The sequence below is a fragment of the Triturus cristatus genome, chromosome 10 (assembly GCF_964204655.1).
Source record: "Triturus cristatus chromosome 10, aTriCri1.1, whole genome shotgun sequence".
NCBI lineage: Eukaryota > Metazoa > Chordata > Amphibia > Caudata > Salamandridae > Triturus > Triturus cristatus.
Genome location: NC_140593.1, coordinates 1,099,837,643 through 1,099,909,731, shown reverse-complemented (window position 1 = coordinate 1,099,909,731; position 72,089 = coordinate 1,099,837,643).

Genomic DNA, 72,089 nt, shown 5'->3' with positions numbered 1-72,089 from the left:
AAAAGAGGACTACAAGTCCCAGAATTCAAAGATAAAACACTGGACTGGAGCAGCACATTATGCATGATGGATCTGGGAAACATAGCAGCTATAAAAGCTCTAGAATATACCACCTGAGAAACAGATAGTTGGCCTTGATATATTCTATTCACCGAACCAATATTCTACACATTGCCAAATAGTTAAAATAAACAGATTGGACCAGTAGACATCTCTGTGATGGTTCTTCAGTCACATTGAGTTTACATTGTGTACCCCTCAGTCAGTCAGTCAGTCAGTCATATACTTTATTCGATAAAATAAATATCACAAAAAGAGACAAATACAAAAAATTACATCAATAAACAAGTTAAAAGTGGAAACAGATATAGCACCATAAATTCTGATAATTAACATGTATAGGGCAAGAAACAGGAACCTAGGACACGTTCCCCATAGCTTCATACAGGGGTATACAATAAAAATTCCATACAGTTAAAATCATCTTTAATAAATATTAGACTTAAAATCAGATTAAAAGTCATAACCATCTAATAAAATCAGAATAAAAATCACAGCGTCATACCAGATCAGAGTACAACGTGCCCTGAGCCAACTTTTTTTTTCCGTGTTGTTAATACGAACAGCAGCAACTAAGAAATTAGCGATGTGGAAAATTGTCCGGACGTTACTCAGTAGTTGTAAATGTACAAGCGCTGGTCTAACCTGAGCGAACCCAATTTCCTTAAGCAACGGTACTAAATACCTTTTCCTAATATCTGAGTAAAACCTGCAAAACATAACGAAATGTAAAGTATCTTGTGACGATAAATTATCGCACTTGCAGGGCTCAGCTTTATCCGGAACACCCCATTTGGAAAAATCTCCCAAGGAGAAATGAATTAAATTAAATCGAAATCTGATTAACAGAAAGCGATGGAAGGGGCGTGTTACTAGCTTCAGGTAGGGTTCCAGACCGGGTAAACTCACTAACCCAAAGTGCCATTTAACTAAAGGTTTTTCAACTCTAGTTCTTCTCTTTCTGCAAGTTGAGAATTCTTCATAGCAGTTTTTATCAAATCCAGGTCTGCTATCTTAATTGTATCTGGAGCCGAAAAAATCTCCGGCCTGCCAAGTTTTTTAAGAGTTGATTCAATATATGCCAACCACGGGATTTTGCTGGCCATATTTAGAGCCAGGCAATCTTTAAAATCATGTGGTTCAAAGATATCTCTTCATTAAGCCAGGTCTTGAGCCAACATATTATCGTGGCCATTTTCACTTTGTCTAAAACATAATCCAGCCCCGTCTCCACATGTATTGAAAAAGTAGGGGCTGACTGTGGCACAGATAACAAGGTTCTTAGAAAAGCATTTTCCACCACTTGAATCTGCTGGGTTTCAGTAACATACCCCCAGAGCTCAGAGCCGTAAGTAGCTATTGCAAGGCATTTTGCCTTGTAAACCTTAAAAATAGCTTCCAGGGGTCTGGCTCCAAGGCGTTTTGAGAAACCCATAAGGGCTGATGTGGATCTTGCAAATACATTTCTTTTAAGTTTCATTTGCGGACCCCAGGACCCCTTCTCATCAAATAAGAGACCTAGATATGTAAAAACAGGGACCCTACTGACCTCATCTTTGCCACAAAAAAATGTCATTGTATTTTTCTTCTTACTTTGTGCCCCTACTATCATTACGTGGGATTTCTTTGCGTTTATTTTTAAATCAAGTGATTCCATAAATGTGTCAAACTTCGTTAACAATTTATTTAGCCCAATTCCTTTACGGGCCAGTAGAACTGCGTCGTCGGCATAAAGGAGAACTGGAATGGGTGTGACTCCTACTCTCGGAACATCTGAGGAGGCTCCCTTCAGGGCAGGTTCTAATGCGTTAATATATAAAGCGAAAAGCAGGGGTGCCAAAATGCACCCCTGCCTCACCCCTCTTTCTGATTTAAAGTACCTTGTGCATCTTCCATCTTGTGTGACTCGTATAGAGGCAATCAAGCCACAGTGGAGGTCGGAGAGAAATTTGACTAAAGCACGGTGGATCCCCATATCGATTAAAATTTGCCACAGCTATGACCTATTGACTAGATCAAAAGCTGTTGAAAGGTCCATGAATCCCAGGTAGAGGGAACCCTTTTAAGCAACAGTATACTTACTGATAACGAGCTGTAAATTAAGACATTGATTTAAGGTGCTTCTTTTTGCTCTAAATCCATATTGAGCATTAGAAAGGATCCCCCTTCCCTCAAAATGATCTGTCAATCTAGCTAAGATGACTCTGCCTAAAGTCTTCACAGCAGAGTCTATCAAGGAGATGGGCCTATAACAGGCTGGATCATCTCTTTGGCCGGGATAATGATGGATTTTGACCAAGAGACGGGCATTATATTTGAGCCTGAGGCGTTAAAAATGTTAGTCAGTATCCTTGCCCAGAATTTAGGATAACTTTTATAGAGGTCCGCCGGGACCCCATCTGGGCCTGGCGCTTTATTTATCCTGGTCTCCGTTATAGCTTTAAATACTTCACTCTCCTGGAAGACCACTACTGACGGTAAATTCCAAGTTATAGATATATTCTTGTGGAATCTCAGCCCACTGACTACCGTATAGTTTTTCAAAGTGGGCGGTCCATTGCTCATCTTGGATATTACAATCAGGACATGAATTATCCTCGCTGGAGAAGTAAGGATCATTAATAGTTTGCCAGAATTTTCCACTGTCCCTCAGGACCTCCGGGGACAAAAGTTTGTCCCATGCCTCGTCTTTGATCTGGTTTTTTCTAGTCCAAATGGCTTGTTTATAAGATTTCCTTAGCCCCCTGATTTGCTCCCTGTTTCTGGGGCACTGCTTTAATGCTTTTAGGAGGGCAGAATGTGCCCTAGTGCAGTTTTTATCAAACCATCTTTTCCCTCCGATAGTTGATTCGGGGTGCGTTTGCATCGTCAACTTACTGCTGATTTGTTTACAAATAATTTCAAACGCCTCTATAATCAGTGTGTTTGACGCGTCAATGTCCAAACATGTATTAACTTCCTTCTCTGTATTGGACAGAACTTCCCCTACAAAAATTTCTGGGATCACTTTCGACCATTTCAGTCTCCTGCCTTGATCCATTAATGTCACCTCTCGGCTGATAGCCCTATGCTCTGACGCTGTGAGTGATAATTGTGCCCCCTGGGCCATTTCTAAAATTATAGGGTTATGATCACTAAAAACAGAAAACCCCACCTTATAAGAGACAACACTACTTAGGACTGCAGCGGTCATAAAAATATAGTCTATAATTGTACCAATAGCTGTGCCCTTAAAGGTAGCTACCCTCGGGCCACCCTTAATGCATCCCAATTCATAGAGATTAGTGGTAGCCAGAAGTTTCTCGAGGGACTCTCCTTGCTCTGTATGTTCAAAGTGTACCGGAGCAGAATATGGAGTACCATCTAGGTTGTCAAATATACAATTTAGACCACATGGATGAATGTTAAAATCGCCCATAACAATAACCTCAGCCCACGGATTATTTGCTTGATAGGCAGTTAAAAAGTCCTCTAGGCGTGATAAAAATTGATTTATACAGTCACTGGTGGGAGAATTATAAAAGTTGACCAGTAATAGTTTCCCAAGATGTGGACGAGATTGCTCCACTGCCAGACAATTATGGCAGCTCGCTTCAATCTGTTTTAATGAACCATTTACATTTAGTGAAAAAAACATTACTAATCCTCCCTGTGCTCTACCATAGTGTGCCTGTTTAGCAGGGATAAAAAAACGTGAATACCCGTCTATACAAAAATTAAGGTCTGTGTCCCATGTTTCCTGAAAAGCCAAAATGTCGTAGGACTTTATCTCATCCAACCAAATCTTATCCTTACATTTGCTTCTCAGCCCCGCAATGTTCCAACTCAGAATTTTACAGGTAGAAGTTAGTGGAACAATATTGACCCCTGAACTGTCTGTAGCAATTACCCTGTGTACTGTGGCCACCTCTGCCTCGCTAGGGGCTGTGTTAGCCTTCCCCTGACCATAATTAACCCCCTGAAGTCAGTCGCAATCTTCCAAACCGGAAAGCACTTCAAACCTATTAAACAGCTCTAAGTTTTCCCCAAACCTCCGCTCCTTTTGTCCTCCTTAATACTGAGTATTGCCCCTTTTTGGAGGGACTACTGCATAGAAATAGGACAGGGGGAGAGGATGAATGGTTGTACCTAAATCGTTTTCAAACCAGTTGCAGATATATTCCACCGTCCTCCTGTCCCTGAAATTGACAATTATGCAATCCCCCCCTACTGTCTTTGGTTTATTCCCCACCTAGCCCACTCTTCTAGCATGGAGAATTTCGGCAGAAACATGTAATGGAAGGGTGCGATACTTATTGAGCCAGTGGAGGCACTTGTTCTTCAGCTCCTGATATGATTCCCTCTTGCCCTGACCTAATGAGGGTGCCCCTGCCAGGACCACTACATAGGGTACTGACTCCGGGGGAAGCTGGATGGTAGGTAACGGAGTTTCGCTACAATCCCTAATGTTTGTATTTTGTACTTTATGATTTACAACCGTACCAGACTCTCTTTGTGACAACAAACCCCCATCATCTGGATGCGCTACCCTTAATGGGTTATGAGGGACAGGTTCTGGTGGATTTACCTGGGGTACAGCCAAGTTACCAATTGGGGCTGTCTTACGGGGGCAGAGGGTGGACTTTCTACGCCCTGAGTTATATTAGACCCCACTCCCCCTCTCCCGGCATGATTATTGCCTGACTCTATGACTTGTTTCCCTTCCCTACCTCGGGATGAAGCTAACAATAGTTCAAGACATATTAGTCTAGAATCAATTGAGTCAACCGTTCACTAAAAGGGGCCCAGGACTTCTTAATCAAATGTTCCATTTTAGTCCAGAAGGATGGGCCCATTTCAGTTGTAGTGGATTGTTCATCGAAGGGGGCATTAGATGTGGCTTCACTGGTAAGGCAAATGCTTCCGGGTTGAATTACAGGTATGTTTGCGGAGTGTGCTTTGCTAGTTTTTTTGTTCTTTCCAGGGGTCAAAACTTTATTAGTAATACGGCTCAGTTTAGAGGAGGGACCCTGTTCGCCTTTAGGTGGCACCGCCTTGGAACTAGAAGTAGACAGAGTTTTAATTTTCTCAAGACGTGTGCCTCCTGTCGCAGCAGGGGTGAATATATCTGTAGACTTTACCGAGCCATTGGCATTATCAGGAGGCTCACTGAACATAGGTCTTACTGAGTCAGGACGTCCTGGTGATCCCTGCACCCCCCCCCCCCTCCTCAGCGGGTGACAATGATACCAAAGAATCTTGAGTCTTACTCCGGTGTAAATCCGGAGATCGAGATTCGGCTATCCTGCCCATGGAGGATCTTTTCTCAAAGGCGATGTCAAGGGATAGTCTCTTTTCTGTAAGTTCAATATCCTTTGCAAGAGCAGAGGACACTCTAACTAAAAAGTTGTCCAGAGTGCCCATTAATGCTCCTCCCGTAGGCTTTCTCATGTCTTTTGCGGGGCAGATTGGAGGTGATGCAGACATTATAGATCAATATAGTGCCTGACCTAGCGTCGACAAATGGTGCACGACAAAGTTATTAAATAATGATGATTCCACGGACTGACCTTTGACTTGGATGGTGCGTGAAAGAGACCAGGTCCGTCCCGGCCTTGTCCGGTCTCGAACGGGCTAAAACGGGCCCGCCCTTGGCCCGGGCTTCGCCCGGCGCGTCCCGCAAAGTGGGCCTCAGCGTAACTTATACGCGCCGCGTCTGATTAACGCGCCGCCGCTGGGGCAGCCGGGAATTGGAGTCCCGGGGCGGCGACGCTAAGGACTGCACTCGGTGGCGCTTGCTGGCGCTTGCATGCTTACTGGTACCCCTTGACTCTTGGCGGTGGCGGCGTGGTCCGTAATTCAGGTAGGTTCTGTTCACCCCTCAGTCTAGCGCAGTGATACTCAAGGTACGGCATGGAGGGGGGGCTTTGGGTGCCTGCGGCCCTCCTGAACTCCACATGCGGCCCCTGGGTTGACTGCATGGGCTGCTGTTTACTTCAGAGAGCACTAACATTCAGAAATGTGTTCAATCCATGGGGAAGCTTTTATTTACAAGCTAACTGAAGTAAAGGAAAGGAATCTATTAACGTATCCTGCAATATTTAACCACCCACAAAGCCCCAATCCCATCCTGCTGGCATCATTGCGGCCCTTGTGCTCACCACAGACCATACTTTGCAGCCCCTTTGAAAATGGTTTTGATTATCTATGGTCTAGCAGGTTGTGAGCTAAATGGCATTTGCGTGCAGTGCTCTCAGGTTACAGGTTAGTTCAGTGCGCCAGTATCTGCCCCAATCCAGGTTTTAAGGTTGCATGTTGGAATTTGTAGTTGTATTTAACCTATTAGAAACCCTGAACTACAAGTCCCAGAATGCAAAGGAAATTACTGGACAGGTTGAGTTTAGCACACATAAAACGGGGGAGCTTGAGAGCTCTATTGCACTCATCATTTGATTCTCATTGGGAAAGGTTACTGTGAGTGGGAATGTGTGTTTAAGGGGGTCCACCCTTCACTTTGACTCCTCCGCCCCCTAACATCAAGGCTACGATTAATACCGGAGGTCGGGATAAGGTCGGCGGTGCTGGAGGTCTCTCGGGCCCACAAAGAAAAGATACATTATTGCTCTGCTCAATCAATCACTGTTTCCAGCCTGCATATTTCGGAGCAAACGTGTTTTGCAGCCGGTTTGAAGATGTTCTTGGCGCTTCTTGAAGTAGCGCTCTCGTTGACAGCTTTACGGATGTTTGCACTAAGTAGCTTTTAGTGGCACAGCGCTGATTTTCGACGCCTTGTTTTCCTTTCTGCGGGTCCTCATCCTAATGCTCCCTAAAACTAATCCATTTGCCTCACTAATCCAGTGCCTGAAAGAAGCGTGGTGCTTCTGAAAGGATGTCCCGAAAGCAAAACATCTCACCTTGAGAGTGAGCAAGGTCTCACCGCGGCTCAGGGGAGGCGGCCGCCCCTGATTGGCTAATCCGCTAAACACAAACAATGCGCGCTCCACGGATGGGGTCTCGCGCCGCCTAAAGGCCCGCGTTCTGAAAGACTGGTCCATTGTGGACGCAGGGGTCGGGCACCTTCATATATATTCTGTCCAGACCCCCCTCATCATCATTACCCAGCAGAAACCCGTTCTCGGCTTTCCCTCGCCCGAGTGCCACACAAGTTGGCAATTAGACGGGATTATCGATACTCTATAGGCCGTGAATACTCACAGCTGCGGTTCTTGCCCAGGCAACGGATGGATGTCACCAAAGACCGTCCAATTAGCTTTCTTCCAGGGCGGACTGAAATCAATTGGTTGCTTTTATTATCTTGCTTTTTTTTGCCAAATTAACTCTAGTGTCAAATTGAGGCATTCCAGACAAATCATAACTTCACTTCGCTTTATTCCAGAAAAATCGGTTCACAATTTTAACTTTCAAGAAAGGCTTAAACGCTTATCGTCTGAATGTTGGTTTTTTTTGCTCTTTCCTTCGCTCGTGTTGATTTTTCTGTGGGTTCCCTTTCATGAAAATTAGATTCTTAAGTTATTTTCTTCTGTGTGTGCGGTTATCATTGGTTAGTGCTTTGATACCTCATGAACAGGAAATGCTGATTTGTCAGAGTCTTGGGTGCCAATAGCAAATTGTGTTGAACAGCATTTCCAAACTAAGGTGACACCACTTCACACACTTACCAGATTGCTGGGCGTGGACATTCCCTTGGCAAGTACCCCTTTCCTTTCACTCACTAACTGTGAGCAGAAAATGGGCCCAGAATTCGGGAAAAACATAACTACAAAGGGCACATCATTATCTGGATCCACATGTTATTCCCCATTCCGGAACTGAAAAGTTATAAACGTCTGGTACAGTGGTGGAAATGTTAACCATAAATTGTAATTCTGGACCCGATTTTCCCGCTGTGGTGGCCGGCACAGGTAAGAGCGGTGAGGCAGGGGCGGGGTGGGGGGGAAGTCGACAGACGGCGGGGTGAGTAAAATGAAATAAAAAAAAAAATTAATCCACTTACCTTGCGCTCGCCGCATCGAGGTCCTTCGCAAAGGTTGACTGGTCACCTTTCTGTCGGTTATTGCTATATTTGGGTGTTAAACTGGTATGAATGAGGTGGCCAAGAGAGATGTGGCCAAGCGATGGGGAGTAGCGGAGACTCCCATGATTCAGGAATGGACAAGAGGGATGGACCTCTATATGGCCGCTGAACACACCACATACCTAAGTAGGGGCTGCCCCAGAAAATTCCGCAAAATATGGGGTCAGTGGAGATGAGAGTTTACGCTTGACCTTTTAGAGGACACGCAACAACTCACATTACATGCCACGCAGGGTGCCCCTACGGTTAGCAATGGAGAACGGGCCAAGTAGAGGAGGTGCCTGGTTGTCCTTTACTCCTGAACCCAAAGGGTAGATTAGATGTTACGAAAGAGCAACGGAAATCATAAACTAATTCACACAGAGTAATGGGAAAGGGGAGGATTTTGATGAAGATGGTGGGATTTCTTTGCAACCAACCATTGTAGTATTATCTGTTGAATATATAAAAATAAAGAAGATATATGAAGAAAACTGGTACAAATGAGGTCAAACCTATGCCCACACAATGTTAAGGAGTGTAAAAATGACACAATTATGAAGTAGTACACCCACAAAATGTGCTGCTTTATGCCACGTAATGCCACGTCATTTAGCTTTTATTGCCAAATGATTTAGTCAACTCTGCTGCATAATTTGGTCCTCCTCTGCCGCATAATTCAAGTGGCCCTGACAATGGAGTGTGCTTATGAGAAATACCACGAGCACATTAAAAACTCCCTCACCCTGTATGAACTGAATTGCAATCCGTTATCAGTGGAAAACGCGAAACCTGCCCTGTAAAACACCCATGTAGGAAATGCAAACATCTTTAATGTCAGGTTTAGTTAGGAATGTTTTTCCAATTCTTCTCATTAATATGGGTGGTCAGTACACGTGAACGATCACCACCCGGGCATTTGGATGTAAAAAGGTGCAGTTCTGCGGTCAGTCCACACAAAGGGACTAGGAGCACAGTAAAAACTGACTGGCGGGAGGAGAACATCAGGTCGGTCTACTAGACAACCAGAATTTTCAGAATTCAACTTAGCATTGCCAAATCATCTTTTTTTTTTTATTTTTTAAAAAACCTTTATTTTCAAAAGTGAGGACACAGCTATTCAGCCGACAACCCGGAGGTTCGGCAGCATCGATATATAGAAACAGAGATGCGTCCCCAGTAGCGTGACAGGAGAAGTGCAAAGGTTCAATTTTAAGTAAACACAAAACACACAACAAACCCCAGCAAGGCAAGAACACTGAAAGCCCATGGTGAAAGCCCCCCAGGGGAGGCCGGACCCCACTCATCTACCAGTTACAGTACAGTGTAAAGAGGAAGAAGGGGGGAGAGCAGAGGCCAAAAAAGGGTCCATTAACCATACTGAGCTGGAAAGAAGGTCAGGAGGAAAGCTGTTCCTCGGGAGGATCCAGATCCGGGGCAACACATATTCCCCCCCTGTATTGATTCCACCGCCCCCAGATGGCGTGCCACTTCCGGGGGCGGCCTCTAGCGCAATATACCGTCTTCTCCCTTAGCATACTCCAGTCCATATTTTCTTTCCACGCGGTCAATGTAGGGGGCCCCGCGGAGCCCCACAGTCGCGTGATATCTCTCTTAGCGACCATGTTGCCCAGAGTCACCCATTGGGTCTGTGCCGCATCGTGGTCAGTGGGCCCCCAGACATTCAGGAGGCAACACCGCGCTTCCGGCTGCATAGCAATGCCCGTCACCTCCCCCATCACTGCATGGACTCTCCTCCAGAATTCCGTAATGACACCACATTCCCAAATGATATGCAGGAAAGTACCCACCATACCACATCCCCTCCTACATAGGCCGTCCTCCGAGAATCCCATGTGAACCAGCCTTGGCCCCGTCACATACACTCGATGCAGTATTTTAAGCTGCACCAGCCTCAGACGCGACGGGATCGCAACCTCCTTAGGAGAGGAAACAGCAGACTGCCAATCCTCATCATCCAACTCGAGGCCATCCCTAGTCCACTGGTCCCTCAGCCCCAGAAGCATGTCCGCCCGGACGTTGATCAGTTTCTTATAGATGAGCGAGATCGTGCTTTCGGGCATATGGCCATCAAGGACCCGGTCCTCCAAAGGAGAGGACTCAGGCACCTTCTCACCCTCTACGAGGACTGATCGGAGGGCGTGACGCACCTGAATATATCGGAAACACTCGGAAGGCCCCAGCTCATACTCCATCTGCAACTCTTCAAAGGACTTTACCTTCCCCTTATTCAGCACATCTCCCACCCTGGAGATGCCGATCAGGTCCCATTTATCAAAACCTTTTGTGTGCCAAAGCCTTCCCAGCATCTCCGATTCAAACAGCGGGGTAGCGAGGGTGAGCCTATCCTTCCAGCCCAGCGAGTCAGTTGCCATCTTCCACACACGCACTGCCACACCAGTGGGCCCCGTGAGGGACGAGTCTAGGGACCGCGAGTACAACGCCCTGTAGTAGTTACCACCACGCAGCAGCCACCTGTCCATGGCATACCCAGGGCTGAGGGCAGGGCCATACAACCCATGATTAATCGCGCTCAGCTGGGTGGCCCAATAGTACCGTCGGATGTCTGGGAGCGCAATGCCCCCGTCGTACCATGGAAGCGTCAACTTTGCAATAGCTATTCGCGGCCGCCCATCCCACAGCAACGTTCGTTGGAGGCCTTCGACCTCCCGAAAGTATTTGGCCGGTACCCAGTCCAAAGTATTCTGCAGTGCGTAGAGGAAGCGGGGAAGAGACATCATTTTGAACAGGGCCGCACGCCCAACGAGGGAGAGCGGCAGCCTCCGCCAGCCTTCAACATCCCGCCTCAGGCGTGCCAGGGGGGGGAGCAGGTTCTTCTCATATCGCACAGCAGGGTCCATGGAGATAAAGATCCCCAAGTACACGAAGCCCTGCTGAGCGACCTGTATCGAGCATGTTCTAGGGATCGGTGGTACCTCGCCACTAAGAACATACAAATACGATTTACTCCAGTTGATAACGAGACCCGAGTTCCTACCAAATGATGTGAGTACGTCACAGACCACTATAAGTGATTTCTTGGGTGAGGCAAGATACAGCAGGATATCATCAGCATAGAGCGAAATACTGTCCTCGTGTTCAGGCGACCATCTAAGGCCCCGTATATCCGGGTGCCAACGTATCCACGCAGCCAGCGGCTCAAGGGCGAGGGCGAACAACAAAGGCGACAAGGGACAACCCTGCCGAGTACCCCTCCCAAGCTGAAACGGAGTCGACGCCCGACCATTCACCACCACACTCGCAAGAGGCCCCTCATACAGCAACCTCACCCAGCTCACAAAACCGTGGCCAAAGCCGAACTTGGTCAGCACGGCCCACAAATATGCCCATTCCACCGTGTCAAAGGCCATCGTGGCGTCGAGAGACGCCACAATAGCTGGTTCACGCAGCGTGCCCGCCCTGGCGATTACGCCATGGAGGCGCCAAAGATTTAACGCTGTGTTTCGGTGCGGGATGAAGCCGGATTGATCCGGGTGGACCAAGTCACCGAGTACCCTAATCAATCGGGTCGCCAGGATTTTGGCCAGAATTTTCGGCTCTGCGTTAAGGAGTGAGATAGGCCTATATGAGGCGCACTTATCTCGGGGTTTGCCCTCTTTGTGTATAACCACAATCGTCGCCAGTCGCTGGTCCAACGGGAGGGTCCCACTCCCCCGCGCCTCCACAAACATGGCGCGCAGGTGAGGGGCGACCCTATCCGGAAACAGCTTGTACAGATCGACCGGCAAGCCGTTCGGTCCCGAGGCCTTGCCCGAGTTTAACGCGCGGATGGCCCCCGCCACCTCGTCAACCGTTATGTCACCATCTAGATCGTCCCTATCTATATCGGAGAGGCAGGGCAACTCGATATCACGGAGAAGGTCACACGAGTCCTCGGGCGGCCTGTCCGACACTGAAGCATAAACCCTACAGAAATAGTCCGAGAAACACTTTACAATCCTCTCAGGTTCCACAATCGCCTCTCCCCTCTCTCCCGTCAACTCTGGCACAACTCTATTGACCCGTTCTTTTCTGTCCAGCCAAGCCAGGAGCTTCCCTGCCTTGTCACCTACATCATACAAACGGCCCTGCTGTTCCCTACTGAGGGTCTTAGCGGCGTTCGTCACCAGGTCCTTATACTCAGTTTGCTTCAAGCAAAGCTCATGCAGTGAGGCCTCTGTAACCTCCTCCTCTAGCGCTCCCTCCAGAGCCGCGATCTCCTCCTCAACCTGCAGAACCTCGCCATCTCTCCGCCGCTTGGCAGCTACTACAAGGGAGAGGGCTTCCCCTCGGAGCACGGTCTTAAATGCTTCCCACAGCGACACTGCCGAGTCCACGGATCCCTGATTGTCCTTGAAGAAATTATCTACTTTCTTTACCAGCGCGCTGCGCATCTTGGGGTCTCGGAAATACCACGGGTTGATAGGGGCCACCCTTCCTCCTCCCTCCCGACCTAGATCCAGCCGGATCCACACTGGCGAATGGTCCGATATACCACGCGCCATGTGCCTCGCCTCGGAGACCAATGAGGCATGCGCAGCCAGAGTGAGTAGGTAATCAATCCTGGAAAGGCTACCATGTGCCCCGGAGTGGAACGTGTATTGGCTCTGTGTGGGGTGCCGGAGCCTCCAGCAGTCTATCAGGCCAAGCGTGTCTAGGAAGTCTGGAAGCCACTTCTGAGCCCCCCCTGTGTCTCTGGGCGGGTGTCTATCCAGTAGACCGGAGCCAACAGCGTTGAAATCACCTCCCACCACAAGCATACCCCCCGGGAGATCCAGCAAGGCCCTACCCAGATCTGTGAACGTGGAGGCCTGCAGGGCCGGCGGGACATAAACCGAAACCAAAACCAAAGTTCTTCCTTCCCACCGCCCCGCCACAAACCTCCCCCTAGCATCAACAATGGTGGAGTCCACCTCAAATGGCAGCGAGGCTCTGACTAGGATGCCCACACCCCTGGACCCGGAAGAGAATCCCGAATGTGCTATGAATTTATAACCCTTCCTATTCAGAGCATAGCATGTATTACCTATAAGATGCGTCTCCTGCAGCAGGGCAACATCCGGCATTGACCGTTTCAAGAATTGCAAAACAATCCCACGCTTAATGCGATCCCCCAAACCATTAACATTCCAGCTTATAACACTTAAACCCCTACCCCCCATCCTCAAACGTAAAGAGGCCCACCCCACACCCGAAGAGCCCCCATGGAACAGTCCTGGAAATAATCACCATGCCTTGCTGAAATAAACCCCCCAACAACAAACCCAAAATCCCAGAAACCCCCCCCACCCTGCACCCCTGCTGCAGCTTACAAAGCCCCCCCAACTTGCAGTGTGCCTGTCGCCCTACAAAACCCAAAATCTACAAAAAGTACCCTAAGGGAGGAAAAGAGCACCCCTCGTCCTCCCGCAACCCTCCGCATTTACTGCACTCTATTCAAGTCTTCAAATATAGCCAAATCGAGTCAGACCGGCTCCGAAAAATCAGCCCTGCCCATCCCGGCCACTGTCTCCATCCTCGGCAGTGTCCGTCCCCGTCCGTCGTCGGGGCAAAGCGTCCAGCCATTCATCGGCCATAACAGGAGAGTCAAAGAAGAATGTCCGATCTTCGTGCACCACACGTAATCTGGCAGGGAAGAGCATGGCATACTTCAGATCCCTCTCCCGGAGCCGCCTCTTCACCCCCAGAAAGCCCTGTCTCTGCCTCTGCACCTGCTGGGTGAAGTCCGGATAGAAATTCACCGACGCGTTCTGGAAGGGGACCGGGCCCGTCACCCTCGATGCTTGCAGGATAGCGTCCCGATCTCGAAAATGAAAGAGCCGGGCGACGATCGGCCTCGGCGGGGCACCCGCCTTGGGCCTCCCACCCGGCACTCTATGGGCCCTTTCAACCGCAAAGAACTTTCCAAGACCCTTAGGCTGCAGATGATTAAGCACCAAGTCCTCAACAAGCAGGTCAACCGAAGCCTCATCCGAGGACTCCGGGACCCCGATGACGCGCACGTTGTTGTGCCTGGCCCGGCTCTCAAAGTCCTCCAGCCGGCGGGCGGCGAGATCACTCTCGGTCCTCAGCTTACGAACCTCGGTCTGCAGTTCCGTGACATCATCGGTGAGGCCCGTGGTCTTGAGGTCCAGGTTCTTAACCCGTTCATTCGTTTTGCCCAAGTCCGCACGGATCAGGTTGACATCCACCAAGGTGGCGTCCACCTTATGCGCCAGGGCATCAAACTGTCTCCCAATCGAAGTCTGCATCCCTTCGAGCGCGCCCATGACATCCTGTAGTGAGAGCTCCGGGGCCAAAGGCGAGGCCGCCTTCTGGGTATCCAGCGACTGGCTCGACCCACTCGGTGATCCCTTCTGCAGAGCATAGCGGTCCATGCTATTGACTTGGGTATAGGCTCCCCGCCTGGTAGACTTAGCCTTCAGCCGATCCACCTCTGCTTTGCCCGACATGGTTGACACCAGGCAGGTCGGTTCAGATAAGACGGGTCCCTCTCAACGAAAGGAATCAGGAGTGATCAGTTCTGCAGTGGGCCGCCAGAGTAGCCTGCAGAGCGTCCATAGGGTAATAAAGCCACCAAGAGCTCTCCAGGGGCAGGGCTGACAAAGGGAGAGAAAGCGAAAGTGAAAGGACGGGGACCTCCGTCCGACAGTTCACACCTCGCCTGGCCGTTGTTGTTCAACTAGGAGTCGGGCATCCTGCCAACTCTAGCCCCTGGCATCCCCCGGAGATAGGCCGCAATCTTCCGCCAGGCATAAGTACGGTTCCCGGTGGGCGATCCGACCGCGGGTAGCATCAATCGCCTCCCTGACAGGTCATCCACACGATGCCATGCATACCGACAGGATTAAAGACAGGATAGTCGACGGAGGGCGCGAGGGTCTCGGGAGCTCTGAGCTCACGCGGCCATCTTGGTCAAGCGCTAGGCTCCTCCCCTGCCAAATCACCTTTGAACAATATGGCTGCTCCTTCCTGGGCCTTCAAACAAAACTTTAAATTTCCTAAGAGAAGAAATTGGTCTTTGTCTAAGGCATGAGGTCCCAGTTCATCCACCAAAGTGGGTAGACTAGTAATTATTATGCCATTCCCTATTTCTTCCTGAGCGAGACATTCAATTCCTCTTAATTTATTTTGGCCTTCTTTTTGTGAAAGACATGATCATGTTTGACGTCGCATGGAACTAAGTCAAAGAAAAGAGGGCATATGGGGAAAATAGAAGCTATTGCTTGTTTGGCTTAAAAATCTTCCTTATCCCACTGGGGACACTGCACAGAGGAATTCACCTTCATCTTTGAAGGAATATTGCTTCATCCATTAACAGTACACCACTCTAAAGGTAAGGTTACAGCCAGTGAGGGCGCAAAAAGTAACATTATTTCTACTTTCATGGAAAGCAGGCTGCACTATGACTGTCTGTTTTTTTTGCAGAAGCAGATTGTAGGGACGTCTGCATCAACAATAGAATAGGCAACAATTCTTACCTCAACCTTACACCTTAGTTGTCAAAATGGTTGGCACTGAGGTGGATATTAGCAACACCTTTTAATACAGCGCTTTGAGACAGGTGATAACATGATTTATCTAACCAGTTGATGCTATTTCGTGAGCTCTGGTGGTTAACCAATCCAATAATCTTGGAGTTGCCACAGTAATTTTAATTATGCCCAAGAATTACATTCCTATCCATGTGCAAGCTGTAGTTTATGTAGGGATTCCAAATTCTGAAATAATTATTGTACCTCCACCTTTTTCCCTGACAGATTTTGGCAGATAGAAATTTACTGTGGGAAGGGGAAAAGCACCATAAAAAAGGCAAAACATACACATTTTGATGTAACAAATATCAAACGAGCACATTGTGTGTCATTTCCAGGGCCAAAACTCTGATTAGGAGTACACACAATACCTCGCCCTCAGTTTTCGGCATGCACCTGTTGTCAATACCACCCTTTATTCTGTCCATCTTATAATCAGTGCCTGAGCAGCAAATCAGTCCAACACTACAGCCCTGCAACCAGTACAAGATTAATAATAACCAGCAGCCGGGACAGTGGCGTACATCTCGGTTACCCCATGCAGAAAAGCAAGGTAAGCATTAAGCTGGCCAGCATATTCTGGTACCTTATAAAAATGTTTTCTGGTTAATCAAAGCTTATGCATAAAAATGACCTCTCCACTTATTTTTGCTTGTTGAACACTCCCCCATGATAAGAGCACATCTGTGGCACATCACCTACTCAAACTCTCAGCCCCCTGCACAGAGCTTTATGCATGTGCAACCAGAGACCACCCAGCTGTGGAGACCTGATCAGCTCCCCCCTGCACTTAGGAGAACATCCCACATGTCGTGCTAAGATTGGAACAAATCTCTAAGTCTCATGAATGTTGTGTGCACATTCAATTAGCCCGCTGCTGCATTAATGCTCTCACAGAATCTCATACTGCTGCCACACCACTATGTCAAGACTCCCTGCCCAGAGCCTTATTACACCATTGCCTTGACATGCATCTTCTGCATCATGCCGCTACTTAGATTCTGTCAATGACTGGCACCTCTCAATTATTACCCAAAACTTCTCCCTAAATACTTCACACAGACCACATCAAAGAACATCTTTCCCAACCATACTCCCAGGCTCAAGGACATAACTCCAGAGGATGTAGAGGGTGAGACACCCTACACATTCCTAAGCCAGTCTTAGCTTGTCAGTGTCAGTCAAAAGGATGTCACTGTTCCTTCCATACATAATTCCACGCACATAATTTTCATATCTTCAAATTAGTGACATAATTTTCTATTGAAAAGGAGAAAGAACGAGGGATCAGCGGTTTATTGCTGTGTAGCTCACCACACTGTACAATGGTTTTATGGTCCAGTTTCTCTTTCCTGAAGTTTCGTTTTAGGTGTCTTTTGCCATTACACACTGCTCTGTGGCATTTTCTTCTAGTTTGCAGCTTTCACATAGCCTTTTCTCCCTGATTCCTCTCTTCTTCCAAGCGTGGTCGCCTGCATGGAGTTAGCTATTAGAAGGCCTGCTCATGCTGCCCACCCTAAGCCTGGACTGCTGATTTTATGTATGGTCTCATGATAAACTGCTGTCTTGCGCCTCTCTGTCGTTCATTGCTCCGGGAGGAACTGGACTTGAGAGGACAACATAGTCCAGACTATCCCACAGAGGCCCCACACTGGCAGGCCTTACTTTTCCAAATAACTGAAAAATAAAGCCCAAAACCATTGCCACCGTCCAGTGGCCCCAGCCTGGCCTATTCTTCTTAGATGGGTACACCTCGTTACTTGTTGGGCAATCTCAGCCTCACACCCCGTAACATTATTGACTAAGATACACCTTTACCCATGCTTCGTAGAACAAGTTAGCAATAGTTCAGGGCCACTCTATCAGCATCAATGAGTGGTATAAACAACAAAACCAAAAGCTATGGTTTAGAGACAACTCAGTCCCTAGTGAGAGTGATGTGCACCTGCAGCTTTGCACAATTATCCAGAACAACAGGAAAACATTGGGATGTGTCAGAGATGAGATTTACCAAAGGCATGGAAAGCACCAAACTCAGGATAATTTAACACAATTTATTTACATGTATAGTTCCGAGAAGCAATGTGGTTGCAAATACATCCTTTGTTATAGCAAGTATTTAACAAAAACCAGGTCATGCGATACTTGAGGTGGCACTACATTTGACAATACTAGTTTGGAAAAAAATAATCATGGATTTTACCTTCTGCCAGAGCAGACATAAAAATAAACAGGTAAGTGACCACAAAAAAAAAATGGAAGCTCTGAGATTCGGCCCACCTGTGATGGATATAGTGTTGATCAAATTTTCTCCCACAGTATTGACCCATACAATCCCAAAATTTTAATCCAAACATGGTTAGATCATGCATTAACTATTTTGGTCAAGTCACTTACCTCCCAACAACATAGTAGGCCATTGGCTACTCCCATATGGTTTAAGTAAATTATTCCAGAAGTTTGATCTTTCTTCATAATAATGAATGACACCACCCAAACACGGCCAACGGACACAAAACATCCTGAGGGTCACCTGGGAGCTTCGACACTATAGCGCCTCCCTGTTTAAACTGAGGCTACCGATATAGGTTCAAATTAGAAACTGGCCAACATAAAGAGGAAGGGAATAGATCCGGCAGAATTCCACAAGAAATACATAGACAAATTAGATGTAAATGATGCAGAAGTTCATTACATAGGACAATAAAGGCTATAGAAAGTGTGTTACACCCAGTACATTGATGAGGCAACTGGATAATAAAGTGAAATAGTCAACATCTTCAACAAAATAGCCAAACCAGGTTTTATGACAAATAACCCATATGTGACTCCACAAGTGGTGAATCCTGGTCTCTCGTTCCTGGAATTGGACAAAACAAACACTGAGACATAATAAATAGTCTTGTATGATCTCTTTACCCCTATTCACTCCACCCTTCCTGAAATCTTTTATCTCCTTGTTCCAACTGCTAGAAACAATGGAGATGAGCAAACAGGCATCCAAAATCAAACCATTAAATATGATGGAGCTCAGCCAAGCGACCTAGACTAAGACGTTCTTCAGACACTTCTTGCTATCACAGGCCTCATAAGTGTTTTTTTACTCACGGCTCTTGTGAAAAATGAGGATTGATCCAGAGGTCTGAGCCAATTACAAGCTCATTTATCTTAAACCTCATATTTGCATTCTTAAAAGTGAAGCCTCTGGACAGATACAGAAGCACGGGAGCAAGAAATACTACTATTAACTCTTCACGATTCGTACCCATGAGAGGTGGAAACTGCGATAGACAGCACCAGAGCGGCTCTGCTGATCTTTCTAAATGAAGATCAACAAGCAACACTGATTCTTCTGGATTTATCTGCACCAGACAGCTGAACAGGCCAAGACCTTCCCCCAAAAAATACTAACAGAAAGGGCAAGAAGTAGAAGTGTAGTCTGCGGGGGCCAGCTGTGCCTCTATAACCAGAATCAATTAATCAGAATTGTGTGGTATTGTCTAAATATTGTGTCATATGTATTGTTTAAAAAAAATGTTTCTTCCTCGGAGTGTTGCATAGATTCTGCTGGTTATGCAGAACTGAGTGTTAGGATGACAGGACATCAGAATGTAGGGACTGAGTCTCTCTACTGCATCAGGGCCTGACGGCCCAGTCCTGGCTAGCTCACTGTCGTGTACCCGCTGGTTTCTTCTCCTCAGGATGACGCTGATGCTAATAGGGGTCCACCTCCCATCTGCCCCTAGTCCGGAGGATGTATAACACACTCGGACGGAGGAGGCAGGTGAGCGAGGGAAGGAAGGATAGGGACGGCTGGGAGGGAGATCTGAAATGAGATAAGCGTACAATGAGTGAATGCCTACGCTATTTGTCTCCCCTGGTCTTCTTTTGTGGGTGACTCGCTTACCTGACGTCTCCTCCCGCCTTGTTGTTGGGGTATGCGAAGGGAAGTAGCTCCCTCTCTGTGGCAAAGGAATGAGATGAGAATCAGGCAGTGCTGCATGCACGGCCTCTGGTTCCGACCCCCAGCGGGGTGTTCGCGCCTCTATTCTGAGGCGGTCTGGTGGGGGTGTCTTAGACGGCGCTGCTACTGCAAGGCTCCATTAAGTTTTGTGAGCCGAGGAGCGCAACACCCGGTATTCGCTGTGGCCCGGAAATCCGAGGGCAGAGCGGGAACGCTACCACTCGATGCTTCCCGATGAAGCCCGAAGCAGAGGAGCGTAACCCGCCTAGGTGCAGCCTGGTGATCCGTGGGCTGGGGTGGAGACACGGCGCTGCTACTCGCAACTCTCGGAGGAGCCGGGAGCCGGGGAGCGCGGTCTCTGGAGGAGCCCAACGGCTAGCCGCTGGGGAGGATTAGGATTTTGTAGTGCCCCCTCTTCACTCTCGGAGGAGTCGGGATGTGAGGAGCACACTTGCAAGGCAGGAACAGCCTTGGGTGTCCACGGGTCCCCGGGCGGGTGATGTTTCCGGGAGAGCCGAGGCGGAGAGTTTCGGGTCGTCAAGGGTCGTAGAGGTTTCTTCGCCGAGTGTACGTCTACGCGTACCGAAGGTCACTGGATACATCCGGGAATATTCGGCGCCAGCCTGTTAGCGGGTCGAGCTCTTATGCGTTTTGGCCATGTGACCTGATTACATAAACTCGGGAATGTCTGGAGGGTTTCTGGGATATGTAGTCCGTGGACGCACGGGTCGTTTCGCCCCAGGGACACTCACAGTGCCTCACATGAATGCCTAACCTTCCCAGAGGAACAGGTGATTTTGGCAACCTCAAACATGACCTCTAGTCCCCAGGGGAACCATGGCAACAGATCCTCCCCTCTCATTACTCACTTACTCACACATAATTGCACATAGTGAACATAAGAAAAACAGAAAGGAACATTACGATACATTTTTTGAAACTATCAGTCTATTATGAAGCAAATGTGCTACAATCATTAGGCAGATGCAACTAAACAGAGTGATTAGCATTACTTTAAGTTTAAAGAAGATTTTATTGAAGAAATAAAGAAAGTCCAGAGCAATAATAGCATACATTTTGTAAAAAGAATACATTGTGAAAAACTTCATAAAAGTAAAAAGAAAAGGAAAGAAAAAGAAGAAAGGGGAGAGAGAAAGAGGAATGTCATCGTAAGCATATTACAACAGTATATCTTAAAAACTGGCAGTGTAAACAAAAATAATTTCACGATTAAGAAATTAATAATTCAACATGCGGCAGAACAGAAATGATAATCAACATTCAGTAATAATAACAATTTCAAGGGGGTTTAGAAACTTCCTTATTGCGAGGACTATGTAGTGGAGTAGGTTGGGCAGACAAATTCAGAAAGGTAGTAATGGGTAACCACAATAAATCTCATTTAATAGCAAGGTTAATGGGATGGACATAAGCCCTGTCTAGTCTATGATTATAGCAAACCCCATACCACCAGGCTTGATAAGAAATAAGGGAGGTATCCTTCCATGCTTTCGTGATTTGTTGAAATGCCACAGCTAGAAGGAGGTCAACAATTGAAGTGTTAGTACTAAAGGAGGACCATACTTGTGAAATACTACCAAGAAAAATATGGGAAATAGAAAAGGGGAAGTTGGAAGAGAAAATGGTATTAATTTGGTGCCATACTTTACCCCAGAAAAGATGAACAGCAGGACAGGTAAACAACATATGTTTAAGATCGGCTACCAAGGCCGAACAAGACCACCAGCGAGATGGGATAGAAGAGTCAATTTTATGTAGTTTGGATGGGGTGATTAAAAGTCTATTATATATGAAAAATAAAGTTTGGGTTGTATTTGCTGCTCTAGAAGATTTCCTTATTTTGATCCAGATGTTATCCCAGGTAGAAGTAGGAAAAGAATCATCTAAATCTGATTCCCAGGCGCACTCCACAGCCGACTTCTCTCGATGAGCAGACGCATCTCGCAATTTTTTGTAAATCTGAGAGGCGGAGGGGGAGGAGTGTAAAAATGTTAAGGGAATGGGAGAAGAATTATATTGTATGGAGGCACAAGTAAGAGTATCATAAGCAGTTTGAACCGCCGTTTTCAATAGAGTATATTTGGAATAAAAAGATAGGGGGAGAGAAAAACGAGTTTGAAGAACAGAAAAGGGAATAAAAAGTCCATCTTGAAAAAGCTGGTGAGTCCATTTAAGACCAAGGGATAACCAATCATTCCAAAAAATAGATCTATTTTTAATTTGGATAAGGTGATTGTACCAGATAGGAGATTGTAAAAAACGGGCACGATCATCTAAGTTATGTAAAATAATAGGACGAAAGATTTTGCGAACATGTTGAAGGATGGGAAGAGAAAATTTCCTTGGAGCATGTGCCAAGGAAACAAACTCCTCAAACGTAAAGGGATGAAAAAAGGAGGATTCAACCTCTACCCACAAAGGTTGAAAAAAGGGATCAGAGATATGATCGGAAATGAAAGATGCAGAGTGAGTAAGGAAAAAGGAGGTATGATACGAGAAGAAGTCAGGAAAATTGACTCCACCTAAATGCTTAGGAGATTTAAGTTTAGAAAAAGACATTCTGGGTGGTTTGTTCTGTCATAAGAATTTTGATAATATAGAATAAATATTTTTGTAATAAGATTTGGGAATATTGACTGGAAGATTCGATAAGAAAAATAAGATTATTGGAACTAACATCATTTTGATAGAATCCAATCTACCCCACCAGGATAAGAACAAAGGATTCCATTTGTTCGTAGAAACAGTAAGGGATGATAGTAAATTTTTTAGATTCAATGCTACAGTATCTTTAATAGAAGGTGTGAACCAGAGACCAAGGTATTTGATTTTAGTTGGACTCCAATGGAAGGAAGAAGTTAAAAAGTCAGCATGAAAACAGAGTTTATTTAGAGGAAGGATTTCACATTTATCTACATTAAGTTTATAACCTGACACTGATGCATAATCCGAGACCTCTAATAAAAATTTCGGGAGAGAAGTATGAGGGTTCGAGATAAATAGAAGGATATCATCTGCGTACGCAGAAATCTTTAGCTGTTTATCACCATAGGGGAAACCAGAAATCTCATCGTTCATACGAATTTTTGTTAGGAAAGGTTCTAATGCTAAAATAAATAAGAGTGGAGAAAGCGGACATCCTTGCCGGACACCACGAAGAAGAGGAAAAGAGGAAGAGACAAGTCCATTAGCTAAAATAAAAGACCTATGAAAAGAATAAAGTAGTGAGATATATGAAAGGAATTTAGGACCAAAACCGAACCAAGAAAGAGAAGAAAAAATAAATTGCCAGTTGACTCTGTCAAAAGCTTTCTCAGCGTCCAGTGCAACCGCTGCCAATGAAGCCTTGTAAGAATAAGATTTGCTTAAGACATTAAAGAAGAGACGAGCATTATCAGAGAGATGACGGCCTTTGATAAAGCCACATTGCTCTTTACTAATTAATTGTGGGAGAAATTTTTCCAAACGAAGCGCAAGAATTTTTGCAAAAATTTTATAATCTAGATTAATTAAGGAGATTGGCCTATAATTTTTACAGAGGGTGTGATCCTTGGTATCCTTAGGAAGGAGACAAATTAGAGCTTCCTGAAAAGAACCATCAGATTTCTGTGTTGCAATAAAGAATGAAAAAAGTTGATAAATTCGAGGAAGAAGTAGGGAGGAAAAGTGGGAATAGAATTCTATGGTAAACCCATCTGGGCCAGGGGCCTTACCCCTTTTTAGAACTTGAATAGCCTCCAGAATATCCTTATGCGTTATATCAGCTTCTAATGGGGAAAAGTCAACATCTGAAGAGGAAGGTGAAGGGATGGAAGACAAATAGCGAGTGATATCAGATAATAAAGGGGAGGATTCAGGAGTATATAATTGTTGATAAAAGTCTGTGAATTCGGCTAAAATATCTTCATCTTTATGAACCATAACATTAGAGGAGGTAACAATGGATTCAATTTTTGTACGCTCTTTCTTAACTTTGAGGTACCTAGCTAAAAGATTACCGGCTTTATTTTGTGCGCTGTAATATTTAGCACTAGACTTAAGCAAAAATAAATTGGCAGAATCAGTAGAAAGTTTATTAAAGGAAAGTTTAGCCTTAATAAGATTGTTCAAGTCAGATTGTTTCTTAGAAATATAAAAGGAATGTTCTAGCCTTTTAATCTGTGTGCTAAGTAGATGAATAGACTGAGCGGCAGAGCGGCGTTTCCGTGCCACAAATGTAATAATGAAATCTCTAGAAGCAGCTTTGAAGGTGTCCCAAATAAGGGAAGGGGTTAATTGAGACGAGTCATTATCATCAAAAAATGAAGAGGCAAATTCAAGAAAGGCTTGTGTAAACTTCGGGTCCAATAAAAGAGAATTATTAAACCTCCATCTCCTAGTGTCTTTCACAGGAGGGATTAAATCTACTCTTAAAGAGACTGGGGCATGGTCAGAAATTAAAATAGAGCCTATATCAGAGTGAGTAATGTGTTGAGTAAGGGCTTTGGAAATAAAAATATAGTCTAACCGGGACTGGGAAGAATGAGAAGGTGTATTCTTGAAGAGTAGGATGACAAAGCCTCCAAGAGTCTACAAGTGCCCTTTGAGAAATAGTGGAGGTAAATAAAGAATGCATAGGGGAGGGAGAGAACCTAGAGTCAGACCTTCTATCTAAAAATGGGTCCATAACCATATTACAATCTCCACCCAAAATAAGATAATCATCAGTGTGTTGCATGAGCAGGGATAGAATATGGGGCCAAAAGAGTTTATCTTGAACAGTGGGAGCATAAATATTAAAAATAGTTAGAGGAATCTTATTAATCAACAAAGAGACTACTACCCACCTACCCTCTAAATCATTATCTTGTTTAACAAGTTGAACATCCAAACGCTTATGGCATAAAATAGCAACACCATTACGCTTCCCAGAACCAGGCGAGGCAAAAACATGACCAACCCAATGACGACGTAATTTAGGAATCTCAGGATCTTGAACATGAATTTCTTGTAATAACGCAATATCCCCTTTTAAATTTGCTATATGAGACAATACTCGTTGACGTTTAATGGGTGAACCTAGACCAGGGGTCTCCAACCGGTCGATCGCGAGCTACCGGTAGCTCGTCAACAACCTGCCAGTAGCTCGCATCCTGATGCCCGCTTTTGTACCCTATCATTCTCATTATGTTTATTTTTAGGCCTTTTTGGCCTCTTATTCGTTCTAGAAAACTAGGTGGCGTCAGCCCGACGTGAGCAGTGCGTGATTCAATCAAGCTGAGACTCTCTGCCCTGCTGCCGCCTCAGAGGTACCACGTGGCTTGACACAGCGTGCATCACGGCACTAACTAAACAAGATCCAATCCTGAGTGACCATCACCCGGCAGGGCCTACGTGTGATTCAGAGGGGCGGTGCCTTTCCTCTTATTTCTGGCAAGGCCTGCCTACCTATCATGACCACACAGGGTGCGCAGACACTGGTGGCGGCAGCTTAAATTTGTTATTCCGGGTGCCAGCAGCTGCTAGGGTTAAGTTTCACCTTTTAGCCATGTGGGACAGAGTAAGCCGTGCTCTTTGGTGCCGCATAGATTAGGCATCATAAAATGATTTAGTCCTCCTGGGGTCACCCTGGCAGACAATGGTTGCAGCTTGGTGAAAATAGGAGGGAACACTGACCTGAGCCCTCATAAAAAGACTCCTCTGCAGCCACCGTAAACCAGCACTGCAGGCAGCATGCAATCTGGGCACTCTCCCCAGCCCCAGGCCCAGTCAAGAAAAAAGTCTCGGCAGCTTCTGCCTAGCGTGAAGCCATCGTCAAAGTACCAGAATTGACTACTGCCACAGAGGGATGACTGATGCCTGCAGTTATCAGTGTCCTTGAATGATTTCACTCGACTTGCACATGCCCCCTTCTGAGAGCGAGCCTCTGCCCCTGCCCCTGCCGTAAGCGAGAGCCAGCAGAGCAGCACAGCAAGCACCAGGAGTAAGACAAAGTTAAGGTAAACCTACAAACCATTATCTGGGTGCACTTTGTGGGGAACCAAATAGGGATGTGAGATGTTTAGTTCAGGTAATAACAAGTCTTAAGATAGGTAGTTTGAAATACCTTAACCTTACGTGCAGCCTATATGGGTAATCCTTTCTGATTTACGCTTGGCCTGCGGACAAATATAGAATCGTCTACTGTTGCAGAGAGTGGCATATTTATCTATAAAACATTGTATACTTAGGAACAACTAGCACACAGATAAAACAAACCATCTGTCAAATGTGGCAATGAGAATATTTGTCCAATTTGAGCCTTCACTTGAAACGTCTTGGGCAAAATAGTTTTGTTTGATAACGGATTAAAGAAAGTTTCTCCACCTTCACTTATCCTATATTTTTTTAAAGAAAATAGACCGTGTTGCCTTCTACTAATGTTTACAGGACAATGCATTTTGTGAGGTTGGTTTATGTCCGACTATCACTAAACTACTTTACTGTGATGCTAAATAAAAAATATACTTTTCTCTTTAAAGAGCGAGCAAATAATTGAAGTTATTTGACATGCAGGTTAGGTCATGTTTGTACGATTTTTCGAGGCCTGCTCTGTTCTAAGGTCAGACACTGGTTCAGGACCTTCCATTTCAGGGGTTTTATATCAGTTTAAGGGTTTTGTCTGAACATTTCATGTCTCAGAACTGGGTAATTTGTGATAAATATTTATTTGCATGGATATTACTGCTTGGTTTTAACCATAATAGTGTTATTCACAGAGTCACTCATTGGAAATGAAATGTCACACATATACATACTAAACACATAGAAATGTCACACGTAAGCAACCTGAAAACTTGGCAGCTGTGGCCACAAACATCATTTTACATTTCTTTTCATTACATTTTAGTGAAATGATGAGAGAAATGCAAAATAACTTCCTGGCTTCGTTTTGTGCCTAGGAACAACATGCAAGACGTACCTTAATAAACAAAAAATCATGTAAAACGCTGCTTTAATTTAATGAAATAATGGGAGAAATTTCAAATGAAGATTTAATTTGATGGCAAAATAAACATAAGGCTCTTAAGTCTTAACACATCAATTTAAATTCATCCCATTTGCAAAAAGTACCTACCCCCTGTAGTGCCTATATTTTCTGCAGCCAATGACCAGGGAAAGTTGAAACATGAGCCAAGCTTAGGCGTATGACCCCTTCCTTGCACATATTTGAACATTTTGTAAATAATTACACAAAAGTCATACAGAAAAGGTACCTTTTAAAAATTACCCACTTGTATTTCTCCAACAAGGAGAAACATTTCATCAGACAATCAAATCATATCACTGCATTGAGAGGCATTTTTAGGAGTGATAGTTTTTAAACATGAAACAGTCATGGACTCCTACTGTCCCTTATGACAATGCTATATTAATGAACTAAGAGGGAAGTCATGGGTACCATACATGTGGGTAGCTCATTACTGCATGGAGCACCTTTATAGTCTGTCAGGGGAGATTTTTGTGCAGTGCACACCCTGAACTCAAGCATTTCAAGGTGCCGTCATGTGTAATAATAAAGAAAAAGAAGACATGATGCAATAATTGTGAGGCACTGAAGTACGTACCTACATGGTCAGAAAGCTACATCATGTAGGGTGTGTGGTTGGAATGGTGTTGTTATTCTTTTGTGAGAAGTGTTTCGTGTTATGGGTGATGACCACCGATGTGCATTTAGATGGAACCGTGTGTTGGATGACAAGGCATGAGAGACAGAAATGCAATTTATTGTTTTCAGTTTTCTGGTAGCTTTACACAGCTCCACAGGATCCTATACTTTCTTATGATTGTAGTCTACTTAGCTGGTGACTGTAGAGGCCAGGATCTCACAGTTTGTTGAAGAGGAAAGCCTGGATTATTGCTAGATTTTCTGGTTTCATGTTGTGCATTGCATACATACACTAAATGGGTAGCTCTTTCTCTGTAGAGGCCCTTTAGTCAATTAAGCTGGGCGTGGGGGAACTTTGGGAACAATTCGCGAGTTGCTCTGCCTTTAGTAGCTCACAATGATTTTCACTGATCAGAAGTAGCTCTCACTACGGAAAAGGTTGGAGACCCCTGACCTAGACCCTTAACATTCCAAGATAAAATATTCAAAGATATCTAAGGATAAGAGTTCAAATGCAAATTGAGAGAAAACATGAAAGTATGAGTAATTAAGGAGTGAAAAACAACTGACACAATTGCAAAAGAAGGAAAAACAAAACAGTGCAGGCCGAAGAATCATTAATGTAACTAAAAAGAAATAAAATACATAACCATATACGTAACTGAAGAACTGTCATAAACACATTAAATTTAGAAGAGAAGGAAATTAAAAAATGAAGAAAAATATGAGATTGAAAAAGGTGAAGGGAATGGAGATAATAGGTTGAAAAAGAGAGCCAGAAAATAGATCGAATTAAAGGAATAAAAGGAGAGAGATAAAGAGAAGAAAAAGAGCAAGGAATAAAAACAGAGAGAAAAGTAGTTAAACAGAGAGGGAAAAAGAAACTAAGAAAAGCAAAAGAGGGGAACAAAACAAAGACAAAGAGAAGAAAACAAGTCAGAAGAAACCATTGAAGTAAAAATGAGAACACAATAGCAAAAGACATACCACAAGAAGACAAGAAGGATGAGGGTGGTGAAACCACACAAGGGAGAGGGAACGCCGAACGGGAAACCGCAGAGCAACAACGACAAGAAGGACGTCATCCAGGAAGACTGAAGGAGAGAACATACAGGGGGCCATATATCCAAATCTAAGGAGAGAAAGACAAAACACATAAGTTAACATCATATAACCTTAATGCCAAAATAAAACAGAACAGAACATCAAGTAGCCAATATGAGGAAAACAAAACAATTACGATCTGGATACATCCATAGGATCATTACGACAGGTAGTCAAAAATTGCTGACGTACAGTTGGATCTTCATAAGATGTAGTCTTATTGTTATAAGTCACCTTAAAAACACAAGGATGAAAAAGACCATATCTAGCATTGAGATTTCGAAGAGCAGGTCTCATTTCCAGGAACTTTTTCCGACGGTCTGCAGTCACCTTGGCATAGTCCTGAGTGAAAAATAAATTAGAACCATGCCATGAAATCTTTCCTTTTTGCTTGGCAGCTTGAAGTACCTTGAGCAGGTCAGTATATTCCAGAAAATATAAAATAACACCTCTGGGTCTCGCCGAGGATGAGGAGGAACTAGAGACCCGACCTAGGCGATGAGCACGTTGAATGTTTAAAGGAGGAGATTCAGGAAGCCCAAGAAGAGTCGGTAAAAATGATTGGAAAAATGAAATTGGATTAGAACCTTCAAGACCTTCACCCAAACCATAAATACGTAGGTTATTGCGCCTATTGCGGTTTTCTAATTGATCAACTTGTTGCTTGAGATGGTCAATCTCTTTATGTAAAATGTGGACTTGATTCATGGATTCCTCAAGGACCACAACCCTTTGAATAGTGTGAGACCAGTTGTCTTCAAGGCTTTGTAAACGCAAGTTGGTTTCCTCCATATATGGCTTCAGAGCACGGATTTCCTCAAGGAGAAGCTCCATAGAGACTGAAGATGGCGGATTAGTGGGAGAAGGAGGGTTAATTTTTACCCTTTTGCCGGATGGAGAAGCCGCTGGTAGTTTGGAGACCTGTTTGGGACGAGTGCCTGAAGTAGTCGAAGCTTTAGAGTCAGAGGACTCAAGGGGTACTTCATCCATAGTGTCACGAAGGACATTGAACGGGTTAGTATCAGCCATTGGAGGGTTGCTAGCTTGCTGCGCCCCAATACGAGCACCACGAGGCATTGCCATGAAGAAAAGGAAACAAAATTCCCCTTTGAAAATGTGAGAGAAGGTCACGAAGAAAAGAAGGTTCGAATAACAACAATGTTAAATATCAGAGTAGGTTCGTGAAGGAAATGCTTATGTAGAGTAAAAATAAAAATGAAGAAAAAGAGGCTGCAGTGAGCACTTCAGTAAATACTACGACGAATTCAAGAAAAATTGCCAACAAAAGGTGAGGAAAAAACCTTTGCGTAGATATTGACAGCAAAAATTCTGAAGAGAGTGGCAGTGGCAGAAAGGCGAAGGATGCATCAGGAAAACAACAGCAAAGAAAACAAAATGGCGGCCGCAGCCCTGACGGGCTGCATTTGAGGAGATAAAGTCACCTTAACATCCTGGAAACGCTCCGCAAATCATTCCAGCGGTAGCAGAGGTGTTCCGACGGCGAAAACGCAGTTTTTCACGGTCCGCCCCCAAGAAAGAGAAGCCTGGAGACTCCCTGCCGCCTATGTTGCCGCGGAGCTCCCGAAATCGGCGGCCATCGCCAACGGCTCCGAAGCCACGCCCCAGTAATTAGCATTACTAACAGACTGCATAGGACAAACATCCCAACCATGGCAAATTATACACATGCCTAGGTCAATTTTTACTATGTGAGCACAGGAATATATTTGCAGTCTCTGGGATTGGCCTAGGACCTCATACTTGGTGTATGCAGTTAGGTGGTCTGCATCATGAGTGTAAACTTAGTTTACGCAGGACTACATGTCAGGCACTGCTGAAGTTCCAGATCAGTCTTCTCTGCTGAAACTCTCCTCTCTGACCCCCAAGGGGACAGGACACCATTTATATAATAAAACTATTGTGCTGTGCTGAATATGAAGCTGTGCAACCGTGCTATGTGTAAACGTTAGGAATTGTTTCTGAACAAGCAGGAAAGCAGTTCATTATGTTGTTATGTATTCCCAGCAACCTTGCACAAAGTGTGTTAACTAAATCCTAAGAAGAGTCCCTGAATAACAAAGAACCTGTACAGCGTATTATCAAAATAATGTCCAAAACATAAATGTGTTATATGTGGCTATTCAGAGCGAGCAGAGGCAGCCGAAAATGCAAAACTGAGAGAGAACCAAAGTGGGCCCAAAAAGGAAATCACTACAGGAGTTAATAATAGACAATCTACACAAACTGGGCCATATTTCATACACAATATTTAGGACATTATATTTATATCAGACACACTTTTATATTGTTTATATTTTATATTGTTTGTATATCAGACAAAAATATACTTGCCAAGTACAGCAATAGGAAAGGTTATTATAATGTACCCAAGGGTTCATCCTTATCCCTGATTCGCTTCAATTTGTTCTTGTGTCACTTGCCCAACTTATGAACCAACACGAGAGACAATTCTAGTTGTATGCTGTTGATTCTCAGATTCACTTCTGCTGTGAAATGGAAACCAATATTCAGATCAAAATCCTTGACTTTTGAATCCATGTCTATCTGGGGATGAGGGACATCTTATCATGGTTGAATGGCAGCACGGCCACATTTTAATCATAGGTGATAACGTAAAAGACTTGAGCTAAAAGACTCCAAGTTCACTAGAAGCAAAATTAGACCCAGCCACAAACACAGCCCGTAAAAGGAGTCACTTTTGATTCAGATCGATAACCCCTATCCGCCACATATAAATTGTGTGATCAAAGGAACCAATGATTAATCTTGACTGGACTACTGCCAATGTGAACTAAATGACCCTACACTAAAAGATAATTTATCAGTTATAAAAAATATCAACCCAGAAAGCAAGATTGTCCCTTAGTTATAAAAATTTTGTCTTATTAGCAATTCACTTGTTCCTGCTGGTGGCAGCCAAGATTTGGTGCAAAGTGCTATGCACCACACACATGTGACTCAACATGTCCCAGAGAAGAACCCAATACAAAGTCCCTGTTTCCAAACATTCAAAAGAAAAAAAAACATGGGCAGGTCCCTGGAAAGTCAACTCCTAATTCTAGGAATACCATCACACCAGCCAAGAGGGGACAGCCAAACTACTGAGTACTGAGGAAATTTCTGACACGTGTCCTGTTCAAACAGCCACATGACTTAGACCTGAGATTTACTGGGAGAGAATACATTCCATCTTGGACTGGGTGTGTGCTGTGTGGCAAATGCAATAAGCATTCATTAAGCAAGTGCCAATTACTCACCTAAACCAACAACACCTAACTTATCAGCTGACAATAAATTTGATGCATTTCATTGGTGAGTATCCCACTATCCGGCCACTAAAAACTCAGAAACAACACATAGCCTTGCAAATAATAAACCCGTGAGCATCACACCAGTCAGTTAAAACATGCAGTGTCTGATTGGCCATAAACTGCTCGTGGATATCAGTAAAGCCTTGGAATGCAGTCTCTCATTTTCTAGCTCACCAAGCAGGACATGTAGGGCCGGTGTAATGTGTTCCCAGTTCACAGAGCCCATTACCAAACATGGAGCAGCAGAGCGTGTTAGCAATGCATTTATATGCGAATTTGATAAGTTTGTGTGCAAAGAGTTTCAGTGTTCGGTTTATGATGCCAATGGCCTCAAGAGCTTGTTTGTTCCAGAACTTGCTTGATTCTAGAGATAAGCTAGGGTTGATAGCTGACTTATCATCAACATTAAAATTATGTAAACCTGCACCAAACTACTACCTCCTTTCAAGAGGTTGAAACAAAGAGAAAGGTTGGAGCAGGGACTATTTGTGTGCACAGACTACTGGGTCCCCAACTCAACACCACAACACGAAACACAAGATTACTCCAAGAAGCGCCATATGTGACCCCATCATTAGGGGAGTGCAAAGGCAAAAGAGGGTGGCAACATTCTCGCACATGCTTTACATTTGAGTAGGTGGTGTAGTGTTCAATCATCTGATTGATTTTCATAGACTGAATCTCACTCCTTTTGATTTTGCAAATTCTGAGATGACTTTATTCAGGAATTTGTGCCCGAACCACAGGCAGGGGAACACACCAAGCCCTTGTGGGGCATAACACACACACCCTCCTCACCCTCACCCTTCCCCCTCAACCGCTCCCTGCAATCTTCCTAGAGACTGTACCCCACCCTACCTGATAGGGTTCATAGTGCACATAAACTAGAGACTAGGCCGTTACCATTTCTGCATTTTGAGAATTAAACAGTCCCCAGGCCGTATTTATTAACTCAAGATAAACATGACAGTTAATACATGATGACATCAAGATGACATTCAAGTCCAAAATATAATTACAGTAATGTCTTGACCATCAGGGCCATAACCCGACCTTTAGCTAATATATGTATTCTCCTATCACATTCTCAAAATGAGTCCTCCTTGACCACCAGGAGGCCCTCTGCATTCCAATTGGCATGGGGATCCTGGGAACAAAAAATCCCATAACTAGCAGCTTGTAAGACAAACTCACCTGCCCCCTCAAGATAGAGGGAGCATTGGCCAACATGTAATCTGGCCCTAACTACGGTACCATAGCCACCCAAATCTAGGATTCCTAAAAGAAATTTGAGGAGGGAAACCGGGCCATACCATGTACCCGTGATGCAGACAACAACCCCCCACAAGACCTGGGGATATGCAGTGGAGTACCATAGAGGGCCATGGACATTTGCGGTAGCAGGCGTCTGTAGCACCACACTAGATCACATAATACTCCTGCCATGGATTGAGGTAAAGTCCGTAAATCAATTCCATCCTAAATTCAACTGCACTTATCTTCATACTACCCAGGTGGCCTACCTCTTTTGTAGCCAAACATAATTCCCTACCCACCACAAGCCTAGGAGGCTCACTGACCACACCGGGTCCCTCACCAGGCTACGCCAAATGATGCTCGAAAAATGGTGTATTGCAAATGCCACCAGGGTCCCAACAAACACAATGCGTTGCTCCAACAGGTGAACCCTGTCCCCTAGAAAAAATAATCCCCCCAAGGCACACGTGGTATAGTCTTTAGAAATGCAGTCTTTAGAAACTGCTTTAAAAACATTTTTTGAGTTTTATATAGCACAAACTCGACCCGAAGAAATCAGGTATCAGAGCGCTTTGCATGAGCACCACTTTAGTTACAGATGGACACATTAATTCTTTTTGTTAGACACGAGGAGGTTAAGTGATTTGCCCAGAATCACAGGATGTTGCGCATCCCTGCCGAGGCTCGATCCCGGTTCCCCAGCTTCGAGGTCAACCACTCTAGCCATAAGGCTACATTCTCTTCGTGCTTCATCCCTCTGTTCCTGGACAGACCGTCTAGTTGAAACCCTTTACCGACAGCCAGACCTCCATACCATTCGAGGAATAATGCGAGACCCAGTGATTACCGAACCCGGAGCTCTCCTGGACCAGGTAATCTCAGTCATTAAGTTCTCAAAAAGGGCTCTTCTGACCTATAACACCAGACTGTTGCCTCCAATGTGCAGGATGATGAGGGCTGGCGGCAGTAGCCATCAGCCCATGACCTCATCTGGCAGCGGTAGCCATCAGCCCATGACCTCATCAACTAGCTGGGGCAGTCCATCAAGGCACAGGCCTCCTCTGCCAATCCAGTGGAATCATAAACCAGCTTCAGGAGCCCGTCTGCTGAACCGGTGAACGTTGGCTTTGCCCCACGTACAAAGGAATACCCAAGAAAACACACACTGGCGGTAGCCATGTACCCTGGAGAGTAATCCTCTTCCAGTGACTGTACTGGAGCCGGGAGGCATCTATGGTCATCAGGGATACAGCCAGGTTACCAGGTGGCCATAAACAACATTGCCTTGTTTTTAACCTGTGCTGGCTATGCGCAGAGACCCTGGTGGCATTTGCTATAGAAGAATTTTTAAAGGAGCATTTCTAAAGCCTATACCCCATGGGTGCCTCCAGGGGGGATCACTGTTTCATGAGGACGGGGTTCGCCTGTTGGAGAAAGGCATTGAATTTGTGGAGACCCTGGTGGCATTTACAATATGGCGTTTTTCGAGCATCAGTTGGGGTAGCCTGATGGGGAGCCTTGGAGGTTGGTGAAACTCCCAGGCCTGTGATGGATAAGGAGTCATATTTGGCCATAACAGAGGTAGACAACCATTATGAAGAGAAGTGCAGTCAAATTCAGGATAGAATTTGTTTGTGGAGTTTATCTCAATCTGGGGCCGGGGTATTTCTCCTGCTGATTCCCTAAGAGACCCTGTAGGGCTTGTCACAGCCAATAGGCATGATGGCTGAGCCTGAGAAAATTCAGAATTTTGGTGCTTAATGTTTAGCCGCACCCACCCCCTCCAGACGAGTCTGATCCGGCCCACTCCTGTCTCCTGGGCTTGTGATTCGAATGCCTTTGCTCTTGACCCAGAATGACAAATGGTGCAGCTGGTGTGATAGTCCCAAACTCCCTTGGCTTCACAGGCACAATTTTTACAACTTAAAGACAGGAACTAGTTATACATGTGAATACCACACATTAAGAGTTTATGCAACTCTGAATGGGGAAAACATTGATCCCCATTACGTTGACCGGAACGGGGTCTTTATGTGTTAATTGAGCACCCAGTAAATACTACACCCGGTGGTGTGAGTAGTATTGTATTGTTTGCTCTTTTGCCTCCTGGGATTGCTTGGGATCATAATGGGGCCATCTGACTACAACATGTAGTCCTGCCTTCACTGGTGAGTGACATTACTGCTTGCAGTTCACTACAGTATAAATTACAGCATGATTGCAGCTTTCATCAGAAGGGTTTAATGTTCTCCGCGCCCACACACATGTGTGTATGTGAACAGCAGCCACCGATGCCCATCCTGCTTGGAGCTGTGCATGCTCTAGCAGGCTCTGTCATTAGATGGACCACTGTGAGGGCAGCTAAAAGAGATTTTGTGGGAAGAGCTGGTATAAAGCAGGGGCTATTTTTATAAGTATCAAAAGGAATTATATTTTTGAGGTCAAAAGGAAACTTGGAATGTTAAGAACAAAGGTAGAGATGACTGTTTATTTTAAGTCAAACAACATGTAAATTATCCTTCTGTTTGAGTGATTGACACATCAGAAAAACATTTATTAGGATGTAATAGTGGCATAGAAGGGGTCTGGCATTATTGCACCGTAAGACACATTTTTGTGTTGCTTATTCACATAATATAGTCGAACCATTGAATGGCATCCCACATTCACAGAAAGGATATAGTTCCCTTGAATTAGTGATAATAATTTATGGTTGTAGCCTACATTTGCTGAATTAATGCTTACTAAACCACGGTGCAGTAATAAAAACCAAATATATAATATATGCAGTAAACTTAATAGGTAAACAGAGACTTTAGTGACATTATAATGAACAAGGCCGAATGTTTTGTAAATGTCACAGCCCCACAAATTGTCATCGATGGGCTATAGTAAATGTCACTTTTTATGTATTTTCGCCTTCGCTGGACATAGTCCAGCTTTCCTAGTGAGTGATGGCCCTAGCTCACAGTAATTATACCAGTTCCATGAGTTATGGATAATGTTCCAATGGCATGACGTGTTTCCGGTAAATCACAGACTTTGAAACCACACTTTGTTGTCGCACCCAAGCAACAGATGCAATAGAATTACAGTGAATGTGTGACCATAGGATCAAATATATGCCACCAAACCGAATTCATAAGTGAACCTGTTATCATTCAGGCATGGCTCAATGCAATAATATTTAACGGAGCTACAGAAATATGTGCCAGGTTTTTCTCCAGATTTTAATACTAATTGTTTCTAGAGTAAGCATGTTTTCTGTCCCTTTGGGTTCAATACCCTTGGGTCTGCTTCTTTCAGTATTCTGAGTACTTTCTATATGTCCATTGACAGGGATGCTATAAATTGCTACATGCTATAAATTGGCTTAATCAAATAAGTATCTCAGAAGGGGGTGTAAATGTAGGGCAAATCTATCGGTTTTCTTCTGGAGTGGGACACTTCTTTAAATAGGGACTTTTAAACCCCTTTGGCTTGCCCTTGGGCTGCGTGAACGCCTCAGCCGCGGACGTCCTTCCTGCCAGGATTTGATGCCCAGTTAAGTTCTGTGTTGTTGATATTATCTGCTGCAGCGTGTGCACAGGAGAGAACAGGTCGTTCCCTAGCACTTTACAATGTGTGGTGTGACCTAGGCCAGCACTTCAAGCACATGGTGAAATGCTGGTAGCCATGCACCTTGGCTTCATGATAAAAGGGATCTAACATAGAAGATTTTTTTAGAAATCTATTATGTGTCCCCCTACACCAGGTAAGCACAGTGCTTAATTTGAGCCAGTGGTTTCCGGTGCTCGGCATCAGCACTTAATTGTCAACACTGGCACTTGTGACAGACTGCAACAAGGTGGTGCTGTCTGGCTAATTTAGAGATGACCACAACAACAGTTAATTATTAATTCAATATACATAAAAATGACCATTACCTGCTGCCCAAGCCATTATTATAGCCTTGGGGGCCTGAAATTGTCTGAATTGTCACACTTGTAGGAATGTGATGGTTAGTAGTTGTGTTGTTACTATCATTGGCAGAACTGGCAGGGGCAATGTGTGGTGCAAGCTGCAGTGGTCTCCTGATGAGAGCCCTGGCACTTATTTGTTTTTAAAAATTAAACACTGGCTAAGCTGGGAACTGAGTACCGCGCACGACGTCACACACACCAGAAAAAAGCACTAAATTTGCCCAAAGTGCAATATTATCATATTACCTTGTTCGGGGCGCGCACGAGTCCGGCTTCAGTAGTGTGCTTTAATTCAAAGTGAAGTGTTTGCGCCAACCACCAACACACCTGAAACAGCTTAAACACGACAGCTTGCAGTAAAGCGAGCCACTGTCAGCACACGCCTGGGTGTTAAGGAGCTGAGCCAGTGGTCAGGGGTGTAATCCCCTTTAGCTTTGATGCCCAGCATCAGCCTTTTGTACTCTTTTTTTCATCACACCCATAAATCACTCTTGTACAGCAGTGCCTAAGTGACTGATGAAGCCCCTCTGCTTGCCCCCAAACCACACTGCTGGTCTCCATTTTTTTATTCTGTTTGTCTGCTTCATTCTTTTGGACTGTGGGTTCTCAAAGAAATAAGCAATATCACAATTTTTACCAAATTTAGCATAATGGAGCATGTGCATTTTGTTCTGTGTTTAGTGCATGTGCCTCAGTGGGTGGAGCAAAGCACGGATTTCCACCAGTACAAACAAGCATTGGCAATGCCAGTGGCCTCGCCGTTTAGAATAATTGACTATACTAATGCAACTGTTTGCCAATACTGTGTAGCATCTGGAAAAACCAAAATGCTTTCTACCGATGAAAAAAAACAAGAAAGAAAAAATCCAGTGATATGCACTCATATGTCACCATGCATATGGGCCGCTATGGAATGGGGCGGGAACTATTTCCTTCTTTTTATTTTCCCGATCCAAGATGGCTGGCGCAAAAAATGAAGCTAGCCAGTACCTTTGTCTTGTCTAGAAAAATACACAAATTAATGTCTCATAACTTTGTTTTGAAGTGTAAAGTATGGATTCTCTAAGGGGCAAAATAACTTGTCTGCGTTACTAATCTAGCAAGAAAAAATGCTAAATTATGCTCCGTTTATTATACAAGTAACTGTATTAAAATGTATATACATATATATATATAGATATATATATATATTCTATACGTCCACGCGCGTTACTTTGCAGTTGTGAATGCGAAACAATCTTGGCTAAAGCAAAATCAGTTCCCTCCATTCCTCATTACGCAAAATCAGTTCTCTCTATTCCTCGTTAGCAAGCAGCGATAATGGTTCAGTCACCCCTTTCCTCAATAGGTCACATCACCTTTAAATAGCCAAAAGGCTTTTCAGTGTCCTGTCCAGTGCGTAAGGCACGGCTGCATGGCTGGTAGAAAAAGTTACTTCAGTTTGGACTATACAGTCTAAGGGATATATTGGCAAGGGCTGGCGATATAATTATCGTCGCTTTAGCGTCCGTTTTTGGGCGATAAGCGGCGATAATCATATCGCAATATCATCAAGGACACGCTAGCGCGTGTTTCTTTGATGTAGAGCCTGTTTTTTCACAGCCTCGCCTCGCATCGCTAATGAGATGCAAAGAAGGCGTGGCTGTGAAAACAACACATGAACATATCACGAAGGCTGCTTCGCGATATTAACAAGGAGGTGCAGCGATAGAAAAAATCGCGCTACCTCGGCCTTAACGCTGGAATTTAAGATCTGCAGTTTAACATCTGTTGAATTCCAGACTAAGGCATACTAATAATGGTAGGTGGATTATGCTGATACGACCACGGGGTCGTATCAGCAATGTTATCGCTGTTTTCCATGGAACATCACTGGAAAACCAGCGATGTTCCATGGTAAACACCGCTATCGCTGAAATATTATCGCCATAGCACTATGTATTGTTAATATAGCGTTATCACGGTGATAATTTTCAGTGATAGCCGGCGATAATATTTCTACCGCTATGTGGGGCTAGCGATAATTATTGCAGGCCCTTGTTAATATGCCCCTACATTGGTAGTGGAGCAATTTTGCACCAACATTTGCACCAGTCTGAGCAAAATGTTCTTTCTGCATTGATCAGTCAATGCCTACATAATTTTTTGGTGCTTTGCAGTTGGTGCAAATGTCCATGCAATTTTGCAGCAAGACAATCGATGTAATGCAGAAATGTATGTGTGAAACTCCTCTGACACCCTTGCAATTCTATGTAATCCCCCCTACGTAACCACATCTGTGCGTAAGAAAACAGTAAAGCGGTTGAGTTCAGCGACAGGTAGGTGGGCCCAAGAAAAACAGACCTCTACACAAATGTTTGCTTTCATGGATTATGCCCTAAAATGCAGAAACACATTACATCTTGAGACAAAACACACTGAAAGACAATCTATGGTGTCCCACAGAGGGGAAAAGAAACTAATCGTTTTAGTGTGTAAGGTTGAAAGTATATTTTATGAGGGAGGAGAAAGGCATAACAGATTTAACAGCATGTCAAGGAAATATAAAGTCCTTTTAGATAAAATAACCAAACTTTTCAATGGATTTGCGACATTTGCTCTGCGAGGTGTGTAGTTTTGCTCCACTCTTGTACAAACCAAGCCTGAGGGAGCCAGTGTTTTGCTTGTGAGTGGCGGCGCTGGATAAACAGCCGCTTCTGGCCTGCCCTGTGTTTGTTGGCAGTGTATATTGCTCCAGGCGGACACACCTAGGCCTTGGAAGACCACCCGCCTTTGCTCAGCTCGGACATCTTCAAGGTGTGGAGTCCCAGCTAGGCCAGAGTGGGCAGAGCCTGTGGTGGTTTGGTGTTGTGGTGGGTGGAGCGGCTTCCACTTGGAATCAAGCAAAGGTTTTCAATATAGGTGGTCGGGGCACAGAAGGGCGGGCGAAGGTGAGTTCGGTGGGTGGTTCAAATGGGCCTACTCTAGACTTTAAAATTCGTGATAGCATGCAGTTTGTGCCATGGTGTAAGAGAGTCTGAATAAAAATTGCAAAGCGTTGGAGAAAGAAACAACTTTTGCACAACCTAAGAAAATACAGGGTTGGTTGTGGGTCTAAATCTGCAGGAAAACAAATTACAAGCGGAGATGCTATTTAGTTGCAAAGTCTCCACTACAAGTTCAGACTCTACATTTTGCACTTTAAGGGGCAGATTTACAAGCCCCTTGCGTGACTTTTGCGCTGCAGTTGCGTCACTTTTTTGACGCAACAGCGGCGCAAACATTGCGGCCTATTTACATTGTGACGCATCTAGGTAGATGCGTCACATTGTAAAGCCCAGCGTCACATTATACCTGCGTCATGTATAATGTATGCAGGGTAGGCGTTCCCACGCAGGAAGGCCTCGTAAAAGTGACTCAGTGAAATCTACAAGATTTCACTGCGCCACTTTTAGGACGCCACTGAGTCAAAATCTTATGCCTGCTTCAAGCAGGCGTAAGTAGTGACGCAGTGTAGTGGGAATAGGCCTCAACACGCATTGCTGGAGTTGCGTCGTGCTTGCGACACGACTCCAGCAATGCGTGACTTTTCCGCCAACAGATGCGTCAGAAATGTCAATCCTTGCGCCATAGTGCGCCGTATTGTAAATACGGCGCATCTATGGTGGCGCAAGGGTTTCTAAGGGTGCCCCTAAATATGCTCTTCCGTCTCCAGGGGCACAGCAGCAAGATATATCTCTTTGTGTGTTCGACGAAGCACCGTCCATTTAGTCTTGTTTTGCCCGTTGTATCAAGACCCTAAGACCGTTTCTTGGTGCCGTTGTTGCGCAAGGCTAACGTGAGAAGGTGTATGGATGGTTTAATATTCATGCAGTCTTTGGGCTCACCTGAAATCAGTTTTGCAGTGTTAAATGTTATAAAATCATGTTTTATATTAGGAGGAGATATGAATTCTAAGTGTTAGTTTTCAATGTTTTATATGTGATTTAGCCCATCTGACTTGGCTCTTTTAAATATTTATCTCAGAATTGTTATTTTATAATCGGGTATTGTGTATGATTCTGTACTAGATGAAATCTTTTAATCTTTGTTTTTTCATTTTATGTGTACTTCTATGACCTTTGACTAAATAAAATGTACTTTGACTGACTGACTGCAGTAATGAGGATTCCAGTCCCAACATCATCACTTGACCACTGGGAAAGCTTTGTCATCTCCCAGTTGTGTCACACAATTTCCAAAGTTACTAACATCAATGTAGTCAATAAGATTGAATTAACTACATAACCTACCACTGCATCTCAAGATAAGTTTATATTTGCTATTCTTAACTTCACACTAGACTTACAATGCAATGTAGTTGTTGGGTCAATGCAGTGGTTGCAAAGTTTTTGTCATACTATGTATCACACAAAACATTCCAGGGACGCCCCCATTTCCCATTCAACAGCTCCTCGTGATCTGCTGTTCACGTGCATTTGCAGTAAATATTTACTGTGAATGGTGCCTTTCACAATACATTTTTATTGTTAATGGCATGTAATTGTGCGAAGTGCCGTGATGGCGTAAATTTCGTTGCGCGCGCAGCATCGATGCTGCGCGCGCAACGAAATTAGTTTTTGGTTTTTTTCGTAACTTACCTGCAATTGGCCGTATGCCGCATTTTGCAACCCCCCACCCTGCCCCTCCTCTGCCCCACATCACCGCCCCGGTAACACGCCCTATACGGGCCGTCGCTGTAAAATAAACATGTAGAAAAATGACAGTCTCTTCGAAATTCAAAAATGTTTATCCCATTTATTGACATGCACAAGCGTTTCACTTTAGTACATCAAATTATATCAGTGCATTGAGAAGTATTTTTTGAAAGTGATAGTTTTCAAAAATGAACGTAGAAACATTCATGCCTTCTCACCCTGACGACAATGCCAATTGTGAGCTAAGAGGTAAGTGAGTTGTCACGTGCAAAGCCTCTGGTTGGCCTGGGTTGTTATTATACATGGGCACCATTATACTTTATTAAATCAAACAAAAGAGAAGGCTTTTTTTTTACATTGAACAATAATGAAGAAAAGGGAGGCTAAGTGAAATAAAATAATTGCTTAGGATCACAGATTTTGGTCAAGTGGGGTAGCCGGGACTGATCGTAGGTTTTAGGTAGCAAAGCAGGAACGCCACACAGACCCTATACTATTCATTAGGGATCCGAAGGGCTGAGAGGCTCATACGCAGCAGGTCATTAGGGAGACACTGGCAGACCACCTCTGTGGTGTGTACAAGTCATCCAATGTTACATCGGTGCATGAGGTACCAACCTACCTTGACTCGCTGCCGCGGCTAGAGGAACCCAAACGGGCAGAGCTAAATGGCCCTTTAACTAAACAGGAGATATTACAGGCCATCGACTCCCTCAAAACAGCTAAGGCCCTGGGTGGGGATGGTCTGCCTGCTCAACTCTACAGGGCTCTTCCTGAGACTATGGCCGACAAACTGCTTCTGGTGTACCAGGAGTAGCTTGAAAAGGGGTGTGCTTCCTGCTTCCATGCGTGAATCTCTATTAGTGTTAATACCCAAACCCTGGAAAAGATCCACTTGATGCAGCCTCTTACTGTCCTTTCGTCATTATTAAATGTGGGTCAAAAGATCCACCGGCAAGTACTAGCAAAACATTTATACCGTCACCTTCTGAAACTGGTCCACCCTGACCAGTCGGGATTCATCCCACGGAGAAATACTCTTTTTAACCTGTGACAACTGACACATGTCTTTCATGTGCCCTGTCTGGATCAGAATCAATATACCCTTGATTTCCTAGATATAGAAAAGGTGTATGATTCGATCAGTTTGGAGTACGTGGCAAGTATTTGACAGGATAGGGGCTGGGTCCCAAGTTTGTTGCATGGATAAAACTGCTCCACATACAGCTACTGCCACAGGTCCATACGGTTGCCTGGTGTCGGAGGTGATACAGTCCCAGTGGGGAACCAGACAGGGATGCCCCCAGTGTCCTCTGCTGTGCGCCCTCGCACTGGAGACGGTGGCATGCAGGTTGCAACAGGTGTGCATGGTTGGGGAATACAGGTGGGACATATGACTCACGTTGTGTCCATATATGTGGATGATGCCATGGTATATTTGTGTCAGCCAAACATATCGGCTCAATCCTGTTAAATGTGATGAGGCAGTTCAAGAGCTGTCGGGGCTTCTTGTCAGCCAATTTAAATCTGCTCTGTTTCCATTGGGTCAACTGAAAGATGAAGAGATAAGGGCCACACAGCTGCCTGAGTCAGGAATACCCAGGAATACTGACAGTGTTCGCTATCTCGGCATATATGTAGCACACAGTGCACAGCAGTGCCACACTTTAAATATGGGACGCGTGATTACTAATCTCAGACTGTCCATTACATTTTGGAACACCCTCAAGTTCTCCTTGATGGAGAAGATTGTCCTAATGAAAATGGCAGTGCTGCCCTGGTGACATTATGTCTTGCAGGGTACCATGTTCAAGATTCCCTGGAATTTCTTTCAGGAGCTGAACAGGCTCCTGGTGGACCTATTATGGGCTGGGAAGTGATGCAGGGTTGGGCTTGTCACACTGAAGCTGGAGTGGGATAAGGGAGGTATTAAGTACCTGACCTTGAATTATATTTTCTTGCTTCACACCTGCAGAATGCTGTACACTGGTTTGACGATGAACCTAATTGGAAGAAATCTCTGTTGGCTGGTACTACGGAGAGAGATGACCTCGGGTCTCTACTGCTGTGTTGCAATAGAAACACCTGAGACAGTGCCACACGTCTTTCGATTGGTGTGCAGGCTTTGGGAGCGGGTGGCGCGGGTTGTGTTCCAAGGGGCGCCTTATGCGCCGGAACTGGAGGTGTTGAAAATCCAGCCCTTTACAAAATACCTCAAACCATGTCCATAACATGCTGGCGGGAGGGTGGCTGTGTCACCTTAGATTATCTATATCCATTGGGTAGGTTTGTCACTCTACATGAAGCAATGAAGACATTCATTCTCCAATATGCCACGATAGCGGCCGTGACAAGGCAGATGTGACAAGGGTTTCCAGATGCCCCTGAGCCCATTCAGACGGATGTATGACGTTACAACGCACACTTTTACAACGCATGCACTTACAACGCATTTTTTACAACGCATAATCCATTACAACGCATAACATTACAACGCATGACACTACAACGCATTTTTAAAAAATACCTTTACAACGCATTTCCATTACAACGCATACTACCTTTACAACGCATACCATTACAACGCATAATATTAAATTACATTTAAGGTAAGTATTAGATAGTATAGGGGTAAAAGTTACTTTTCTAACTCCAGGGGGTGCAACAGTAGGGTAAGTGTTGGATAGTATAGGGGTAACAATTACTATTCTAACTCCAGGGGGTGCAACAGTGGGGTAAGTGTTGGATAGTATAGGGGTAAAAATTACTATTCTAACTCCAGGGGGTGCAACAGTAGGGTAAGTGTTGGATAGTATAGGGGTAAAAATTACTATTCTAACTCCAGGGGGTGCAACAGTAGGGTAAGTGTTGGATAGTATAGGGGTAAAAATTACTATTCTAACTCCAGGGGGTGCAACAGTAGGGTAAGTGTTGGATAGTATAGGGGTAAAAATTACTATTCTAACTCCAGGGGGTGCAACAGTAGGGTAAGTGTTGGATAGTATCGGGGTAAAAATTACTATTCTAACTCCAGGGGGTGCAACAGTAAGGTAAGTGTTGGATAGTATAGGGGTAAAAATTACTATTCTAACTCCAGGGGGTGCAACAGTAGGGTAAGTGTTGGATAGTATAGGGGTAAAAATTACTATTCTAACTCCAGGGGGTGCATCAGTAGGGTAAGTGTTGGATAGTATAGGGGTAAAAATTACTATTCTAACTCCAGGGGGTGCAACAGTAGGGTAAGTGTTGGATAGTGTAGTGTAATATTATGCGTTGTAATGGTATGCGTTGTAATGGTAGTATGCGTTGTAATGGAATGCGTTGTAAAGGTAGTTTTTAAAAATGCGTTGTAGTGTCATGCGTTGTAATGTCATGCGTTGTAATGGATTATGCGTTGTAAAAAATGCGTTGTAAAGGTAGTGCGTTGTAAAAGTTGCGTTGTAAAGGTTGTTCCCCCATTCAGACACCTGTTGCACTGCTGACACTGGTGAGGCAGTCGGAGGCTTATTACTCATATATACCGCACCCTGCAGGCAGATAGACCTAGGTCTCCTCTTAAGGTTGAAAAGAAGTGGTAACAGATTAGCAAGTTCCCAATAGCGGCTGTAAAATGGACTAGGATGCAAGGGGAGTGCGGGAGGTATCTGCCAACACACAATTTAAACTCTCTCATTCAACATAGTACATATCATGTACATTTCGCCCATGTATCTGCCCACAATATACCCCTCTAGGTCTGCGAGCTGCATATGCTGCGGGCACTCATCGGCGGACTTCTTTCATGTTCTGCGGCACTGTCCACAGATTGTACGTTATTGGCATGGGGTACAGGGGCACCTACATAATGCTATGGGATGGGCGATTCCTAGAGAAATGAAACATGAAGCGAGCGGAGCACAGATGGGGTGGTGGGGTAGGGCCTTTCAACGCAATTTGGTTTCATGGGGGGGTTTGTTTTTTAAGTTGTGTTTTGAGAAACTGTTGAGGTATTTGATGTTATACACTGTAAGAACAGTCACTTAGAGAACTCACACAGCAATACTGGTCACACTGTGGAGGGCTATATTGCTGGATGTGAACTTATTGTACGGTAATACTGTGCATAATCTGGATATGTATAATGCTGATATGCCATTTAATTTGTAATTCCTTTTTTTTATTCTCTGTGTGTTGTTAGTGGTGGTGGTAATCTCTTCCTCCACTGATTTCTGTGAGAGTTGCGGTACCCCTGATTGGCCAGGTGTGGCGCTTGACCTATTCCGAGCAGATTTGAATCTATATTGTCACTAGTACCAATATTTTAGATGATGGTGTAACTTTAGTGAATTGCATGTTTGTACTAATTTGTCAGCGTGTTTTTATATTTGCATGGGTCTCCATATCCCCATCCTTAAATTTCCCTAACCCCCTCCCATTTTATAGCAATTTTCTCCCATCTCCGGCTCGAGGCTTGTGAAAAGCATTTATGAGGATGTGACAGGTGAAGTAGTCCACCTGGATTTTGACTTTATGTACTCATAAATGCTTTTGTGAAAAGATACCCCCATCTCAACACCTTAGAAGGGGTCTTTCTTTGACCCCTCAACCACACTTCTCTCATTCTATAAACAATCATGAATTGTAATCATGCTCTCCAGCACTTGCAGAGAGCTCTGCCGCCTATGATTTGGTTCACAGTATCCAAATACACACCCAGACTTTCTGACTTAGCCCATAATATTATTGTAATCAGTGCTTTTGTCCACCTATGCACAGATTACTGTAATGTCTTATTTCTAATCTTGTCATCAAAAACATGCAAAGTTTCCAACAAATTGAGAATGTTGCTTCAAGATATGTCTTCAGGTTGTGAACATCTGATTTCATGTCAGGCAAAAAGGACTAGAATGTAGAGGGCCATATTAAAATCACTACTGCAACTAACATCCTGTTCAAAAGGTCCAGAAACCGTTCCCTGAATCAGAAACATGGAGGACTTTGTGATAACATCAGGGGTATGAACAGGTGCGGCCGGCACAGGTAAGAGTAGTTCGGTGGGTGGGGCTTGTTGGGGGAGAAGTCGACAGACAACGGTATAGGTAAAATTAAATAAGGAATAGGTAAAAACACTTACCTTGTGCTCGCTGCATCATCAAGTCAGCGATGCATCGAGTGCAAGGTAAGTGGTTTGATTTATTTCTTATTTGATTTTAGTCCTGTCGACTCCCCCTCACCCCCCGGGCCCACGCCCGCCTCACCGCTCTTACCTGTGCCGGCCGCTCCTAGGTTGAAGTGCTATTGAAATGCTACAATACAAGACAATAAATGTGAAAGTAAGAAGTAGAGGCTAGCTGGTCTGTTCCAAGAAGACTAACCAATTTTACATTGTCATTTACTATATGTATCATAAGCAAACACTGAATAATCAAAATATTATTCACATGAATAGTGACAAGGTTAAACAAATGTGTGCAAAAATGTAAGCGGTGCCGTAGTCAGTGTTTAAAGTGGGAGATACAAATAACTGCTTAAAAACACAAAGAGTTTGCCAAAGATGGAAATCAACAGTGCCATGACACTAGAAAGAATTTATTTGTCATCTTGTAATCTGTGAGTGCGTCAACAAAAAATGATTCATAGTATTATTGTACTGTTTATTTGGATTTGTTAAAAATAAGGTCCAGTTCACAAAAGTAAATGTACATACTGGTGGAGATCTCTGTGCACATAGATTTACGTTTTAGGCCTTGGTCTAAACCTCAACCTGCATTTCAGTGAAGGTTTACACCTAGTAGTAGGAGTACACATCCCTTTCCCCTTACATATGGATTTGGGGATATGTACATCTAGCCCTACAGTTACTACTTGTAACAGTACAGGTGAATTTTCGATATAAACACTCTAAAATTAGTTTTAATTGCGTAGTTGTAGATCTTCGCCTACATTATGTAGAAATGTGAATTGAAAAGGTAAATAGGCATACTCTGAGGAACAAAAAAATACAATAATACACTTCTGACATTTATCACAAGTGGAAGCAAATAAATACAGCCCACGCCTAGCGCTCTGACCTATCCCCCGTGTGCTACAAGACATTGTGGAGTCAGACATTCAGTACAGTGATGTTCTGTGACAATAAATGGGTTGTATGTGTCTTTTGGTCATGCTATACGCTATAATGCGTCTTCAAATGTTTATACAGTCATGTTAGATATAAGATGACAGTTTTTAATATTTAAAATAATTACTTACAATGTAAATATTTGTATATTTCTAAGTATGTGCAGCTAATATGTTTACATTTTTACAATGTGATTCATTTGGGTGCCTGTAATGCCTAAAGTTAAATGATCATTCTTTACAATTTTATTTTTTAACTTTTTAAAAACAATTCTTCATTTTCTTTTATATGGGTGCCTGCACCGTATAAAGTAGGTCATTTTTACATTAATATATTTCTTTTAATTTAAATATTTTTTGTCCAGTTTTTTTTTTTGCAATGTGCTATGTGTGGGTATGGGTGCAATATATAAAGCAATTTACTTCTTTTATTTTTTTTGCTTCATTTGTTTTTTAGGTTTTGGACTTTTGTGCTGCTAGTGTTGTTTCCTCCCTCAACTGATTTGTATGTGATCCCCTTGATCTGCATGTGAGAGACCATGGGTGGAGTATGATTATTCCAGGGCCTAGGTGGAGTAGATTTGAGTCTGTTTGGACAATAGTACTACTGGAGTAATGTGGATAAAACATTTGTGAATTGCAACTAACTTACTCTTTCTTTTGCAGGGTTATTGTGGATATGAATGGCCCTCCCTCTGCTACATCTTAATATCCTTCTGCTTCTCCCCCTTTGAAGTTGATATTCCCTGTTTTCCTGCTAAACCTTTTGCCACTCCCACTGTTACATCCAAAACTTAGAAATACATGAACGTAGATCTACACACTCTCGGCGGAGAACTGCACACATGAGCGATAGGACAGGTAGAGGTAAGGATCCACACTAGCACTTATGTGAATTGCACCACATACAAAATAAAATTGACTATTCATCTTGAAACAGTTAAGCTAGCACTTATGTCACCTTTTTCCCCATTTTTACACATATTACTGATGTTAACATACAATCACAATAATGTATGCAGTTTATCATAGATGACTTCATTGGAAACACAGTCTGTTCTCATATAAAAATATCCATTTACCATTTGGAATATTGAGTCCATTGTCAAATTCTATTCAATACAATGGAAGTTGATCAGGATGCATAGTGACAAAAGTAAATAAATAACAAAGAAGCAACCAACAGAGATATCGGTCAATAGAGATATCTAATGGGGATTGTTCTTTATGCTCGTGATTGCTAAAATACAGAGATAGTTGCCTATCGGATGCGTGTCTCATATCTATTAAGGTATCGATTGCGGGTCTGATCTGCACCCGAGCTTCATTTTGATTAAGGAGTTTTATTCTATGTCCTGACGGCTTATCTTGTGAATACCTTTTGAAATTGTATAGAACCTCACGCATTTATGAAGCTGAAAATATGACCAGACTCTTGATATATTGCCGTTACAGGACCTACTTACCTTAGCTTGGTCTTTCTGAATACACTTGATATTTGTAGCAAGCCCTGACGAAGTTCCCAAGGCACTAGGGAACGAAACGCGTTGGCTGTGTGCCTGTTTTTTATCACGCAACTTCGAATAAAAAGAAGAAAACCATTTCAACTACAAGTGTTGGTCTTGTATGACTTCTAATAGAGTGCACCTTCCTTTCTTTTGTGGACTCAAAAGTAAATAAATAGCAAGGTGCCAGTGAAGGGGTAATACACTCATTATGGAGAGGGTCGTATCACATCTCTGAAACTGATACATACCCAAGGCATCCCAATTTACTATTGAAACATTAACATCAAAATTACAATAATTGAGTATACCTAGGACCCAATATACATATCCAAACTGCAATGTGGCTTTTGTTAAAATTAATAGCTATCCTTCTTTTTTTGTGTCTGGGTCTTACCAGCACTAAGTTGCCATGGCTGCTGCATTATCCTTAATGCAGTTCATGAATGCTGTGCTGCATGGCTATACTAGCAGAAATGTTATATTCTCCTCTAACAGAGAATAAAGTACTGACTAATTTCTACAACATGCGAGCATTCCTTTCATAGTACATGCTATTGACTGCATCCGAGCCCTGCTCCTATTTTTAAAGGATAAGACGCAAGTATATTGGAACTGCAAAAAGCAGCACACTCTCAGACTATAGGTAATATGCGCTTTAAATCTCTGCATAATTGCTCATTGATTCAGATTCCTGACTACATGCATGATGTTATTGTATTACTAATTAAACATGATTTTTCCACAGTGCTTGGACGGTTTCTCGGCTGCTTGATAGATCAGCTCACTCAGAAAATAGAAAACTACAAGGCTTTATTGAAAGGTCTGAATTGTACTAACTTTGCTGAATCCCCGCTGAGACGACTGGTAATTTTGGTTGACTCTTTCATTGTGGATGGTTTATGGCAGATATATTGGGAAAACCTGAATAAGGGTAGTAGTTCCAAAGAATGAAGATGGTGTCCATTGTTCTGCTGGAATCTTACCCCTGTGTGGGACCTGATTCATATAGAGTGGTGCACGAGTAGTCTGATTTACTTCTGTAGAACTCCTGGCTTACTCACAAATTTCTCTACCTATCCCTTGTAGGCATGGCGCTGGTTTAACAAGGATAGCAAAGAGTCTGGTAGCTTTCTCAGGCATCCTCATCTCACCGGCAGGCAGGTCCCTCCTCCCCTCTATCTCTTACTATGCAACTAACATTTGATCTCACCATACAGTCTGTCCCGCTTCTGTACCCTTACCTATCTCCATCAGCCGGACTTCACTCCTCTCACTATCTGCACTTTTCCATTTCTTTCCAATTCTTCAATGTGAGCCAATGATCTAAGATCTGCCATTTCAATGAACATCAGAAACTTCTTTCTTGGCGTTATCACTTTCTATCTTTCTGCGAAGTCTTTGGTCCAATAGTCCCTACTACACGACTCACCAACATCCTTTTTCTTTTTCACTTTCCCCTTCTTATTTAATGTCACTTCTATCCCCTTCATCAATATTTTCACTAACAAGGATGTTTCTTCTAATATTTCTGCACTTTCCATTTACTATCTGCTTCCACCACCTGATTCTTTTGCTTCCTGCCCCAGCGCGTTGCTAATTCTCCGCTGCTATCTATGGCACCCTGGAATCAATTTACCCTCTTTTGCCTTTATTTTCTTCCCATAAACGTGTCTTGTCTTGGCTCATTCTGAAGACTTTGCTTCTTTCATGTGAAAATTTAGGGGCACGTGGTCCCATATAGTCAGAACACCATAGGGCCTATTCACGAAGGCATTTTGGAGTACATAAAGTAGTACTTTTGTAGTACTCGTTAACATACTCTTTCATGCTTTGTGGCGTGGACCCAAAACATCTAATTTGGGAATATTCAGGATGTTCACGTGCAGTTTGTACAAAGCACTGTGCCCCTATTGCACTTTTACTAATAATAATTTGAATGTTTCAGATCCGATTCACAAAGGCATGTAGGAGTATTTAGAAGACTACCCCTGTAGTGATGCTTCCCGTACTCATGAATGCTTATTGGTGTTCATGTTTACAGACATGAGCTTTCATTTAGCAATCTAGATTCCCTATTCAAGAGGTGTGGCGCCGCGGCCAGGGCGACTGACTCTGGAATCTAGGGATCACGGTTCAATCCCCGGCACCGGCGGCAGGTTAGCCCAGCACCATGTGACTCTGGGCAATAGCTTGCTTAATCTTCCCGACAGCCCCCAGTGCCTAGAGACCCTTACGGGTGATTGTTCGCGCTTTACAAATATGGATTATTCACAAAAGTATTTTTGGCCACAATGTACTTTGTGGCCTAAAAAACCTGCATTTACATCTTCCAGACATTCACAAAAGGATTCATGGAGGGGATAAAATAAATTTACTATTGATCATTTCTCCACCACGAGTGTTTAGAAACTCCGCTGTTATAAATCCCACTTTAGGAGCAGGAAGGGGCTTTTCATGGCATGATTTGCCTAGAAAGTCTATCAATGCCCTCAGTCATATGGATCTCTTGGCATTCTCATACTCTGATCTGACCCTTTCCCACCATGGAAATAGTCATAAGTAAACACTTATTGCTAAGAGAGTGGTATTGAAATTAATTAGTCGACCAGAAGATGCATATGGCACACTAACGAAGTTGAAGGGAATCATCAATAAAATAAATCAAACATAGAGACTTATTTAGAGTTTGGTGGACCGATATTCCATCGCGCAAACGTGTTAGGTATCCTGCAGTGCCATAGGATATAATGCACTTATAATACAGATGCTATGGTTGTCACCGAGTATCCTGTCCGCCAAATTCTAAATAGGGATTTTTTAAAGACATGGAAATCCATTTAAACAATATCTATTAAAAATATAATATGAAATGTTTACATGAAAATTCATATGACCATCATTCTTTGAATAGTACATTTATACTACACATTTCCAGAAAATGATTGCTCTCTTTTCACTTTCAAATTTATATAAAGAATTAAAAACACCCACAGCCGAATTAATGTTTATTTTTTATTTTTTTAAACTAAACATTGCAGGTATTTTCTCCTTTCTTGTACTGCTAAAGGACAAGTCAGCAATGTATGAGTTAATTCATTTGATCCCCTTTTTTTCCTTTGCACCAATTCTTTTTACTTGTTAATAAATAGCCAAGGTACTCATAGATGTTGTGACCACTTGCAGCGAGGACCTGCGTGTGTTGAAGAACATTTGTTATTCTTTTTTGGTTTTGTGTGACCTTTTCCCTGAAATAATGAAATGTAGGGTTTTCCCTCACTAAGCGCCAGATTTAGACTTTGGTGTGCCCACCTCACTTAGAGATAGACACACCTTAAGTTTTCTGTCAATGGAGACCAGAGAGTAGGGGGCATCTAAGGAAGGACATTACACCACCCACTCTATTTAGAATTAATGGTGTAATGTTTTTTTTCCTGTCCGTCACTGCCAGGAAAAAAAGGTGTTGAGGGACAGAAATGAGAAAACTAGAAAAATGACCAGCAAACCCTGGGAGAATGGCTCTCTCTGAGCAATGCACTTTAAATGTGGTTATTCCGTGTTAGGAAGTAGCAACAGTGGGTATCACAAGTTGTTTCCCAATGTTGTCTATGAAAGCCTGTCAGCGCAGCTCTGGCTCTAGCACAGGTTAACTCCTTGAAATCAATTTGAACGCAGGGTCCAATGATTTGGGGGGCCACATATAACATAAAATTATGGATGTGTAAAAAATTGAATACAGGGGAGGTTTTTTCACCTCCGCATTTTGAGTGGCATCTTAGAAAACATGAGCTTCGTTCCTGCTGTCCTATTTGATGTCACTCAAAACTCTTGTTGACAACCAACCCCGTTATTCACTGTCACCAATTTATAATCCTTTAAATGCAGTAAGATAGTGCATCTAATAAGATGACGATTTTATTATATGTGAAAAAATCCACCAATAAAGCCGTTAATTTCCTGCTGCAACCTTTTTTTCTGTTACTTTTTCTCCCAGGTTTTTTTTTTGCAGTTGACTGTCACACATGAATCATGAATGGTTGTGCAGAGTAGAATTGATATCTTTACACAGTAGCTTCTTTTCTGCATGTTATAACCCATTCTTATCAACCAAAAAGTCGCCTGCTCCATTGTATGCATGCAGATTTCATCTGTGAATAATGCACACAATTTACAGGCCATCTGCCAAGTGCACGCTCTCAATCTGCTCTTGCATTACCGGAATGTCTTGCTTCCTAATCAGATTTCATTTGTTTATCAAATTATCTTTATGACACATTATAAGGATGGGGACATTGCCTTCTCGTTGCTTGAGCGGTTTGGAAATGAGGAGAGACGTGGGACCCTGTCAAGGCTCATTGCATGCTCTCGCAGGCGAAATTATTCCAGAAAACAGCATATTCCAAGCGCGCTTGGTTTAATGCTCCTGTGCAGAATTATTATGATTAATGAAAGGAAGTACGTCATCTTGTGTGCAGAATAGATGAGAGACATTTTGTCTGCCCATCCAGATGCTCGAGCTCAGTGCCACGAAAGGCGAATATTTGGGACCCCATCAAACGGAGGCAGCCGCGGCCCATGCAGGTAAGAGTGGTGGGGCGGTGGGGTTTTGACGGGCGATGGAAAATTAATTATTTATTTAATTTTCCCTCGTCATCGTCTGTCGAAATCCCCCCCCCCCCAACCTTGCCCCACTAATCTTACCTGCACGAGCTTCAGCTGAAAAGAGGTAGATCAAAGTGGGCAGGTATACGCCTATGCGTACGCCTCTGTCCAGACTCTGTAATTCTGGGCGGAGCCAAGTTGTTGGCATAGTAGGTATACATATCCCCACCATCTTACAAGAAGTTGTGGGAACACGCACATCTAAAATTACAACCCAAAAAATTACTACTGGTAACTTTAAGGAACTATATTTGAGGTAAATCTAACAAATGTAGTCCAATGTAATGCAGGCAGAAATGGCAGCCTACATTATGTTGAATTATAAATTGTAATGAAAAGAGAAACAGGCATCACCTGAAGTAAACACCAGACCCCTGACATCATAAGGAAAGCACATAAATATAAGCCGCATCTTGGTCTCTGACAACTTCTCTGTCAGAACCCTGAGCCAAGCAGGGGTTACTGGGCACAACCGTGGTGGTGAGGCCTTTATTCCCGATGACCTGGGACCCGACCTACAATGGGTTCTGAGCAACAGGGTCAAGTACCCATTCAGCACTTGACTCTCAGTGGTAATGTTAGTCGAGCAGTCCAAAACTGCCTTGGTGGGGAGGTGGATACATGGGAATGAACACAGGCTCACACCTCAAAACACGCGCTGCAGCAGCAATAAATGATTGTCCATTCAAATACTCACTTTTATGAAAAAAGGAAAGTATTTTATTTCTACTGCTAACAACACAAAGCTAAAATATGACATTCACAAACAACTACACAATCCCCCTATGGTAAAGGCTCTTGGCAGTTCCCTGTCCCACTTCCTCCTCGCTCTAGCGATAGTGGTTATTCCCCATTCACTAGTGGCAGCATCCAGGGTATGCCCCCCTGTTAGTCTGGGTCTCAAGAGCCTACTCTGACTCTGTTCTAAAGTCAAAAGTGTTCCAGGGCTGACACGCTAAGCTAGCCAACAAGTTTTCCCCTGGGGCCAACTGGCCCAAATTCCGGTTTATCCGCAGTTGCAGGCTTGGAGGGTCCAGAGTTCCTGAGCACGCCCCCCTCTGTGGGGTTGGAGCAGCAGCAGCTGGTCGAGGTGAGTTCACTGCACGTGGCCCAGGCAGGCTGCACCCCTTGTTGCAGATGGGTCTTTTTGGTCTCTCTCATGACAGAGGGAAGATGACGAGAAGTTCCCAGTGCTGATCCATTGTCCAGGGGTAGATCCGCGGGGGTCTCACGTCACCTCACTACTCCAACGATGCTCTGAGACGGAACACACTTCAGGATGGTTCCAGTGACCCCCTCTGGCATATAGGCTCACTGCATCCCAACTGTATATGGGCACTGATCTGCATAGCACAGCAGGTGTCCACAGGGCAGCCTATCCTGGCAAATAGGTTTTACTAATTTCAGATGCACATAGACTACGGCTCAATCGGCACAGCATTCAGCAAAGTTCACGTGTGAGAGCCCATCCTGGCTTACGGGTTTGCTGATTCTTAGCTGTATATGGGCTTTGGCCCGATCAGCAGAGCATTCACCACGGCTCACTTCATGGAGGCTCTCCCCCTATCATACTGGGGTCGCTGACTTTGTCCTGCACATGGACAATTACCCAGTCGTTGCAGCAGCCATTTCCTCACATCTCGCAATGAGAGTTCAGTCGACAGGATTCCTCTTTGGATCTTGCTCTCTCCTCCTCCTCCTCCTCACAGGGCTCACTGGTCTTGGCTAGCAGGCAGGTGATGAAGCCCCAGGGTCCATGGCAGGTGGTTTTGGATTCCCTTCACTCCGCAGGATGTTTAGCAGACCGTAGCCCCCAGTCCTGGTCACACATGCAGAAACATTGTACAGCTTCCACTCTCTACACAGCCCATCTGGCTGCTTAGCAGATTGCAATTTTTGGGGTCTCAAGCTCCCCTTCTTATATTCCATTTCCAGACACCTAATGTGATTTAGAATTTGAGTCTTTGAAGTTTATATTAAAGTTCTACTTCTTTTGAAGTGCCCACTCCTCTGCCCTCGTGTAAGCAGTCTGTCATAGTAGGGGCAACCCCAAACTTGATAGCTCCACAACACAGGTCAAAGGCGTGACTAGAGTTCATTTCTGGATGTCAACCACAGTGATATGTGTAGGAAAAGGCTAGCTTAGGGCCCCAGCCCCACCCTTTATGAATCTCTTATCAACCTCATCTCCTTCCTGAGATGTGCATAGGCCCTTTACTTGTGAACTCTTACTGAATCAAAGAGCACCCTTTGATGTGTACAGGGGAAACCTGGCTCTCCCCTCTCCAGTGTGTGTACCACCCAACTTACAGTAATGCAGCAATACACAAATCTCTATGGGGGGATTTCTCCACCTCCTCTCCCCATGGTTCACCATGCAGGCCTGGGTCTTCCAAAATGAAACCCAGGATCATTAATGTATTGTACGATTCACAGGCACACATACACGCAGTATGTGTGGTGCGCAGTCAAAATATCGATTTTTTTATATCGACCTATACTAATATCGAGTTTTTAATATCGTAGGGACAGAATATCGATGTCAAGAATATCGGTGACCAGAATATCAACCTTAAGTAACATTGTTTTTTTAAATATTGAAGTAAGTAATATCGAAGTAAGTAATATCATTAGCAAAAATATTCTTGTTAATAATATCAATTCATTTCAAATAGCTTTATTTCGATAACAGGTATCATAAAAGCATCGAGCATTCCATCCACACAAAAAAGAAAGAATAAAAATTATTAAAATTAATAAATATAGCAGCATGTGAATTAAAAAAATCTGAATATAAAGCTATTTCATCATGAGTTGTGCATTTCAATTTGAATTGATTAGATTAAAAGTGAGGGTATTTGATGCCACATAATGGGGTAAGTGTACAGCGATTTGAGTTACATTACCCGACTTCTTATACTCTCAATCAAGTTATGTCGCCCTTCGTTTGGCACTGTGCCTAATTATCCAGGCATGGCCTACGAACTTGGCGACTCCGCAAGCAAAGAGGGTTCTCGAATCAGATTTTAATATGCGTAAAGCTAGTCTATGATCCCGAGTGCCTAGTTGTTTGCAGATTGGCTCAAGCCACCTAGACCTAGCGTTTGCGTATCCTGGGCAGGTGAACATAAGGTGCGCAATGCTCTTTTTGTGCACCCCGCAAGAAGGGCATTCTTCAGTGGTCTGGTATGGGGGCGACATTTCGCAGTGAATTCTTGAACTGGGAGTGAGCGAATTCTAATTTGAATGTATAGTGCCCTCTCTCTTGGGATCTGAATTATGTCCAAGTATGGTTCAAGGCTTCGGAATTGTTTGTGCTGGAAGAATTCTTCCGTAAGCCTTCCCATGCTTGGACAACTGAGATCTCTGGCGTCTACCCAGCACCAATAAGTGCGTTTGAGTTCAATCTTGCTTGGTGGATTTTGGGTATCCCAGGATTCCTTAAGACCAAGGGTTGTCATTAGTTCCTTACCATTAGAGATCCACTTGACCCCCTTGTTGGTTTCCAGACTCAACACTTCTGAAAAGGCTTTTGCAGAGTTAGCGAGTTCCGGTGTTCGCCTAAGGCGAGCCCAAAAAAGCAATGGATGAAGTTTCGCCATGTCTTTGAAGTGGCAGTCATACATCATGGGGGTTAAAGGGACGCTCTGGGGTAGCATGGTCAGATCCCTAAAAAACTTGTGTTCTGACCTGCTAATCTCATCTAAGTTTTCGAAGCCCCAGAGCTCGGCTCCATACAGAGCTGAGCTAACTGCCTTCGCTCCATACACAGCGAGTGTCGGGGCAACAGGTCTACTGAATGATGAGCGATGTTCTTTGCTCAGTGCCCCAGCCGCACGCTTGTGATTGAGAAGCATTTTGTCGAGATGGGGCTTCCACTGCATTTTTCCTGAGAGACGTATCCCAAGGTAGTCAAAGGTCATTACTCTCTCTAGGTGTGTCCCATCTGGAGTAATATTGTTCCTAAACGATTTGTGGGGGTTGAATGTCATAAATTTTGTTTTAGATGTGTTTATGACCAGCCCCCGAGTATTGCAGAAAAGCTGGAATCTATTCAGGAGTTTTTGCAGGCCAGCTGGGGTCTTGAAGATCAGTAATGTATCATCCGCAAACAGGAGAGTTGGTACCTTGTTACCTGCCAGGGCTGGTGCATCAGCTGATGTTTCTTGCAGGTTGCGGAGAAACAGCCGCATTGTAATGGCTGTTTCCCTTCTTGCAGAAAGCTAACTACCCCGTTCACGTATAAGGAGCACAGGGTGGGTGCCATCACACAGCCCTGCCAAACTCCCCTGTTTGCAGGGATCTTTTCCGTGAACTGCTCTTGGGACCCCCATCTAATCTGCGTGTAATTACCTTCATGAAGTCTTACCAATAGGTTAAGGATTAGTGGAGGAATACCCATATCACGCAGTATTTCCCATAACCTTTTCCTGGGTACCAGGTAAAATAATATCGATATTTATCTTAGTGTTATGTATTTTAGTATGTATTTTATATGTATGTTTAAAAAAATGTGTAATGTATTTTTATTATTTTTAAATATATGTAATAAATGTTTAGAAATGGGTAATTATTTTTAAGTAAATTTTGCTTTTTAGTATCAGAGCGGGTTGTGGAATTATAGGGGAATAGGGTGGGAAGTAATTTAATTATAATTAATCAATTAATGTGTTTTTAATTATTGTTAGTGATTATTAATTCATTGTTAATTAATTATTAATTGGTAATTCATTTTTATTAAGTGATTACCTTATCATTATATTAATTATAATTAATTTATTATTATTTTTATTTATTGTTAAATAATGTATTGGTAATTAATTATTAACTGGTAATAAATTTTTATTAATTGATTAATTGATATTTAAATTAATTATGTTAATTTTTATGTGTATCAGGTTGTGGGTTTATAGGGGAATAGGGTGGGCAGTAATTTAATTATTATTAATTAATATGTTTTTACAATACAATACAATACATCAGCTACCTCAAACAGAGGTGTCCCGGCACTAGCGTGATCCAGCAACAAAAGGTATTGGGTCTCCAAACTGTAAGAATTCAGCCAGTCCTGGCTAAAAAGCCATGTTTTTAGGGCTTTCCTGAACTCCCCTTAATCCTGTATACGCAGAGGTCTTACCAGAAGTGAGTTCCAAAGTCTGGCTGCTCCAACTGAGAAAGCCCTTCCTCCTATACGAGCATTTACAAATTGGGGAACAGACAGTAGATTCTGTGAATTAGAACGTAACAACCGCCTTTGCTGATAAGGGCGGATACTTTTTTTGATGTAATTGGGACCGCTACCATTCTGGGCCTTGAAAGCAATTGTCAAGGCCTTGAATTTTATACGCCGTGCAACTGGCAACCAATGGAGCTGTTTGACATGTGGAGAAATGTGTTGTCTGCATGGCACTCTTCTAATCAGTCTCACTGCTGCGTTTTGCACCGTCTGCAGACTTTTTATCAAATATGCCGGAAGACAAAGGAACAGACTGTTGGCATAGTCAAGCCTTGAAGTCACCATAGCATGAACGACTAGTTTTCGACAACTCTCCGGCAGAAGAAAAATAAATTTCCTCAATCCCTTCAGAATTCCAAAGCAAGTGGATGTAATGGAACACCCAGATTTTTTACCGGAGAGGACGGACAGGGTGCAGAAACCATTTCCTCTGGCCACCACAAACCCGATGTCAGAGGGGAATTCTTGCCAAAGAACAACACCTCGGTTTTCACTGTGTTCAATTTTAGTTTTTTGTTATTCATCCATCCAACGACGAAGACACCATCAAGACAATGAGCATCATCCATTCCAGATCACCATGAGACCCCTGACCCCATCACATCTTCAACAAAGCGAGCTCCATCATCGCACTCCAACTCCCTAAGATCCTCAACATCTCGTTTGAGTCCACCACCTTCCCAGAAAGCTGGAAACACACAGAGATCAGTGCCCTACTCAAGAAATCCAAGGCAGATCCAAAGGACCTCAAGAACTTCCGGCCCATCTCCCCTGCTCCCGTTCCCGGCAAAAGTTATCGAGAAGATCGTCAACAGACAATTGACCCAATTCCTTGAAGAGAACCACACCCTGGACTTGTCCCAATCTGGATTCCGCAGCAACCACAGAACCGAAACTGCCCTCATAGCCACCACCGACGACATCAGGGCCCTGCTGGACAACGACGAAACCGCAGCCCTCATCCTCCTGGACCTCTCAGCCACCTTCGACACTGTCTGGCATCACACCCTTCGTACAGGCCTCTACAACGCAGGGATCAGCGACAAATCCCTGGACTGGATCACCTCCTTCCTCACCGACAGAACCCAGAGAGTACGCCTCCCCCTTTTAGATCCGAAGCCACCAAGATCACCTGCGGCGTACCCCAAGGATCATCCCTCAGCCCGACCCTCTTCAATGTCTACATGACACCACTCGCCAACATCGTCCGATCGCACGACCTCAACATAGTCTCATATGCCGACGACAACCAGCTGATCCTCTCCCTCACCAAAGACCCCGCCACCGCCAAAACCAACTTCCGCGAAGGGATGAAGGCCGTCGCCGAATGAATGAAGAGCAGTCACCTGAAACTGAACTCGGACAAGACGGAGGTCCTCATCCTCGGCTCCACCCCCTCAACCTGGGATGACTCCTGGTGGCCGGCCTCGCTGGGAACGGCGCCAACACCCACCGACCACGCACGCAACCTGGGGTTCCTCCTGGACTCCTCTCTGTCAATGACCCAACAAGTCAACGGCGTCTCTTCCTCCTTCTTTAACACCCTCCGCAAGCTTCGCAAGATCTACAGATGGATCCCCACCGGAACCAGGAGAACAGTCAGCCAGGCCCTCGTCACCAGGAGACTGGATTACCGCAATGCCCTCCAATCTCCAGAAGAGACTGCAACGCATACAGAACGCCTCCGCGCGCCTCATCCTCGACATCCCCTGCCACAGCCACATCACCGCCCACCTAAGGAACTTGCACTGGCTCCCCATCAACAAGAGGATCACCTTCAAGCTCCTCACCCACGCTCACAAAGCACTCCATGTTACCACCATACTCAACAAGCGACTCACCTTCTACATCCTCAACCACCAGCTCCGCTCCACTGACCTCGCCCTCGCCACCGTTCCGCGCATCCACCGAACAACCACCGGCGGCAGATACTTCTCCCATTTCGCCGCCAAGACTTGGAACATCCTCCCCTTCCACCTACAACAGACCCAGGACCTGCTGACCTTCAGGAGACTCCTCAAGACCTGGTTGTTTGATCAGTAGCTGCTCCCCCCCTCAGTGCCTTGAGATCCTCACAGGTGAGTAGCGCGCTTTACAAATGTTTGATTGATTGATTGACCTAGACGCAGCCCCTGAACCTCTGGAAGGTGTTTGCCTTAAAGGAGAACACCAACTGTGTGTCATCTGCATAGGAGATGGTTTTAATTCCCCATTTAGAAATGAGCGCACACAAAGGGGCCAGGTAGATATTAAAAAGTAGCGGGCTCAGCGCTGAGCCCTGCAGTACTCCTCACGAGAGAGGCTTGGCTTCTGATTTATGAGGGTGTAATATCACTCTTTGTGTGCGATCGCTAAGATAGGACTTGATCCAAGCGGGTGCCATCCCTTTCACTCCCGCCTTCCTCAATATAGCCAGCAATATTGGGTGGTCCACCGTATCAAAGGTCCAACAGCACCAGCATAGCTGAGGCCCCGCCATCCACTTCCATTCTTATTGATTCGGCCACCTCCAATAGCGCCGTCTCAGTACTGAAACCAGCCCAGAAACCGGACTGTGTTTCATGCAGTACATCGTTATTAACCATGAAATTGCTGAGTTGATGTTGTACCAGTTTTTCCAACATCTTAGCCGGCACTGGGAGGAGAGAGATAGGGCGATAGTTTTTTTAATCCAACTAATCAGAATTAGTTTTTTAGGTCTCGCCTGACCCAGCGCATGCGCTGGTCTGGCGAGACTTTTAGAAAGGGCTTCAAAAAATGCTACCATGGCAGGCCTATAGCTTGCGTGCATGTGCGCGGGCGCGTGCTTACGAGCAGAGGCGCCGTATGGCTTTCCTCGTCATGCTCATTAAGCGCATCGCTCACCGCGCTTGATCGGGACACTTCATTCCACAAATGCACACTTCACTCCAGGATTGCACACTTCGCTCCTGGCCTTGTACCCCATCCCAGAATTGACCACTTAAGCCAAGTACTGCGCACTTCACCCCAAAACTTGCACATCGAAGGCAAGGACTGCGCACTCCACCGAAGGGCGACGGCCCCGGCTGCGTGCTTCAACCAGGTCTGCACACTCCGTTTAAACACAGCGCACTTCGGGCCCGGGCTGTGCGCTTTGATCTAGAACAGCGCACCCCATCGAAGGGCAACTCGCTTTGCCCCCAGACTGTGCACTTCAACCCAGGCCCACTCACTCCATTTAAAGACATCTCAATTCGGCCCCGAAGTTTGCGCTTCATCCCAGGACTGTACACTCAACCCAAAGCCACGCATTTCATCACAGGGCTGTGCATTTCACACAAGGGCAGCTCGCTTTTCTGTAAAATGACGCATTTTCCCTCAGCACTGGACACTCTGCCCCAGGGCCACACCTTTCAGCATAGGGCTGTGCACTTAACACAAGGACAGTTCACTATATTGTAAAACGACACCTTTTTCCTCAGCACTGCAGACTCCACCCCAGGGCCACGCATTTCAGGATAGGACTGTGCAGGGCTGCGGAGTCTGTTCTACAAACCCTGTTCATTCAGGTCTGAACGCTTCCCCTCAGGGCTGACTGCTCATTGCACCCCAGCGTGCGTGCTCCACCCGTGTGAGAAGCACTGCACCCCTGGACCGCTGGCCTCTTCGCCCAGCACTTGAAACACAGAATACTGGACAGGTGAGTGTAACACACCTTTATATCATTATATGTCCGTGCCCTATTTTTTCTGTTTTACTTTTTCATCGTATTTCAGTTTCGGGTTTGTGCGAACTTCGCACAAAAGCTCGGTAGGTTGGCAACCCACATTTCACAGGTTCGAATAAGGATAGGGCTGACTCAGCCTTTCATCCATCATAGGTTGATAAGACCAAGTAGGGTAATCGTAATACCTGTGTTTACAGAGCTAGGAAGCCGCCCGACCGTGGAAGCAAGCGTGTAGTGCTATCCAGAAAGTACGTTATGATTGTAAAACTAGTGTGTGTGCACGCGTGTTTAGTGGGGGAGGGGTCGGTCTCTGGTTATGTAACTCACTCATGTGGTGTAGAAGAAGAAACATAGACTTGCATGTTTACATTGATCCCTACTTCACAATTACTAACACAGCCCCCGCAGTGATACTCAGTGCGCGGGGTTTGTGGAGTGAGCCTCGGCCCAGGTGTGGCCTCACTCACAGGGACTAGACCTCATTCGGGTCACAGACTACAAAGAAGGAGCGGCGGGTATCTGCTCACCCCTCTTACAACGCCTCAGGTCGCCCCAAATCCAACCAATAACTGATGGGCGTGTCGATTCAATCACACACACAGGGGGTGACTAATTTGCCCCTTCAGACACATCTTCCATCACTCGGTAGTTCCCTGAGTATGATGTTATAGCTTAGCTTAGCGCCTTTAATCATTTTTATGGCAGCAGTGCGCTGTCTTCATGTTGGCATTTTTTGTGCTTAACAGCCAGAGCCAACCTTTTACAGTGATTGTTTATTGGCGCGTGGTTGTGTGATTTTGTTTGGGAGTGTGTTCCGTGTTTAGATGCGATTCTGGAGAGTTAGTGTGGTGGGTTGTGTAAGTACGCGTGGAAGTAAAATGAGTTTGACTTAAAATGACGCCTGTTCTATAAAAAGAAAAAACAACACACTTCATAGCTGAGCGCATATTAGCTTCACACCAGGCTCACACACTGGAATTCTGGGACTCAGGAGTTGTTTATATATATACATATATTTTCATATGTAAGGATGGTTGCCCGCCTTTTCATGCTGTCACAAACGCACACATCAAATAGATGACTACGGAGGCCATAATACTGCCCCAATCGTGCAACATTGACAACTGATTTCGTAGTGTGCGCCACACTGATATCATCACACACGAGCATCTCCGTCAAGCGCTATATTTTATTAAAACTCCTTCGAGGCGGGCCCTCGAATAGGGCCGGAGAGTGTGGTTCCCAGCAGAGGCCTCTGAAATACAACACCACAACTGTTTACAGCAGGACACAGCTTGCTTCCAGTACTTGCGGGACATATGCAAATGAGTATGCAAATACGGGTGCCCAATCCCAAGCCTGCATGCCAAGAACTGCTGCCGGGAGAGAGGAACTCCCTGATCCGCCTGAGTGTCTAAGTGCGCAAGTGTGAGCAGACTCCGTGTAGTGATGCCGGAGTCCTTGAAGAGGTGGTGGCCACCTCTTTTCTGGAGAGCAGCAACTGTGCTTGCTAGGATGCTGAGGGCACCTCCCTGGGAGTAGAGGGGGCCTCCTGCGTCCACATGCCAGGGCACTAGAGCCCAGACTGTTAACTTGATGTCTGTGAGTGTGTCGCTTTCTCCAGCAGGTAGAGTTGGTGCCATTCTGTATTGGATTGCTCTGCTATAACCAGGGCCACGGAATTATGTGATCGAATGTGCTGCCACATGATTATAGATCTGCCACTTTTGCCACATAAACCATAATCTGCTGCATAATCTGCAGATTTTAACAAAAACCAAAAATGTCTCAGCTCAAACTGATCAAAAAGTTAATAACAATGCAGCAACAGGTGTATCAGCGCAGTGGAAGGCGTTTTGCAAAGGTTGACTGGTCACCTTTCCTTTGCTTATTGCTATATGTGGGTATTAAACTGGTACTAATGAGGTCCACCTAATGCCCAGACAGTGTTAACATGTATAACAAGCATTGGCATAGCCAATAAGTCTCGCCTTTGGGACCTTATAAGTGTTTGGTTATCTAGCACAATATCCTTGGTGCAACAACTTCAACTGTTGCATGACTAAACACTTATAAGGTCCCAAAGGCGAGACCTATTGGCTATGCCAATGCTTGTTTTAGAAGAGGTTGGAGCATTGCATGTTTCCAAGATTCTGGAAAGATGCCGGTGCCTCAGTGAGTTATTCCGTAGGAGGTTGAGGGTTGGATTGAGGATATGGGCAAGTGCTTCCCACAGTTCTGGGGAGCAGGGGTCTACTGGGGATCCTGCCTTGCACTTCAGGATTCCATCCAAAGAGGCCATAAGTGAGATCGGAAGAAATTCAGACAGGGAGGCATCCCCCGATTGGTTCTCTCCCACATCAGATTCAACGGTATCCTGTACAGGCGAGAATACCTCATAAACCTTGTAAAAATTTTCCTCAAAAAAGATTGACAGTTTTTCACAGAGTTCAAGGGATGACGGTAAGCCTGGGCAAAGCACTACGCTACGCTCGTGTAGTTTGCGAAGTTCGCGCTACTTCGCACTACGCAAACTGCACGTAGCACAGTGCGAACACGCGTAGCGTAGTGTTGCGTAGTGCTGCGGTCCTCAACGTCAAGTTGGCGACCGCGAGCAAGCAAAATGACATCCCGGCGAGACTTTTTCCTTGTTCGCGATCAGCAACTTCAAGTTGGCGATCGCGAGCATGGTAAATAAACCTCCCAGCGAGATTCCCAACGCGAGGAGGTCAGGTTTCTCATTGCGAGTGGTCGCGTATGCTCGCGACCGCTCGCGATGAGAAACTACCAGTTCGCGTTGAGAAAGCTGAAGCTCGAGTAAAAATCTACTCGAGCAGCAGAAAACTACAGCTCGCACTGTGCAAGATGCCATTTTCAATGATTGCACAGTGCCGGTTGCTTGTCCGCACTGTGCAATCATTGAAAACGACATCTGGCACAGTGCGAACAAGGTACTACGCAGTTCGCGAAGTGCTACGCGTAGCTCGCGTAGTGCGAACTTCACTTTGCGTAGCTTCGCGAAGTGCTACTTCGCAAACTACGCCCAGCCCTAGATGACGGTATCCTGCACTCAAGTGCTGAGGGTTTGGTGAAAGAGCGGACTATGTTAAGAATTTCCCTGCTGGAATTATCTGACAAATTAATGCGCTTCACAAGTGGTCCCTTCGAACTGTTTTAATAACTTTTTATTTATTGTTATTGATTATTAATTTATTGGTAATTAATTATTAATTGTTAATACATTTTTATTAATTGAATAATTTATAATTATATTAATTACAATTATTTAATTATTATTTTGTATTCATTGTTATTGTTTATTAATGTATTGTTAAATTATTATTAATTGGTAATTTCTTTTTATGAATTCATTAATTGATACATTAATTATGTTATTTTTTATGTGTAGTGGGTTGTGTGTTAATGGGGGAATAGGGTGGAAAGTAATTTATTATTTAAGTAAATATTAATTTAATTTTATTGGTATTTATTATTAATTTCTTTGTTAATTAATTATTAATATGTTATTTATTTTACAAAATGTATCCTACGCTATCCAACGCTTTCCCTACTGTTGCACTCACTGGAGTGGGAATAGTAATTTTAACCCTTACGCTATCCAAAGCTTTCCCTACTGTTGCACTCACTGGAGTGGGAATAGTAATTTTTACCCCTACGCTATCCAACGCTTTCCCTACTGTTGCACTCACTTGAGTGGGAATAGTAATTTTTACCCCTACGCTATCCAACGCTTTCCCTACTGTTGCACTCACTGGAGTGGGAAAAGTAATTTTTACCCCTAGGCTATCCAACTCTTTCCCTACTGTTGCACTATGTGGAGTAAGTATATATATTAATTTATATATATATGTTTAATTTATATTACCATTATATGTATTAATTGTTATATTTTAAACATGTTATAATATTTTTAACTATGGTTCTTTTATTTATGTGTATTATTTACTTAATTTTACATTATTATTAAAACATTTAAAAAAACGATATTTTTAACATCGATATTTTTGACAACGATATTTTATTTTCCGATATTTTTGTACTTACCATTATGTAGATAGGACTTCGATATTTTTGACATCGATATTTTTGTGTCGATATTTTTGTGAATCGATTTTCTGTCCGTCGATATTCTGTCAGACATTCGTAAGTGTATACAGCATACACACACTGCACAGCAATGTATCTTTCAGGTACTGTACCACTCCTAAGCACACATACATCCAGCACATTCAGTTACCATGCCAGCACTGCACAGCACTACATTCTTTATTTACCATACCCAGCACATGCATTCCGTATTTACACACCTCTCGGTGCTCCATATACTTGTAATGTAGCCTCCCCAGGCACATGTACACCCAAGTCAGATACACCACTCAGGCGCTGCGCAGCACGACACACCAATCCGATATAGGCCAAGGGTGAGTCAGGCACACAGTAGCAGAACATTAAAATGAGTGAGCCTGTAGGTCTCACTCCTGTGACACAGGTTAACAAGGACCTGTTCACTCCTACTGATCACTACACGGCGTGCTGCCACCACCTTGGTTGAGCTTCTTAATTTCTGGTGAAAGCAGTGGCCTTCCACCACTATGAATGTAGCACTTTGGCCACTCCTCCCTGTCCAACAAGCCAGCAATCCGTGAAATAGGCCTATGTAGTGGAGCACACACATGATCCATGTTTGCCTATGACAACAAAAATCAGCATTAGGGATCCCGATATCGGTACAGCTGGGGAACCGAGGGCAGGGGTGCACGTCCATTGCCATGTGGAGTACTCTTCCGTCCCAACTTTCCCCTTGTGCTGCAAGATGTTGTGACAATGATGTGTCTTTGAATGTGTGCAAAGTAGTGTAGGGTGTGAGATGAGTTGTGTTAATTCTTTATCAATTTACATATTTGTGAGAGCATGCAGAGCTGTTACAAGTCATGCTTGCTTTCTCTTCCTGGTGCTGACCCTGCTACCTCTGATACCATGGGTCATAAGGTGGGACGAGGTATCAAAGGGCAAGATAGAGGTAGCATCTGTGATGCCTTAGTGACCCCAAATTCATATCCATCGAGAGCTCATAAACTGGTCATGCATTAGGACTGTTGTTTATCTTGTTCACACCTTCTTTAAGTGTTCCTCACTTTATTCTGAAAATGCAGATGCAGCAATCGGAACTTTAAAAGCTGGGACTGGGTTGTGCTCATACAGTAAGCAGTACCCGCTACATTAGGTCACTAATGCATGCTGAGCTTGTGGCTAACATTCTGTAGTGACAGCGGTCTATGTTTGCAGTAGGTAATCCCATCTTTTCCCTTTGTATCTAATTTTTTTCTCAGACGTCTGGAGCCAGATGTACTTACAACTGGTCGCAAAATACTGGTTGCAATTTGCGACCAGTATCTTTGCAACCAGTGTCGTAATTTGTGAAGCGACCTATGTACTAATAGGTTGTTTTGCAAATTACCAATTCGCAGTGGGTTTCAATTCGACCTACCTCGTGAATATTAATGAGGTAGGTCACAAATTGTGATCCAATAGGAATCGCAGCCATCACAGAGATGGTGGCCTGCTGAGGTCAGCAGACCACCATGTCTGTGATTGCTTTTAAATAAAGCATTTCTTTTTTAAATGCAACCCATATTCCTTTGTGGACCCCTTCCTGTTTCTGAATGGGTTACCATCTCCTTTGAGGTGTTGGTAAAATATTGCTGTTGTGCGATTGCAATTCAGTCGCAAAACATTAATACATAGCACTAAGATCCAGAATTTGGAAGTGGCACCTCAAACATCCCCCTTCCAAATTTCCAAATCGGTGTTTAGTCACAAACCCACATTGTGATTCGGTAACAGGTTATCGGGTAGTTTGCGACTTCAAAAATGCTTTGTACATCTGGCCCCTGCAGATGGGTGAGTGTTTGCGACTCGTTCATCAGGTTCTGCAACTATTTTTATTTTAAATTGGTATTGCTTTCACTCTTATAGATCAAATTGCCTCTTTGAAGGGTTCCTGTGCAGTTATGAAGAAAAGAAATATGGCGTGTCAGGGAGAAGGAACTGTGTTTTTTCACCTGCATCAAAACATAATATGTGCACCTAGAAATTATTGTTTTCTTCACCCAGACTCTGGGACTTAACTCCAATGCGTACGTGGCATTATCACCTTTATTCATTACGTTTCACTAAGAAAGTGTTGAGAACGCCAAATGTGTAATGTATTTAATAATATGGCCTGAAAAGACATGGTTTGTATTACCTATAAGCCTTGTAGTAGTTTGATAATATGTAATATCTTCGGCCCAAGCTCATCTGAGTATGCAACAAAGCAGCCATTTCACACCGGGTTCATACCTCAGCTCTGTGAGAGACAGCAGCTGCCACTACAAAAGAAAGCCAGACAAACGTCAGGCATGGCAGGGAAGATCAGCACCAGGCCAACCTGGCTTGGAAAGGTGTGACTCTAAACAACCTTTGTGGAACAGATCTACTTTCGACTTGTGTGTCAGGGTCGGGAGTGGAGTGGGCACATGGGAGAGGCTGGAGCACAAGTGGGGATTTCAGTACCAGTGTTATTGAGTGCAACTAGCCGGACCATGGTTGGAATTAGAGGCAGGGAAAGGGCAGCACAGATAAACAAAGAAGGCATCATTTTAAATGTTGTGCTATGTGGGTCAGTGTGCTAGCTTTTCACCATAGAGTGCAGCCCTGGAAAAGAAAACAAATCCCACTGAAAAACAGACAGACAAGGAAGTGCTTGAAATAGATGCTTGGATTGCTGCCGGGGTTATTCCCAAAAGCTGATTATATATCCTTATAGACTGCTGCCAAGGGCTATACCGGTTGTTAAAGGCCCTGAACCCCAGAGGCGAGGGCCTATAATGAGGGAGAGGGCCTTTAACAACCAGTGTAGCCCGAGGCAGAAGGATTGTAAGGCTTTTAGAACATTTCACTCACTAAGGGTAGAATGTTCTAAATTAAAAAGAGAAAAACATGAAGACAAGCAAAGGAAAGTTGGAGCTCCGGGTTATATCAGCCATTGTCTTCAATGGAGCTCTCAACATTCCAATGTTCTAATATAGTCTTATGGCCCGCTATTGCAGGCTATAAAGGCCATTCAAAGCCCGCTCCAAGGAAGCTACGGTGGCCTTTAAGGCTATTTTTTGGGGGACGGTGGGTTTTTATAGCGCAAACTAGACCTGAAGAGATCAGAGTGCTTTACATGAGCACCAGTTGTGTTACAGACAGACACATTCATTTTTGTTAGCCACGGGGAGATTGAGAGATTTATTGAGCATCCCTGCCGAGACTTGAACCCGGTTCCTCAGCTCTGAAATAGACCGCTCTAGCTGTTAGGCCACATCCTTTCCCCTCACTAGAGGGCAGAATGTTCTAACAAATTAAACAAAGGTCCCTTGGGCTCCATGAGGCCTTTGTTCACAGCAACACCTGTGAACGACAAACATCGGAATGTTGGAGCTCTGGGCTTTTACCAGCCACATAGAAGCCCGGAGCACTCCATTGTCTTCAATGGAGCTCTCAACATTCCAATGTTCTAATACACATTAGAAGAATGCTAAAGGTTTGATTGAAGACAAGGGAGTGACTCAGGGCTAATAATGGCTGCTATAAGCCTTTTGTTCCAACATTCAAATGTATGTCTCTTTGTTTCGCCATGTTTAATTAAGAACATTCTGCCCTCCAATGGGTGGAATGTTCTAATATCCCTGTAGATTGTGCTTCAAGCTATACGCGTTGCTAACAACCCTTTCCCTAATTACAGTCCCTCGCCTCTGGCAAGGGCCTGTTACTCAGTTTCAGGGACTTTGACATCTGGCATGGCACTGGGAGAGAGCTATAATGCTATAGCAGGCGCTGCCGAGTCCATTTCAAGAAGAGTTCTGCCTGGAATTGAAGAATTCCTGCTTCTGTGATCATTAAACAGCAGGGTAGGCAGTGCTTGATTTCAATCTTTGGGTCAAATGTTGGCTTCAGACCCTAATGATTTCTTCATGCAGCTACACCCACAGTGACTAGGGGTGAAACATCCTGCTATAAAATGTATTTGCTCCTGTGGAGGATTCCTCCTGTGGTTGGAGGTCGCAGATGGCCCTGTTAGAGGGCAACCTGTTGCCACTCTGAAAAAAAAACAGTGGACAAGTAACAAATGAAAAAAATATATTGCTTGCCCCTGTGGAATGACCCTCCTTTGGCTTTAGCGGGAGGGTAGAGAAAGTCCTGCGGACAGAGAATATTTTGAAGCTCTAGGGAATTTCATAGAAATAGTTGGTACCTGTCATTTTGTTGTGGACCTGAAACAAAAGTGGTAGAAATCCTCCTGCAACTGGCAACTGGGGACTAAGGTCTAAACATTCAGCTTGGATGATCTGGAGACTTTTCCACAAAGGTAGCATAAAGGTAACAGTGGAGCAGAAAAGTGTTGTAAATGATGGAGCTTAAAATTTTTTTTCATCCTAGTAATTTTCCCTCCCAAACCTTTGAGATGGAAAGATTGGGGCTATATAGGGATTGCTTAACAGACATGCCCGACCTCATGGATCTCATCATAGGGTGTGCAATATTCTTGTAATTTTCTTTTGTGTAGTTTCACAACATTTGTGAATTTGTGGAATGATGTGTAATTACGAAAAATGTAAAACTGGCCCATGGTGCTGTATTTTAGTGCAAATTGATTCGACATGAGGATGCATTTCAAACAAAAGAAATAGTGCAAATAAACAAAAGCACTGTTAACAACAGTGACCATCCGTGACCGCCTGCGTTGAGAAATCCCGCTAGGAGGTGGTCTAATGTTGGATTTTCCTCGCTCACATTCGGCAACTTAACATTGGCAAGCGCGAGTGAGGAAAAAACTCTTCAAGTTTTTCGGAAATCCGTGTGCTCCGCAAAGTGCGGAAAACTCTGCAAACTCCACAAACGGAGCAGAGTTCACCACCAAGGCCTAGTTTCTAAGGAGCTTCCCTATCAGCGGTGCCAAGCCTTCTTGGAGATGTACACCAGGAAATCCTTTCTTGAAAGTATGTAGGTCTCCAGCCAGATTTACACTTATGAAGAAAGCAGATATTTAAGGTTTTACCTTTACACGCCATGTCCAATTCTAGGCTGGATAATACTTGGCAGTCACATAGCCCCCTTAAGGATATTAGGGTGGTATTATTCAGATCACTTCTGGATGCAGCAAATATGACCTTATTACCTGGTTGGCTTGAAAAGGCTAAAGTTGGCGCAAGTAGTAAATATCCTTTCACTTGCCCTGC